This window comes from Mizuhopecten yessoensis, unplaced genomic scaffold (assembly GCF_002113885.1).
Source record: "Mizuhopecten yessoensis strain PY_sf001 unplaced genomic scaffold, ASM211388v2 scaffold5965, whole genome shotgun sequence".
Lineage (NCBI taxonomy): Eukaryota > Metazoa > Mollusca > Bivalvia > Pectinida > Pectinidae > Mizuhopecten > Mizuhopecten yessoensis.
In genome coordinates this window covers 366,099-428,674 of record NW_018406312.1, presented here as the reverse complement: position 1 = coordinate 428,674, position 62,576 = coordinate 366,099, and the positions used below count along the sequence as shown (strand labels likewise).

At 37.7% G+C, this 62,576-nt stretch overlaps 4 protein-coding genes across 19 annotated transcripts in view; 2 read left to right on the top strand and 2 right to left on the bottom strand.

Annotated features, from left to right (window-relative positions):
- The window catches only part of LOC110451342 (cytosolic phospholipase A2-like), an 86,719-nt gene extending 62,491 nt beyond the window's left edge, over positions 1-24,228 (top strand). For 5 of the 11 annotated variants that reach the window (XM_021499302.1, XM_021499300.1, XM_021499304.1 and 2 more), the window contains exons 2-18: positions 1,501-1,631; positions 4,061-4,093; positions 11,423-11,447; positions 11,731-11,812; positions 12,195-12,344; positions 14,031-14,146; positions 15,133-15,170; positions 15,923-16,055; positions 16,488-16,624; positions 17,169-17,391; positions 17,685-17,799; positions 19,207-19,344; positions 19,762-19,863; positions 20,082-20,444; positions 20,902-21,086; positions 21,433-21,619; positions 22,085-24,228. In XM_021499302.1, the coding sequence (XP_021354977.1) occupies positions 1,618-1,631; positions 4,061-4,093; positions 11,423-11,447; positions 11,731-11,812; positions 12,195-12,344; positions 14,031-14,146; positions 15,133-15,170; positions 15,923-16,055; positions 16,488-16,624; positions 17,169-17,391; positions 17,685-17,799; positions 19,207-19,344; positions 19,762-19,863; positions 20,082-20,444; positions 20,902-21,086; positions 21,433-21,619; positions 22,085-22,416 (2,373 nt within the window). In that variant the 5' untranslated portion in view covers positions 1,501-1,617 and the 3' untranslated portion in view covers positions 22,417-24,228. Of the gene's footprint in view, positions 1-1,025; positions 1,265-1,500; positions 1,632-3,146; positions 3,159-4,060; positions 4,094-4,264; positions 4,459-11,422; positions 11,448-11,730; positions 11,813-12,194; positions 12,345-14,030; positions 14,147-15,132; positions 15,171-15,922; positions 16,056-16,487; positions 16,625-17,168; positions 17,392-17,684; positions 17,800-19,206; positions 19,345-19,761; positions 19,864-20,081; positions 20,445-20,901; positions 21,087-21,432; positions 21,620-22,084 lie in introns of those variants that run through there. The other 6 variants (XM_021499301.1, XM_021499305.1, XR_002463060.1 and 3 more) reach the window with 6 other exon arrangements.
- Positions 24,229-25,960: 1,732 nt separating this feature from the next.
- On the bottom strand, positions 25,961-44,792 carry LOC110451341. Of its 5 annotated transcripts, XM_021499292.1 has the most exons (13): positions 44,722-44,792; positions 43,214-43,331; positions 39,580-39,646; positions 38,012-38,395; positions 37,116-37,389; positions 36,143-36,426; positions 35,341-35,540; positions 34,464-34,806; positions 32,210-32,478; positions 31,132-31,581; positions 30,830-30,953; positions 29,757-29,994; positions 25,961-27,937 (listed from the first exon to the last, which is right to left on the bottom strand). In XM_021499292.1, exons 4-13 carry the CDS (start codon positions 38,378-38,380, stop codon positions 27,618-27,620), a joined length of 2,871 nt encoding a protein of 956 aa, XP_021354967.1. In that variant the 5' UTR covers positions 38,381-38,395; positions 39,580-39,646; positions 43,214-43,331; positions 44,722-44,792; the 3' UTR covers positions 25,961-27,617. The 5 variants fall into 5 exon arrangements, with proteins under 5 accessions (XP_021354967.1, XP_021354968.1, XP_021354969.1 ...); XM_021499293.1 differs by lacking the exon at positions 39,580-39,646; XM_021499294.1 differs by lacking the exon at positions 43,214-43,331.
- A 216-nt stretch (positions 44,793-45,008) lies between these two features.
- LOC110451340 (cap-specific mRNA (nucleoside-2'-O-)-methyltransferase 2-like) lies at positions 45,009-59,606 on the top strand. Of its 2 annotated transcripts, XM_021499291.1 has the most exons (14): positions 45,009-45,081; positions 45,755-46,242; positions 47,003-47,211; positions 47,962-48,159; positions 48,459-48,579; positions 49,397-49,665; positions 50,009-50,173; positions 51,551-51,682; positions 52,420-52,626; positions 54,692-54,841; positions 57,348-57,446; positions 57,991-58,294; positions 58,796-58,950; positions 58,984-59,606. In XM_021499291.1, exons 2-13 carry the CDS (start codon positions 45,768-45,770, stop codon positions 58,918-58,920), a joined length of 2,454 nt encoding a protein of 817 aa, XP_021354966.1. In that variant the 5' UTR covers positions 45,009-45,081; positions 45,755-45,767; the 3' UTR covers positions 58,921-58,950; positions 58,984-59,606. The 2 variants fall into 2 exon arrangements, with proteins under 2 accessions (XP_021354966.1, XP_021354965.1); XM_021499290.1 differs by having other exon boundaries at positions 58,796-59,606.
- On the bottom strand, positions 59,361-62,095 carry LOC110451354 (adhesive plaque matrix protein-like). Its single transcript, XM_021499324.1, has one exon. It carries the CDS (start codon positions 61,782-61,784, stop codon positions 59,361-59,363), a length of 2,424 nt encoding a protein of 807 aa, XP_021354999.1. The 5' UTR covers positions 61,785-62,095.
- Positions 62,096-62,576: the final 481 nt, after the last annotated feature.

Below are 62,576 nucleotides of genomic sequence, written 5' to 3'. Positions count from 1 at the left end.
GGGATGGGAGGAGGGAGAGGAGGGTGGAGGGGGAGGGAGGTTATTGTGTTTAAAAATAGACAATCTGTGTTTTGTATCTCGACAGGAAAATAAAGATTCCGATGCCAATATAGTTTAAACCATCAAGCAAATGTGTACGGAAATTAATTTGATCACTTTCACACAAATAGAAGGCATATATATATATATATTTTTTTTTTTCTTATAATTTTTAGCCCAAGTTATGTATTTCTTTGACATTGTGATAAAGACATTCAGCAAATCAGATATTCCAATTTATAGATTCCTCTGGATTTGCCACTATGGTAGACATATATGTCTTCCATTATGAATCCTTACTCCTGATTGCAGATGTAATGATTATTATGACATGATAATAATATTGGGTTTCAAGTAACTGAACTTTACTGACAACTGTAACGTTGTTCTATTTATTGAAAAAAAACCATAAACAAACAGACAAAAAAAATAGGCAATGAAAAAAGACTTTTTTTATTGTGATTTGCGGGAGAAGAGCATGCAGGGTCAATAAATTTGTACACGGAGCTAAGGGCACCTGCACTCATACAAGACTTCTTGACATTCAAGTGTAGCCATAACTGTAAAGGCCAGACTTTTCAGAATGTTAATCTTTTACTGACTGAGCATATAATAAAACAAATGTGAAAAGTAATTATTCTTCTTGAACTGGCATACAAAGTAGGTGGTCAAGAGAGATATCAGAATTATATAAATACAACAATGAACATCTATCAGGGCAACTGTATTGTGAATTCTCATTGCAAATACATTGCTGCTTTATAGGCAGAATCACAGCTGCAGACCTTTTTCCGTAAACCCTAGTTGATCGGCGTGGTTAATAGAGGTAGAGTTAACTGACTGAACAGTTAATTGACTGTAACATTCATTTTACCCAAACAAATATAGACATGTAATATTTTCATTAAAACGTGACATTTCCTAGAGACACACTGATTGCTACATGAGTGAACGGATTCCTTTACAAACTGATCAAAGAGGGTCGGAGTACGATAGCTTTTCTATTCCTTAGAAAAAGTATGAATACACTTCAATCATATTGAAGGATTTCCATACAACTGATAGACAAATGAACGACCTTACATCCGCAATGGGGATAATATGTACATTTTACTACACTTGTATTCCATTTCAATACAGGATACAGGAAATTTAAAATTTCTGTGAATTGTGTAGAAAATTGAAGTTTCATCTTTATTGCTCTAACGTACAAAACTGTTATCAGGTAAGAATTCTTTTAGACATATACTCCCTTCCACAATATACATTGACCTTGACAGAGGTCGCAATTTAATCTGGACTTTTTAAGAGAAGGGCACAAAGCTTAGTGAATTTGAATACAAATCCATCATCATCATAGCAGCAGAAGAAAAGAGGCTGTGATAGTGTAACAAACAATGTGGACTTACACCTGAATACACAATTGGCCTCCATCAGTGATGTTTTTTTTTCTTTTCACAGTAATGAAGACTTGAGGGCATGAGCGATCAGTGACCAATAAAAACGTTGGATTACAACTTACTTCTGTCTTGTCAACCATTATTTCACCACCATCAGGGTCCCACCTCACCAGCTGACATGGACCTAAAGAAGTGAGTACAGTAAATATGTGGGGATTACTATATAGAATATATTATGTTATTTATAAACTATTGATGAGAAACCTTTGGATTAATTTACTTCAGCTATAAAAAGTTCATGCTGTCATGTCCTTTGATCTATGTATCTCCCATAACAGTTCATGTACACATGACCTTTGTTCTATAAATATGTAACAGTTCACGTACTCCTGACCTTTGTTCAAAAATTATTCCAGAAACAGTTAATGTACTCATGACCTTTGTTCTGTAACAGTTTATGTAATTATGACCTTTGTTCTGTAACAGTTCATGTAATCATGACCTTTGTTCTGTAACAGTTCATGTACTCATGACCTTTGATCTATTAATACCCTCAGAAACAGTTCAAGTTCTCATGAATTTTGACCGTATATAATACATACCCTCAGTAACAGTTCAAGTACTCATGACCTTTGATCTATAAATACCACCAATAATAGTTCATGTACTCACGAACCAAGATCTAAGTGCTTCCATTTATAACAGGTATTATACTCTTTGAGCTATATATATATGGAGTCATGCTCTACCTAGGGTTTACGTCATAATGTAATAAAAATCTTATTTATAGCAACCGTAGTACTGTACATAGAAATAAGATTCTCAAAACTGACAAAAAAAAGTGATTTTGAAAATTACATGAGATCTATCTTTGATATATATCTTCAATGAGGCGTGACATTTTCCCACTTTCACAGACATTTTGATGCAGTGAAGTGTTACCTTTAAAAGTATTCAAGTTAAACCAATGGCAATATAATTAAGCAAAACGTGTGACATGTATGTTCAAGGGAAATATCATGTCGCACTTTGGGTGAATAAATCTACACCAAGACTCACTTTACAAATCCAATCCAGCCACCATGAAATGTATATTTGTTATTTTCAAAATGATCCTGTAAACATGAGGGTTTTGGCTTTCGATATCATCAATAGATCGTTTGTAATCCAAGCGTATCCTTTGTCGGTTCAATCAAATAGTACTAAGCGTGTCATACTGTCAGCATATTGGCTACCAAAGCTCTTCTTATACAATCCTATCACGAAACAAACACAATCATTTCCAAATTATCTCTGACAGTCAAGATTTAATAAATCAGATTGCAGTTAAAGTGCAGGAAAGTTTAATATACGAAATGTTATAGCTGAGAGATTTACCACAGGTGTTTCTGTTCACCGTACATGGATGTCACTGGTGGTTTACCTTTGTAGAATAGAGACTGATCCAATCAACCTTTAGCTTGGCTATCATATTTGCATATTCTCTGAAGATGGATGATCATGAGTGCCTGATAATTTTTTTTTTAAATATGAAAAATACTATATATTACACAAAAAAATTGGTACATAGTACTCATTGGAAAAACTGAAATTCGTAAACCGGGGAAATGGATCAGAGTTCAAAACCCAATATTGAAGCATATTTGTATATGTGTATGTATGAAATAGTTATGTTCAGTACAGTATGTGGATATTATATTATTACAGCGACTTGTTTGGGTAGGTAACCTTGAGCACGTGAACACTAAGCATGTGGTTACTAGATAACATGTTGTTTTTGTATTGATTGTCATTACCACTCACACTCATTGACTGTTAATGACATGACAATTTAGCATCATCTACCATAATAATCTGTTCGCCGCCACCAGAGGTTAAATTAATCCACTCCCTATATGGTAGAATATAATATTTGATTACATATTAGTACAGGCAGTGTAGGTGATATGAACACTGACCCACGCAGGGTTGTAGAATTTCCATATCTTTCACTTTTACAGTTTGTTAGACTCCCCCCCCCCTCCCCCATTTGTTATCTTAAAACTAATTTCATAAGTAAATCTTTTGATAACAACAATTATGCTGCCTATATCAGCCTACCAGATAAATAAATGATGTAAAATTTCAAAGTGTTGTGTCATTTCACTCTTTTCATTCTGATGATATATTTCTCCTTACAACCATGCTGAAAATGAAAATAGCATTAACCTACCAGTGCACCCCCAAAAAAAAATGTTGGCCCAATCAGCTGACAATGTTTGCATATAAAGCAACAACAGTCCCCCTGAGTGTCACCACAGAAATAATGAAGTTGGGGGATTATGTCTATCTCCAACACAGAAATTAATTCAAATTCCTTATCCACCCACACATTTTATCTCTCAGTTGATTAAGTTTGATTATTTTGTGGCTCAAAAGGAGAAAAGGGCCTGTTTTTCCTTCTCTTAAATTGTTTTTAATGTTGTAAGATTTCTATCATTATTCTGTTTTACATTTCTATAACTAATTTTAATGTTTTTACTAGTTCAGTAACTGTTTTTTTTTATCTTAATGTTGTGTTTTCATCTTGGTGTTGTGTTTTTATCACTAACGTTTCCTGTTCTTTTCATTGCTAACAAAAGGAGGGTTCTGCAGCATCTTCCTAAACTTTCAAGGTGAATATATATTATAGACCTTGCCACAGCTTCCCATTTATATTCTCCTAATCCCTTCCCTACGCATGCCTCATATATGATGAATATATACTGGGTTGAAGGGGAAGATTGCTTCACATTTTTTAAGACCTATTCACCGTTTCCTGCGATTTACCTGGCTGCATAGATGCACGCTGTACAGACAAGGACAGTGCAAAGGACCTTATTTCCGATACTCAGTCAACCTGAAGATCACCTCAACATCAAACAGTTGTGCAATGATAAAAACATGGTGTAAAATAGGTCGGTACCCATGGATATTAATGAATGGACATTCCAATCATCTGGTCTGATTCCCAACTGGATACACCGTTAAGCCTAATTATGTAAGCATGAAATATTGATGGTGTCTATTCACTCTGTTGAATAGTTGAGACAAGCATCATCTTTTCATGGAAAACCCCAAATATTTCATGTCCTGGGTACTTATATATAGAAATGAGTAACCGCACGGAAATGTTGGTGACTCTAGGTAGGTACGTAGTCATAACAAACCTGCTATACAATGAGGAGGTTTACTACCAATGAAACACGTGTGGTTACACCCTGTAATGGACTGATGTCAATATCATTTCGCAAATTCTACCTCATCTCTAGATCTCCACGTCTAATATCACAATATTTACGACTTTCTCTATTCTGACATTAACACATATTTTTGTGTTAGGAAAAGGAAGAACAGTTATATATTACTTATACTGTAATAATAATCTCCATATAAAGTGTACAAATTAGATAAAGATTACATTATAATCAGCAACATATATCCTCTATATAAAGTGTACAAATTAAATAAAGATTACATTATAATCAGCAACATATAACTGCTGTTCCTTTCACAAATTCAAATAATTGTCAATTAGTTTTTCATGATTTATTGATTAAATGATGTGATCCAAGACATATCCTTTCCCAATGCTTATATTCAGTTCTCTTGGCTCTAAATTACTTAAATTTTCAAACAGCCCAAAACATTATACATGTACTTATAATTATTGTTCTACCATAACTGTGATGTAACAACAGTTTTCATTGGTCAATCTACTCCATGGACTATTTGTTATCCGATAGTTACATTTGCTTGCAATAATTATATATGCATGAAATAACTGCATGTTGTTCCAATAACTCCTAAACATGATCACAACTGATGTTTCGGAGGTAATTTATATTCTTTGACTTTACCTGTACATATATTTGTAGATAATTTACTAAAAGATAAAATATCTTTTTAATGTCTGTAGCTTTGATGTCTATATTGGCTTATGGGTTGATGTTGACATCTTTGTGCTTTAGATGATCAGTATCTATCTAGTTTCAACATGTAACAAATTTGAAGGTGTGGTTATACACTCAGGGTTATAAATATGTTAATATGGAAATAAGGTTTGAATCAGTCGGTTAGTTGGTAACTATATTTGTATCTGTAGCCATCCATTCATGGTATTATTTAAGGCCAATTAATCAATGTCCCTGGAGTCAGATTCAATGGGGGAAACCGCAATGAATCGTGGGAGAAATACAAGTCATATGGTCAATTTCACAACGAAGTGCTAAGAATTCAGAACCACCCACGTTGAAATGCCTTGTTGTGAAGCCTCAAGGTAAAGATGATTTCAATTTAGCATGTGGGACGGAAAAGCAAAAACGAAAACATAGTTTTAAAATTTTGTAAGAGTCAAATACAAACAGCAAACAAAATGTCTTGACACAATACAGTAGAATAATGTATGACAGCTGTATTGTAAGTGGAGTATATATATGACTTGGGTTCCAAGAATATCACACAAAATAAATAAATTATTATTGAGTTTATACAATATTTTCTCTTTCTGATGATATCATCTACCAATACATTTATGACAGTTACTTGTATCTAAACAATAATTCTGTCCATCCAGAAAATGTGTTACTTTAGACATTATTTCACTGGAGCTGAATCACCGATGATAATGCAGTTCTGCTGTATAGAGTTAAGTGTACATATAAGTATTAGGTACATTTTATTACCACTAGGTAAAATTACAGTGTAGCCTGAAATTGTCATAAAAATTGATTCCGACGAAACTTAACAGTATCATTTTCAGGCTATATAATACAAATATATCCCTATTTGGCAAATTAGTATGTAAACTAGCATATTAGTTAGACTATGAAAATCTCAAGATGTAATACAACACAATTTACATCTAAAAAGTAAATATTAAAACTCTGGGGCGTTTTACAACACACAAATCTACATCACGATTTGAACATAAGCATGTACTCAAGCTGTTTATATACACAATAGCATGTATACAGAAGGAAGTCATGTATGGCTGTTTATATACACAAAATCATGTATACAGAAGGAAGGCATGCATGGCTGTTTATATACACAATAGCATGTATACAGAAGGAAGGCATGCATGGCTGTTTATATACACAGTAGCATGTATACATAAGGAAAGCATGCATGGCTGTTTATATACACAATAGCATGTATACAGAAGGAAGGCGTGCATGGCTGTTTATATACACAATAGCATGTATACAAAAGGAAGTCATGCATGGCTGTTTATATACACAATAGCATGTATACAAAAGGAAGTCATGCATGGCTGTTTATATACACAATAGCATGTATACATAAGGAAGGCATGCATGGCTGTTTATATACACAATAGCATGAATACAAAAGGAAGTCATGCATGGCTGTTTATATACACAATAGCATGTATACATAAGGAAGGCATGCATGGCTGTTTATATACACAATAGCATGTATACAGAAGGAAGTCATGCATGGCTGTTTATATACACAGTAGCATGTATATAGAAGGAAGGCATGCATGGCTGTTTATATACACAATAGCATGTATACAGAAGGCAGTCATGCATGGCTATTTATATACACAATAGCATGTATACAGAAGGAAGTCATGCATTGCTGTTTATATACACAATAGTATGTATACAGAAGGAAGGCATGCATGGCTGTTTATATACACAATAGCATGTATACAGAAGGAAGCCATGCATGGCTGTTTATATACACAATAGCATGTATACAAAAGGAAGTCATGCATGGCTGTTTATATACACAATAGTATGTATACAGAAGGAAGGCATGCATGGCTGTTTATATACACATTAGCATGTATACAGAAGGAAGTCATGCATGGCTGTTTATATACACAATAGCATGTATACAGAAGGAAGGCATGCATGGCTGTTTATATACACAATAGCATTATACAGAAGGAAGGCATGCATGGCTGTTTATACATTTATAATTCAGTTTATTTATTTATGCTTCAATCTGTCTGGCAGCCAGGTATTTCATACTTTAACCCTTTCACCCCTATGTAACTTTAGTAACCTCTACCATGCTTTGATCTGGATGAGTCCATTGTCCACAATGGTGAAAGGGTTAACCAGCCCAACTAGAACCTTCTTCATTATTAGTATTGATTATTTTTCTCAAACTAATTTGACAAATAAATATTGGAACATTTTGGTATTTATTCATAAAAGGTAATACATGTATTTTACCAAAACTAACTTGTGATAGCATGTATTTAAACTTGAGATATAATTTTTCTGCTTAACATTTTCTTACTTTAATTTAATAAAGATAGAATTGTGACATACGTTTAATCATATCACACAATGCATTCAACAATATCACAGAATAAATTTGATACCATTAAACAGGTCTATTCATTTTATGATATTTATAAATATACCTATTTTATGATATCACTAACTATGTCTTCTTTATGATATCATATCATCAAATTCATATCACAAGATAAAGAGCTATGGCAGAAAACTGCCCATATTTCCCTAAGTCTGCATTTATGAAAGCGGAAAAAAATATTAATGAGTAAATAATTTCTAGCAGTGAAAATGCTTAGAATGGATATAAAACCAATTGAATATGAATTTTTGAACTGCTTAGATATTAGGTATTGTAAATATGATAGTGCAAATATAGCCATATACACTATATCTATGAAAATGATGGGTTTCCCAGACTTAAAAAAAATACTTTCAACACTTTCCCATCTGAGGACCAACTTTTGAATATGCAAAACAACTCGTATTCCGGAAGGAAAGTGGTCCTCCTTTGGGAAAGTGCTCAAAATATTCAAAAACAGGGGTGAGCGAGTTTCTTAAACTGCAACAGGTGTTTCTTGGGTTAAAACAGTTTGTATTTCCCTATTCGTCTATGTTTGATGTTTGATGTTTGATGCAGGCGAAAGTGTAACACAGTTAACTTGTGACCAGACAAAGTGAACGGTCAAGTTCAAATCCATGTTCAGGTTCCTTTCTTTTTTCTTTTTTTTTTTAAATATTTAGGCATGTGATCCTTTTACTTAATTAAGTACATGTATATAAAATACTTTTCAAATCAATGGTACATTTTATTTATATTTTAATAACATACCTATTGTTTTATCTTCTATAGAATCATGTTAACAAATCACTGTACACGTGTACAGTACAGCTATGCTTTGTAGATAAGACATCATCTTAAAAGATATCTATGAATTGTTTCACCCTCCAATTGGCACTTGTAATTTTATCTATTATTTTAAACACAAACAAATTATGCTGGAATACAAAAAATGTGGGATTAAAAAAAGGCCAAGCAAAAAATATGAAGTGTTATTATCGCAAATATTTTACCAAAAATACGGGAAAATTCATTGTTGAGGATAGTCTCATTTGTTCCAAATGCAGGAAAACCTCAGGACAAAGTAAGGATCGCAATACAGGTGAAAGTCATGCTGTTCAAAAATTATATAAATCATTTTGCCTTTCATAGGTGCGGGAAAAACAAAATCATGATGTGTGTTTTGTATTAAAGCAGGTAACGGCATGACGCATGCGGTAGAAATGAAAATTTAATCCTTTCAAAACTTGTTCGTACAGCATATTATTTGTTTTAAATTCATAGAAATAATGCGAAATAAGCGTTTTGTTGAGCCTTTATCATGAAACGCATGTATCAATAGCCATGGTCTTGAATTCGGCTGTTTACATTAATCTATTCTTAGACACAGGATGCCGATAGAGCTACCTGTATAAAAATACCTGAGGACGCCTCATAACAGTACACGGTGGCGTGCGCACACTAGCGGTCTCACCTTTGGGGAAATAGGCATAGCAATCCGCCATAGCTCTTTGATGATATTATATTTTGTGAATAAACACCAAAATGGTTTATTAGTATGTGTCTATATCAATGTAGTGGAGTTAATGCCTTTACCGTATATTATTAGTTGATTTAAGTTAAATTATCATTGTATCAAGCAAAAATCAACCGTGGCCTGCAGTGAGTGTAAGTTTACAGTTAGAATATTTATAACTACATAAGCAAGTACAATGTAGTCATATGAGGATAGGACAACATGTAAAAAGTTGTATTCCCAGGGCCCAGATGTGTATAGTCTGATAAACATTACATTTACAGCTACACAATTATCCAAAGAGCAATTTTTTGAAAAAGATCTTAAAATTTACAAAAAAAAAATCATCAAATGATCATTATAAAGCTCTAATCATATTTTTATTTTAAATTTCAATATTTTTCAATTTATACCAGACATAAGTTTTGTGCTAAGCTGTCCTTAGGCTAGTACACTCTCAACAACTGTTACATGCATTTTAAAATTATTCTTAAAATTATTAAAAAATACATACTTTTAAAAATTGAGTAACTAGACAGAAGTTTTTGGTCACCAGCCTTGAATGTTTGTCTACCTCTATGAAGTAGCTTTTAGGTATTTTAAAACACATTGTTCATTTACAAGACTTCCAATGTGAGGCATGGTAGTCTAGTGGTAGGACGCCAGGCTCGTGACCGAAGGGTTGCAGGTTCGAGTCACGGCACTGTTTTGTATCTTTGAGCAAGATACTTCACTCCGCTTGTTCCAGTCTACTCAGCTGTAAATGAGTACGTGGTTGGGCAGTGCTAGAATTGCAGAATGCTAGCCGTGAGCACCGAAATGGCAGCACCGGCTGTATATGCTCCCCAGGGAGTTGAGAAAGATATTGGCTGGTTACAAAGGCCCTATAACCACGGCTAATAATTTGTGAACTGCTTTGAGACGACCTACGAACTAGGTTGTGATAAAGCGGTATAAAAGAACCTCAAATTATTATTATTATTATGAACGTTTAATATTACCGCATTAAACCTACTTTTTTCGGTACCTCATCCTTCCACACGTTGGCAACCCTTTTCATGTTACATGCAGCATCAGTTAGTATTACTGCTGATTTAGAAATTATTGTAATTATGTCCTTTACAGTTAGTGCATATAACGTTAAATATCGTTAAAGCTAAAATTACAACTACATTCTGTTAAAATTCGGTTTCTGCTAAAGTATGGTTATCATTCAAATATTGCCCTGGCCAAACCAAGAACATTTACCATACTGGAATACCAATAACATTTTCCAATATATGCTAGTTAATGCATCTACTTTAAATGCAATTTTCAAGGTATTTTAAATCAATTTTACACAATTTCAGATTTTTTTCAGATTTTTATTTTATCACAGATAAAGCACCTGGTACATGTACTCACATGTACAAAACAAAAATCACTTTTTAGATTTAAAAAACATTATTCTGCCAAAAAAAGACTAGGCAATCTAAGATGAAATAATATGGACATTAAATGCAGTGTGTATTGGATGTGAAACTTGTGTCAATATGTAAGTTCTTTTTGATCTATTTAAAAGTCAACTTAAAGTGAATTTAACTAAAGCTGTAATTGTGTACTACAGAAATATGTGAGGATTTGTGTCTGTAGGTACTGAATATTCAAAACAGAAAATGGTTGTTTTGAATCAATTATCAGTAAAATGACAGTAATTTATTTAAGAAGACAACTATCTGTAATGTCATTTAAATCCAGTATAAAAAGTAACATCCTTCTTGTAACATACTCTACTGGAATAATGAAACTCTCAAGGAAGAATACTCCTTTGCAATGTACTTGAGAAATAACATTTGGTCATTCACACAACATCACTCTCATGGAATGCACTTGTGACAGAAACCTCGATCTTTCACATCGTGAAACTTAAGTTAATTGAAATAAACTTGTTGTAGAAATCTTACAGCGATCCATGGGAATTAACAGTAATTGTCACAAAAATGTCAGTCCTTAATGCCATGAGAATCAATTGAAATACAAAAATCTCTGTCATTATGTCTTAAATTATTAAAGTATTAAATTATGTAAAATTAGAATTGTGATAAATACTGAAGGTTATATATTTTTCTTGTAGGTTTGATCCATTTCAAGTATTTGAGGTAAGTGAATTTATTTGAGAAGCAATGACAGATTTAATTTAACACCCATTTCCTAGATAAGTAAGTTGTCAGGAACCTTTGTGGTTGATTCTATAGTTTTATACTGCATTAAAATGTAGAAATGAAATTGAAGTATGGTTTATTGTTTCAATGAATTTGCAAGCATACGCTTAATTGTTTCCATACCTTTTTCATTACAGTAACTGATTATTTTTAGAAAAATACTTTTGTCTCCAATATTTGGAGTAATCTTATATAGCCTTACACTTTCTCACCAATGCAGGTCACCCACTATCCATGTGCTGTGCTATACATCAAGGTCATTTGTGGATACAACATCACCAAAGGATGGGCAGGGGACCTCAGTAAGTAACCTGTATAGCGGGCTGAGAAAGGATAGGTCCTGATTTACAACCAGGCTTGAGAAAGGCTTCTTACTCACAAAACAGCGTCATTATTTTTTTTTATTTTTTTTAAATGGCCTTTTGGCTCCTAACCTTCTAATGCCAATATTCCATTTAACGAAAGTTTAAATGAAACCTTTAATCTAAAAGCTAGAAATCCATAGCTGATATTTTGGACACTAGATTTTGCTTTGTATAGGAAACATTTAACTTATGAAAGTCAGATCAATGCTTAACAGCATTGTGATGATAATAAAAAAAAATGTAATTTATTCATGTTCTTTCAATTACTATGAATGAAAGATATGTGTGATTATGACTGAACTTCTCTCTACCTCTTCAGTGGACACACCGGATCCGTATGTCACACTCTATATCAAGACGGCGCCCAATTGTTTACAGAAAACAACCATCAAAGATAATGACATCGACCCTGTTTGGAACGAGACATTCACCTTTTATATTGATCCCAGAGAACGCAGCAATACACTAGGTACATATCCCAGCAATAGAGGGTGACCTCTCTAGTCAGAATATGTACCGCATGTCTCACAAGTAATTCCAATAATACCTTAGAAATGTAGATCTCCCCTGACAGGTGATACCTCAGGCATCAATAATTACAGAAACATCTTCGCATTAGAGGATGGTCTTTCTGGACAGGTGGTATCTCGTAGACAGGTAAGTATCGTCATACCTCAGAAATAGAGGATGATCTCCCCTGACAGGTGATACCTCAGGTATCAATAATTACAGAAACATCTTCGCATCGAGGATGGTCTTTCTGGACAGGTGGTATCTCGTAGACAGGTAAGTATCGTCATACCTCAGAAATAGAGGATGACCTCTCCTGACAGGTGATACCTCAGGCATCAATAATTACAGAAACATCTTCGCATTCGAGGATGGTCTTTCTGGACAGGTGGTATCTCGTAGACAGGTAAGTATCGTCATACCTCAGAAATAGAGGATGATCTCCCCTGACAGGTGATAGCTGAGGCATAAATAATTACAGAAATATCTAAGCATTCGAGGATGGTCTTTCTGGACAGGTGGTATCTCGTAGACAGGTAAGTATCGTCATACCTCAGAAATAGAGGATGATCTCTCCTGACAGGTGATAGCTCAGGTATCAATAATTATAGAAATATCTTAGCATTCAAGGATGGTCTTTCTGGACAGGTGGTATCTCGTAGACAGGTAAGTATTGTCATACCTCAGAAATAGAGGATAATCTCCCCCGATAGGTGATAACTCAGGCATAGATATTTACAAAATCATCTTAGCATTCGAGGATGGTCTTTCTGGACAGGTGGTATCTCGTAGACTGGTAAGTACTGTAATACCTCAGACATAGAGGATGATCTCCCCTGATAGGTGATAGCTCAGGTATCAATAATTACATAAATATCTTAGCATTCGAGGATGGTCTTTCTGGACAGGTGTTATCTCGTCCACAGGTAAGTATCGTCATACCTCAGAAATAGAGGATGGTGTCCCATAAGAGGTGATACAAGAATATAATTACAGAAATATCTTAGCATTCAAGGATGGTCTTTCTGGATAGGTCAGGTATTTCCTGGACAATTGATTACTGTAATTTGTCAGCAATTGGTCTCAATGGACAGGTAGTATCTCCTGGACAAGTATTTAGGGTAATACCTTAACAATAGAGGATGGTCAATCATCTTACTAGATAGGTAGTATCTCATGGATATAATACAGTATTATTATACTTGGCAATGTTACATATGGGGTCTGTCATGACAGGTACGTACATCTCAAAACATGCGAGAAATTGTCCTATAATGATATATGCTATTATCTCTGAACACTCGAAAAAATGTCAGTTTTACTTTGAACATACTGTACTTAAATTCGGACTGAGGAGTACCGTGATCTATACCACTAAATTAGAGTATAGTCTTTATTTATGATACCTGTAGGTTTCTATGTAGTCATGCTACCAGTCATGACTTTACAATTATAATTACCTATATCATCAGTAACGACACCTATACTCACACAAGAATAAAGAGTCCACAGAACAGATGTAAAGTGACACTGGGATGAAAGTCTCAGTATCAAAATAACCTGTAAAGTGACCCATTGGACGACATTTTCTTTCCTCATTAAGTACATGTATTGATGACTCATCCTAGTTCCACTTTCATTGCAGTGATATCACTGATGGATTCTAACTACCTCATGGATGAACCTTTGGGGTCACAGGTCATCGATCTCAAAGAACTACCGTATCAAGGAAAAGAAAAATATTCACTTGAGTTTTTTGGGGTAAGACATAATTTTGTCACATACAAAAGATGTTACTAGTAATTTATTAATAGCACAAAATATAATTTCTCATTTTATGTGAAATTTATAATCACACATTAACCTGCAGACTCGACCTTTTGTATAGGCCTTGTAATGTTTGAAGACAAGTGCAATGGTTGAATCTACTAAATTTATCAAATTTGAAAACCTTTAACCTTTTTTGTTTGAAAAGTCTGACTATATTGATATTCTAATGTTTTGACCATGTTAAGTCTGAAAAAATTTGACCTTACTGCTATTGACTATATATAAAAAGTCTTACTTCTAACTACCTGGTAACTGTCCTTACCAGTCTAAACTTGTATCGGTTTTACCTTATCCTTACAGAGGCTGAACTCTAACCTTTTGACCTTACAGAGTCTGAACTCCAACATTTTGACCTTACAAAGTCTGAACTCTAACCTTTTGACCTTACATAGTCTGAACTCTAACCTTTTGACCTAACAGAGTCCGAACTCCAAACTCCAACCTTTTGACCTTACAGAGTCTGAACCTTTTGACCTAACAGAGTCTGAACTCCAACATTTTGACCTTACAGAGTCTGAACTCTAATCTTTTGACCTTACAGAGTCTGAACTCTAATATATTGCCCTTACAGAACCTGAAGGTAAACAATTACCTAACAGAACCTGAACTCCAACCTTTTGACCTTACAGTATCTGAACTCCAACCTTTTGACCTTACAGTGTCTGAACTCCAACCTTTTGACCTTACAGAACCTGAAGGTTAACAATTACCTAGCAGAACCTGAAAACTACCTAATACTGTACATGCATATTGACCTTTCAAAGCGTTGACCTGACAAATCTTGCAATACAAGCTTTTGACCTTACAGAATCTAAATTCCAATCTTTTGACAATTTTAAATCTGAACTCCGATGTATTAGATATATGTATCTGTATGAAAACCATTTAGTTAAAAAACAGTTTTATATTAATTTCAGACATCAGTGGTTGAATTTGAGCTATGGGCAGACATGAAGTAAGTATAATAATCAAATACCATCTCTGTTCCTTTATGTCGTAGACAGTCTAAGGAGGTTTTACCTTGTTGTTTTACAAATATAGATAAGAGGTAAATAGCAAAGGGGTCTATCAGGTTCATTATTAGGCAAGACAATATAATCCATCACTTTCAATATATGTAATTATTAAGATGATCCTAAGTCTGAGACCTCCCCACCATTACTAACCCTGTACATGTATTTATGATTTGTCCAGCCATACCACCTCCTAAGTCTGAGACATCCCCGCCATCACTAACCGTACATGTATTTATGATTTGTCCAGCCATACCACCTCCTAAGTCTGGGACCTCCCCACCATCACTAACCCAGTCATACCACCTCCTAAGTCTGAGACCTCCCCACCATTACTAACCCCGTACATGTATTTATGATTTGTCCAGCCATACCACCTCCTAAGTCTCGGACCTCCCCACCATCACTAACCCAGCCATACCACCACCTAAGTCTGAAACCTCCCCACCATCACTAACCGTACATGTATTTATGATTTGTCCAGCCATACCCCCTCCTAAGTCTGAGACCTCCTCCCCATCCCTAACCCAGCCATACCACCTCCTAAGTCTGAGACCTCCTCACCATCACTACCCCAGCCATACCACCTCCTAAGTCTGAGACCTCCTCACCATCACTACCCCAGCCATACCACCTCCTAAGTCTGAAACCTCCCCACCATCACTAACCGTACATGTATTTATGATTTATCTAGCTGTGAACCACAGTTACGGTTTAGTCTCACACTGAGTGAGGAGGAGCGAGCATTTGTGGAAAAGAGAAAGATGCGAATATTTGACACCATGAAGAAATATCTTGGAGAGGATGCACCAGTTTCCATACAAGAGGTTAGTCTCACCAAGTGCAGGACGACAAAAGTAAAATATTCCTGAAGTTGGTTCTTCACAAAGAAACACTAAATGTACTCCTTTACAGAGATTACAGGGATATTGTATGTACTGGTAGATACCTATGGGAACCATGTTTGTGATAAATCAAGACAAATATAGTTGATCCCCCTTTTTTATGTCCATGCTATCTGATCTCCCCTTATGTAATTGATTGTACACACCATAATGTTGTAATTTAGACATAAAAAATAATCACCTCGAGTGCAAATGACCACAAGGCTTGAAATGATAAACTCCTTTTTCAGTCTTGAATTCATTATTATGTCTATATATCTAAACACTACACAAAGTCTTCAAATATATGTGCAGTACTGGGATTCATTCAGGACAGCTAAACACTGATGAACTTTGGTGGCTCCTTTGTTACAGGTGCCAGTTATAGGTGTGATAGGGTCCGGTGGAGGATTCCGAGCGATGACTGCGTACAGTGGGGTGTTCAGTGCCCTAGTCGACACAAACATACTGGAGATGGTCACGTATGCTGGGGGATTGTCTGGATCAGCATGGTAAGTCGACTGTCCATCTCCGAACACAAACATGATAGAAATTAAATGGCTATATATCCTGAAATAGAGTCCAGGTCAGCATCGTTTATATATACCCACTGACTCTAAATTAAAGTTGTATTAGACATGCATATACACTAGTGGATTTCTCACTTCATTTTATTTTTTGCCTTTCTCTCACTGATACTGTATTTAAAGCTGTACCTGTATTTTCCTGTGTCATATTATCTGGTTATTGTAAATGTATTTTGCGGTGTTTAAGCTGTGTAAACTTATTTCCTACCTGTATTTTTCTGTGTGTTGTACATGTATTCACCTGATTTAAATTAATTTTACCTGTGTGTTGTACCAGTTATTACCTGTTTTGACCTATAATCATTATTATACCTGTATTTACCTGTGTGTTGTATCTGTATTCACCTGATTTTACTTATGTGTTGTTAACCTATATTTGCCTGTGTTGTATTTACTGGTACCTGTGTGGGGTATCTGTATTTTACCTGTGCGTTGTACCTGTATTTACCTGTATGAGTTTTACCTTTAGGTACCTATCTCAGCTATACACCCACCCTGAATGGCCACAGAGGTCCCCCCTTGCCCTCCAGGAGGAGTTGAAGAGTAATATTGATTCAAGCCCTTTTTACCTGTTAGGCCCCAATAGTATGTATTCGTATGTCTCTCGGATCATGGAGAAGCGTCGCCAGGGACAGCCTGTCAGCTTCACTGACTTCTTCGGACATCTTGTCGGGGAGACTCTTCTCAAAAATGTGAGTATGAATCAAGAATCTTTCAAGTAGTATGCAGGGAAATATATATTGTATTTTGTTCTACTAATATTATTTAATTAGAACTGTTTTAGGAGTTTTTGCGATGAGGTTAACTACTAAGCCTGTGTAAATGACATGTTATCGTGCAAGCAACCTCATGATTGTCTAACATATTGTTTGTTGATAAAGGCCTAGGTAAATCGCAGTAAATCACCAAAGAAGTATTCTACATACCGGTACTCTACTTTGACCACAAAAAAATCTCAATAATTATTTGTTTTCCATGTTATCAGCGGCAAAATGCCAAATTGTCGGACCAAAAGGAAAAGATCCAAAATGCTGACATCCCTATGCCTCTGTACACTTGTCTTCACGTCAAAAAGTCTGTCTCTGCTATGGTCTTCCATGGTACGTATTTACCATAGCATTCAGATTTATTTCTGTACACGTTTTCACTACAGTATGCATGTGTCTCTACTCTGGTCTTCAGGACATTATTCACTTGATTTGGTATACAACCCACCCCCTTTAGATATCATTTGTCTAACAGTAACAACACTACATCTGAAGGTTGGAGGACAAGGGATAAATAAAATTAGCCTACTATATCCCACTGCCTGATTGTATAAGGTGACTAATGTTGAGCCACCTCGAGAACCATAATTTCATTCTGCGATTTTTAATTGGAACTCTGAAGAATCAAACTTGATCTGCATCAAAACCCTTATAACCTTTATCTTTTCTCTCTTTGGGTGGTGTCTCCCTTCTTTGGTTAGGCTGTTATCAGAATAATATAACCTGGCAAGACCATAAGCTGCCATGCCAAAGTTAAGCTATCAAAGTGTGGTGTCATCATAAAATGGTCCTTGACCTGTGCAAACGGTCATCAAATAACCTTAGCTGTTTTCAGGCAATAACTTCTAACAAAGAAAGAGGCCCAGAGGGCCTGCATTAATCGCTCACCTGGATATCTAAGCAATCATGGAGAAAAATTCTCCAAATAAGCTCCCAGAGATAGGGCCAGACCCCAAGGCCAATCCTTGTAGCATATCTGTATTAGATTTTTCATGCCTAGCAATTGTAGGTATGGTTATGGGGTGGGGATCTCAACCGTTTCAAAGTTATGACCAAGGGACTAAGTCTCCAAGGCATATGTGCATTAAATCTCTTTATACTCAGTAATTGCATATATGGTTATAGGTGGGGATTTTAACCATTTCAAAGTTATAAACTGTTTTTGGCCCAGGGGGTTAGCCTGTCCATTTGTACAATTTTGAATCCCTACTACCTAGGGATGATTCCAGTCAAATATGGTTGATATCCATCTCTTAGTTCCAGAGAAGAAGTTGCTAAAAGCAATATAACAAAATAACCCTTTTGGACCCACCCCTCAGCCCCCTGGGGGGTGAGCCTCACCATTTGTACACTTTTGAATCCCTGCCTCCCATTAATGCTTCAGACCAAATATGATCTATATCCAGTGAATAGTCCTACAGGAGAAGTCGTTTATAGCAATATAGCCAAATTGCCCCCTTTTGGCCCCACCCCCTCAGTCCCTTGTAGGGTCAGCCCTACCATTTGTACAATTTTGAATCCCCACCACCTAGGGATGTATTCACTCAAATTTATTTAAATTCCAATCAGTGTTTCAGAAGAAGTCGTTTGAAGAAATTGTTGACGTACGGACGACGGACGCCATAGTATGGCATAAGCTCACATTGGTCCTTCGGACCCGGTGAGCTAGAAATATCCAAACTAACACTTTGTTGTACCGTATGAAATATATGTATGATATTGAAACACTGTTTCCTGCAGAATGGATGGAGTTTACCCCCTTTGAAATTGGATTACCTAAGTATGGCACATTCATGAAGTCAGAAAACTTTGGGAGTAAATTCTTCATGGGTCAGTTGGTGAAGAAGTACCCAGAGCAACCTCTACACTTCCTACAGGGTAAGTTGTTCAACCGTCAATAATAAGTCAACCAGCTTCATCAGTTATTTTTTCAAAGAATCTCTGAAATTGACCTTCTTACAAAGCCATTGTGTAAACTCTTTGGATATGCAATTTCAAATATATTCACACATGTAGGAATTAAAATCAGTTTTGTTTTTTTTTGCATTTCAAAATCAATAATAGTTAGTCAAGTTTGAAAAAAAATCTTTAAATACATTGATATTAAATAGATCAATTTCTAATGTATGCAACATTAACAAGCACTTCACAAGGTGATTTGCCTCAGGTGACTGACTATGTGATTAACCTTATTAACCTGGAGTATATGACGTTGTAACTGACCTTGAGTGACCTTGTGACTGATCTTATAAAGGTGATTGACCTTGGGTGACTGACCTTGGTTGTGTGTTTCAGGTGTTTGGGGGAGTGCCTTCTGTATCCAATTCAAGCGCCTCCTCAAGGATGATAAACGCACGGACGAGTGTCGCATTATACAGGAAGAACGGGAAGAGCTTGGTGGGTACCTCTCATCCGCAATAAACGCTAACAAATAAGTAGAAACAACATATTAAATACATCGTATGCTATACAGATGTATTGAACTGAAAGTGTATCAATACTAATTACAGTGTAGAATACAAAAATTAGGTGAAAACACTGCCCAACAGTAAATTTTGCTTAATCCAATGCTTAACGCTTCGCAAAATTATTCAGTTTTTATCTCCTATTATCAGAGAGAGAACTTCTTCAAGAGCTTGACACACAAACAGATGAGGAAAGTGAATCAAGTGAGACAGAGGCAGAGGAAGAGGAAAGGAAACGCAAACAGATAGAGCAGAAAGGTCGCCGGAAGAGTTCTGTGGCCAGTGTTAATAGCAGGAGAGGGTCCACAGCCAGTATTACTAGTATGAAGGACACAGATAATAACAAGGGCTTTATCAGGAGCATGTTTGGCAAGGTGTTGGATAGCACCGGCAACTACCTACTGGGTTCCATCGAGGGGCGGGCTGCCAAAGTACACAGCTTTATGAGGGGTTTGTCCCTGTACAAGGTCTACCCATTCTCTCCATTCACTTCCATAGACGAAGGGACAGAAGGTGAATATCTCAACAAGGATCACCGAAATCTTTCCAATATTCATACAAGAAGTGTTTGTTATGTTGATTACCAATTAATACATGGAGTTGTGCTGATGTATCCATGGTGACCGTTAAATATAATAATTTGATGAACAGGATGTCATTGATGGCTGGCTAAAACTACAGAAACAGGAACTCAAAAACATGATCTATTACAATGTTATATTTAGAAATGTTCATAGATATCTTGTATTTGCAAATTTACCTTGATAATTTTACAGGTTAATATTTTGTGTGAAAACTCAAGACATGTAATAATTAAATATTGACATGTGTGATTTAATTCAAAATCTTTTAGAAATCAATTGCAGGTATTTTTGAAATGTTTAGCCTACATTTAGATACTTTAATTTTTACAACCTAAAGTTGACGCTAAGCATACACCTTCAGTACACATGTTTGATCTACTGAACAGGTATGGACCAGTTTGATGGGATATTTGAGATGTATCCCACCAACATGAAAAAGCTGTATGTGGTAGACGGTGGACTGACATTCAACTCACCGTTCCCCCTCCTGCTTCGCCCTCAGCGACAAGTTGATCTTCTTCTGTCCTTCGACTTTAGTGCCAGGCAAAGTGACAGCACACCACCCTTTAAGGTAATGTATATCTGCAAGAAAGACCGCAAAACATCCTATACACTGTATGTCCTACATGACAAACGACCCCTTTGGTCTGTAACAATGCCTTTACATCAAGTCCCATTTGACAATGTACCACTCAATTTTCACACTATTTACCATTTGAGGCAAGGCACACATTTCATACCATTGGAGGCATGCCACACAAACCGTCTCTTACCATTGGTCAGCATGCCACACAAACCGTCTCTTACCATTGGTCAGCATGCCACACAAACCATCTCTTACCATTGGAGGCATGTCACACATATTGTCTGTTTCTATTGAAGACATGTCTCATTAATTTTGTCTCTTACCTTTCCAGGAGATCAAGCTTGCAGAGAAATGGGCACGATTAAACAATGTGCCATTCCCCGAAATTGACCTAAAACGTTTTGACCGTGAAGGAATGAAGGAGTGCTATGTGTTCCAGAACCCCAATGATCCTCGCTGTCCCATTGTGCTCCATTTTGTGTTGGCCAACATCACCTTTAGGGATGAGAAAATGCCAGGTTAGTATCACACTTAATGACTTATAGGCAAGTAACTAGTTCAGGTCACATCTTTTTCTATTCTTAATTCATACATTAAACTTGAGTAATAATTGAAGCTTACATTAGCTACATGCATCTTATAAAGGTATATCGGTATCAAGTAGCCTACATGAAAAATACATGTTAATTAATTTAGCATCTTAGAAATATCTAGGTTTCACTTCACAAAATGTGCTGGACATGATGTCACGAAGTCGAGTAGTGAATACTGGATGATGGAGGTAGAATCAACAGCAATGATATAAATGCAACAAATGTATAACAATTCACCATATATATGTACAGAATCTACACAAGTGATAACGACTGAGATAAACCAACACTACTTGTGACACATGAACTCAAAATAATCAAATAATGTCATAACTGTTTGATTGATATCAGTTTTGCCAGAATTTTAATGATCAATTTGGTGATTTACAGGTGTTCCTCGAACTACAGAGGAGGAAAAGGAGTTTGCCGACTTTGAGATCTTTGATGATCCTGAGAGACCCTATTCAACATTTAACTTTAAATATACTCACCAAGCCTTTGATCGTTTAACAAAGCTGACCGAGTTCAATACCAGACTTCATAAAGACCTTATCATTGAAAAAATTAAGGAATGTGTTAAAAAGCACAGGAACAATGGTTCAGTGACACGGAGACCAATCAAACTGAAGGACATCAAAAAACTCCGCCTCCAAAAGATTGAGGAGGACAGGTTAAAGGAATTTGTACAGTCCTTTGACGATGGAGATGTGCCAATAGTGTGATAGTTGTTGGTACAAATCTTCAGTTTCCTGCCATTCGAAATGGTAGCACCGTCTAGGACCAATGTAACACACAAAGTTCAAGGTCAAAGATGATTCGTGCATTGTAGTACATCCTACATTTGATATTGATATTGATCAAGGATGCTCAACATTCCAGGCCATTTATGCCATTCCAGGGGCGACTTGTCATAAATCAAGTCGTCTCTCCTACAACACGGAATCAGGGTGCATACAACTGTACTAGTCAAACATCAAGTTTCTCTAGGAGGCACTGAAAAGGACATGGTTAAGACATGAAGGAAACATTTAAATTTACAATGATGATGGTTGTGTGACATTTGGTGAGTGTGCTGGAGTTAAGTGTGGGCTAGTTACAGACATGGTATCACACAGGATTCTACTACTAGGTCAGCCAAAACGACCAGATACTGTTAATTACCTCCATCATTTCTGCTCATACTGATTCAGGTGGTATTTTTTTTAATGGCTAGCTGATGAGGATTTCAACCCATGAAGGGAATAATAACAGAGATAACTGGGTTTTTTAAATCAATTGCCATATGTTTGAATTTTGAGATAAACTTTCCTAAAGAATTAGTGAGGAAATGTAAGCAAAACAGAAGTGATTTACCCGGTAAGGTAGCTGGCCAAGGTAAATCTATAGTCAACAAACTAAGGGAGTATGTGAGATGTGAACAGTGTTATGGAATATAATATTCAAGATGGAACAGTCTGCATTCCTACAAAAGTGACAACTGGACTTTCTTTTACAGTGAAACAATCTAAAACAGTGACAATTTGAATGTTGTTGTAAATAGAACTGTCTACAACCCTGATATCAGCACGGTTATCATAGGTGCAACAGTCTATAACTGCATGTGACAACTGGAATGTTATCTTAAGTGGTACCGACTACAACCCCGATATCAGCACGTTTATCATAGGTGCAACAGTCTATAACTGCATGTGGCAACTGGAATGTTATCTTAAGTGGTACCGACTACAACCCCGATATCAGCACGTTTATCATAGGGGCAACAGTCTATAACTGCATGTGACAACTGGAATGTTACCATAAGTGGAACCGACTACAACCCTGATATGAGCACGTTTATCATAGGTGCAACAGTCTATAGCTGCATGTGACAACTGGAATGTTATCATTAGTGGAACCGACTACAACCCTGATATCGGCACGTTTATCATAGGTGCAACAGTCTATAACTGCGTGTGACAACTGGAATGTTATCATTAGTGGAACCGACTACAACCCTGATATCAGCCTTTTTATCATAGGTGCAACAGTCTATAACTGCATGTCACAACTGGAATGTTATCATAAGTGGAACCGCCTACAACCCTGATATCAGCACGGTTATCATAGGTGCAACAGTCTATAACTTCATGTGACAACTGGAATGTTATCATAAGTGGAACCGACTACAACCCTGATATCAGCACTGTTATCATAGGTGCAACAGTCTATAGGTGCAACAGTCTATAACTGCATGTGACAACTGGAATGTTATCATTAGTGGAACCGACTACAACCCTGATATCATCACTGTTATCATAGGTGCAACAGTCTATAACTTCATGTGACAACTGGAATGTTATCATAAGTGGAACCGACTACAACCCTGATATCAGCACTTTAATCGTAGGTCCAACTACTAACTACAACTGTGTTATCAGGACTGATGTCATGAACAGAATAGTTTACATCTGTGATACCATGACAATATCTATTACGGTAAACATTATTAATGCATTAAACCATTTTGTTACACTTAAGAATGTATAAAATGTCATAACATTCAAAACATTTCTCATAGTTGTTTGTTTGGTTTATCTATTTATCTTCTGTACTATATGGAGGCGTGGTAGTGTAGTGGTAGGACGCCGGGCTCGTGACCCGGAAGGTTGCAGGTTCGAGTCACGGCATGGCACTGTGTTATATCTTGAGAAAAATACTTTACTCTGCTTGTTCCTGTCTACTCAGCTGTAAATGAGTACGTGGTTAGGCAGTGCTAGAATTGTAGAATGCTAGCTGTGAGCCGAAATGGCAGCACCGCTGTATGCTCCCCAGGGAGTTGAGAACAATATTGGCTGGTTGCAAAGGCCATTATGGTAAGTAACCACGGATAATAATTTGTGAACCGCTTTGAGACGACCTACGAACTAGGTTGTGATAAAGCGGTTTATAAGAACCTCAAATTATTATTATTATTATTACTACATTGTATAAGGCCAATGAGGAGTGCCCACTGATGGCGTTCCTATGACGAAAGTGTCCACTGATGAGGCAGTCAATTAACAGCAAAGGTCCCATAATGATAGTGCCAGCTGATGATAGAGACAACTTAAAGACCGGACATATTGTTTACTCCTTTGATATTGCTCAGGCAGATTTCGCTCCGACGATCAACAAGTTTTTGACGACATTATAACACATTATAATTAATATAATGAACCACAAAGACTTGTAAGAATGAGCATCCAATACATAATACATCTATACTTGTCACACTCAAAATTCTCCTGTTTATCAATTCCTGTAACACCTGTCTATAGGGCAGCCATTATAAAAAATCACATACCAAGGGGACAATTCATGTGCCAAGAGGAATAACTAGTACCGGGGTATAAAGATCTGGCCATCACCAGGTGGATTTTTGTTGTTATATTTCCCAAGAATTGAAAATAAAGAAATCATACACGTTAATTCAACCTACATAACCTGCTTAAACGTATGTAATGTATATAGAGGTCAAACCAAAGGCTTCCTTCCGACTTGGCTATGGCAAATTTCTCTGTTGCTCATTCAGTAGTGTCAGAAAAGTAAACAAGAGGTTTTGGGTTTGATTCCTCACAGAGACAATGGAAAATAAAGGCCTACTTACATGAGTGCCCATATAAAGACCTGGGAAAATATTGACCAAGATGGAGGCATGGTATTCTAGTGGTAGGACGCTGGGCTCGTGACCGAAGGGTTGCAGGTTCGAATCACAGCACGGCACCGTGTTGTATCTTTGAGCAAGATACTTTACCCTGCTTGTTCCAGTCTACTCAGCCGTAAATGAGTATGTGGTTGGGCAGTGCTAGAATTGTTGAATACTAGCTGTGAGCGGTGAAATGGCAGCACCATCTGTATGCTCCCCAGGGAGTTGAGAAAGGTATTAGATGGTTGCAAAGACCCTATAACCACGGATAATAATTTGTGAACCGCTTTGGGACCTCCTACAAACTAGGTTGTGATAAAGTGGTCTATAAGAACCTCAAATTATTATTATTATTATTATAATTACTCATTCTTGTTTATATAAGCATCGCTTTTACCCCTGGAATGAAGGAAGGAATCTACACAATTTCATTTTAATAATGACAGTATTTAAGAAGAAATCTACTTGATTTCATTTATTGACAGTATTTAGGGCAGAATCTACAGGGCTCGTATTGATCGTATCTAGGATGGAAACTACATATGCTCATCATGCCATTTAACAGATCTAAAACTACTGATAAGTATAATATAAAAACATCATATCAAGAATTGATTTATTACATATATCTTACAGTACAAGTTAAATAATAAAACAATGTATCAAACAGAAGTTCAGAACAATTCCACATAATGTAAATGATTTAACAAACCACTAAGACAACACAAATTAGTTGTGACTGACTAGGTTTTGGATGCGATGATGTATTTTACCAATGATAGGGTCTGAACTGTATGTAATAAAATTGATTATTTACCACAAATTTCCACAATATCTATTTCTTAATACTTAATGTATATACCTTTTGTCCAAGTTGACAGTATCACAAGAGCAGCAACTAATATCAACAAAACGTTTGTTTTTTAAAGCTTGTAGATATTAGGTAGATATATCATTCTGACACAAAAGTCTCGGCAACAAATGCTGTTCTTAAATTGTTAACTCCCTTCAAGAATTTCAGCAATTTAATTCAAAAGCCATTTCTACACAAAACCACACAGACTATTAGCTAAAAACATGGAGTGGCCCACAGAACTTCAGAGACAGCAAGTTTACTTGAGACTTGTTTAAAAGCAAAACACACTAAAGAAACTTCAATCAACGGAATTAACTTATAATAAGTACACCTTTATTCATGTACAGTGGAAAAAGCCCATATTTTCAAAACACCGAGTTCTGACACATGACAAATCATTTCCTAATTAATTATGTTGGTGTTTTTTTTACTAAATTTCCAGATGGTTCATATTAACCCTTTCACCCCTATGTAATTTTAGTAAACTCTACCATGCATTGATCTGGATGAGTCCATTATGGACACAGTGGTGAAAGGGTTAAACAACATATTAGCTTTACACTTAACTGACCTAAAATTAAAATACATTTGGTGAAATCTGAACTGCAAACTTTGCATTAATTTAACCTTTGACCTAGAGGTGAAGGTTATTACAGTGACCTAATTACAATGCAATGCACATTTATGTAGGGGAACCTCCAAGTTTCATCAAGATATCTCAAATGGTGTTAAATTGAATTCCTGGAAAATATATGTTTGAAGAACCAAAAGAACTTGTAATAATATGATATTTCTTTTGAAGGGAAGATTCATATTAAAATTTGAATTTAAAAAGGGTCAGAAATAATAACATGATAATGTTGATTTATTAGCCCAAACCCTAACATATATACAGTACATTTCCAAAAAATCTCTTGCAATCTTTCTATCAAATGTTGGCCCCAATCACACAAGACAATTGAAGCAATACTTGGGGTTAATCTGAACATTTTACATAAATCCACGAAAGACTTTCTAGAATCAATTGTACAAGAAACCTAAAATCATTAACCTTTTCATTTTTTATTTGTGGTTAAAGAGTTGCTTCCCAGCACTCCCAACATCACATATTTCAGACTTCATCACAGATCTTACAAACTTACACTTTTATGGTTGAAGAGTTTGAAATCAATTATAGCCTTCCCCTTCAACATCATAAATTAAATAATAACATGATTTTTTGGTTTACTTTGTAAAACATCCGGGAAAAAAATCATAACATTATCAAAGTTGATACAAAAGTAAAGCAGCTCATAGAACTACAAGCAGTTTAGAAATTTGAAGACAATCCTTTAAAATGTATTATTTCGTTTGTTCCATGATAAAAGATGGACAAGGTGATTTTAGGATTAAAATTTGCTGTCTCATGATAAATCTGTCATGCTGATATCTTCTTTTTTAATTTTCTTCTTGCTGGCCCCCTCGGTGTTCCCAGTGTTCCTCATGGCCTCGTGTTTTTCTATCTCGGGGAGGATATTCTGGTAGGTGGGCAGCGTGTCCTTATCCACCAGAGAGTACTTGCCACTCTGTGAATTATTGGCCTGCAGAATCTTGATCATTTCTTGAGGAGTCATCCTCTTGTGTATGATGAGATAAGACTGGCCTTCTTGTTGGCGAATGTCATGTTTCAGATCCAAGTTACGGGCTATTTGTCGCACTTCCTTACTCTCACTGAATGGCATACCTGTCCATAAATAAATATGTTTTTTTTACTAATTCAAATTATGACAATTTCATTATGATAAAAAAAAATCAAAAAAAATCTGAGAAATGCAAATTCATCACCAATCAACCATGGAAAACAAAATTATTACTAAGTTAGCCAACTGCAAGCTAAGATAAGCTTTTAGGTGAAAAAATAATATTTAAGTGATAACCTCAAAAATTAACGTAAACAAACCTCAAAAACCAATGACAAGCAAAAATTTGAACTAAAACCTGTGTTAGACATGAATGCTCTTGCAAATTTCTATAAATGATGATGGGAGAATTGGTTGACAAAAAGTCGAGTACAACTAGACATAGTAACAAAGACCTTGGCCTTGACCCTTTGGAACCTCACATAATACTCATTCAAGGTACTCTGGTACTTGACATTTACATAAAGTTTGACCGAAATTCTTCTTGAAATGAAAACACTTGGCCAAAGACAATGAATCAGGACAGGCTGTAAATCCTAGTGAAGGGCAATCGGTTTAAAATCAAAATCGATAATTGGTTTGTAATTGGAAGTAGTGAACCGATCGATGATCGATTGCATAATCGGTTTCTTATCTTATTGGACTGAATATCCAAATAAAGTGAGAACACTACTATAACATCAATAGACAGATTATTTCACTATACATTAGGTTCTGTTCTTTTATAATGTTTGCATATCAAGCAAATTTTATGCATTTTTATCAACCATATAGTATAAATCATAACAATATATCACTCCCAAAGCATACTTAACATGGAAGACATTTGAATACTGATGAACTGATTATATCAATTATGGAATTTGTAATCGATAATCAGAATCGGAAAGGGCAAACCGATTGATTTTCGATTACAATCGATCATTAGCCTATCACTAGTAAATCCTCTACTCATCTGTTGTCTGACCAACATCTGTATAAACACAATGAGCATGGAGTGCAGTCCGTGTCCCCAGACACTTCAATGGCTTGTAGAAAGTGTGATACACAGGTGTGTCTACCTGTTCAATGAACAGACAGGATACAAGAACTTGGGTGGTCGGGGGAAAATTGGAGTTTGAGGAACACATATTATTTGACCAATGACTGTTGGATAAAGTTGTGACTATAAAGCAAAATATTTGTCAAATGGGGAGTATTCGAGTTAAGGGAGTGTGAGTAAGTGAGGTTTCACTGTACTTTTTTCTGAGAAATAGCAATAACAAACTTTAACTGTCAACATCCAAGCTGGCAGACAAACTGTTCTCAATCATTCCTAAAACAGGTCATGCACAGCTAAGGACTAACAAGATCCTAATTTTGAAACTTTAGGATGATCCCCAGTCATAGCAAAACCAAGAACTGTTTACAGACAAAATTGTGATTTAAACAGCCTATCATCTGATTATAGTAGACAAACCAGAGATGGTGTCAAAGCCACCAAATGCTCGCCTTTTTAAAATTTTATTGTATTTAAAAATTTGTTTGTAAAAATGAAAAGTTCAAAACAGGTTAAAGGTCTAAAAAAATCAAAATGAAATTATTTTTTTATTTTAACTTCACTTCATCAATATTTTACCCCACAGGAACCTCAATGCAGGTCAAAATATTTCAAAAGTTGTGTGAATTTTGTTTTTAATTTCAACTTCACTAAATCAATAGTATACCCCACAGGAACCTCCATGCCAAATATCAGCATCCTAGTACACATATTTAATGAATGACAAGCTTCTAAATAACTTGCAGGTAAAACATTAACATTTTCACGTTCTTCGAACAGGCGAGCTAAAAAGCCCTACTAAGTGGCCTAAGAATACTACTTACCTGGTCCAAAGGTGAGCTCGTCAAGCGTCTGTTTGGCAATGTGCTGTGTGATCATCTGTTCAGCCACCTGAACAACCCACTTGTTGGCAGGGATGGAGGGCTTCTCTTCCCCGTCTGCTGGGGTTGGAGTAGCCACCACCTCTTCCATCGGTGCCCCACTTGCCACCCTCAGAGCTTCTGCCTTTGTCTTAATCTCAGGGTACTCCACCCATAACTTGGTATCATCTCGTCGGGAAATCTATAAAAAAACATTTCTAAAAATAATATCAAATCACTAATTTCCATGGGGTTTCAAATTTTTTGGGTTATCTTCATCCATAAATTCATAGGTTCACAAAGTAATTACAAGTTTGACATAAAGCAATTCTCTGTTTCAGTGGGTAATCGTAATCCACGAATTCCTATAATTACGATATGGTGTTTTGGGCCCAATGAAAAAATGTCTGATTTCACAGGTTTATGTTTTCAACTGACCTATAGCTATAATTCACACATCCATGAATCCACATGCGTGTGTGTTGTCACAAAGAAAACTGAATGATAGATATCTATTTTAAAAGGTAGACAATATCTTATTTCTTTTCAAGACTAGCTTCACCATAAAACTTGCAAACAGATTTAAACTCAAAATTAATCTATTTTTTTTATAGTAAAATCAATAACACCTAAAACATGATAGGATTCCTCTATCAGTCATTTCTGTGAAATCACTAATTTCGTTTTATCTATCTCAGACAAAACCCAACTATACTAAGATAGATCACTTAAACACTGACTCTTCAGGGTAGGCCCTGTCGAGGTAAATCTCATAAACCAGCACCATGTGTATAATGCAGACCGGAACATTTTGGAAACAGTTCAACTCTTGCCTTGTGTGAATTGATCATGGCAGCGAAAACGGAAAATATTACAAGCCTCTTTTACGCAAACATGCAGACAAAATTTGGGTTATTACAATTCAAAACAAAAGAAAAATTAGTTACATCAAGCAAAATGTTACGATAAGTTTGTTTTGAAAGGTTTCAATTTGGGTAGTGTCAACGACCGTGCTATGATGTTGAATATGAACCTACTCTGATGACGTGTTGCGTTTCGTACAACTTGAAGAGAGCACACGCAGCAGCCAGGTTCCTGGAGGTGTTTTTCCCCAGAGCTGAGGCCTCCCCAATCATCTTGTGCTGAAGATTAATTGTTGACCTGCAAACAGAGAACATGTGTTGTGATGACTGCAGAATCTAATATTTCATTGATCACATTGACATTACAATTTACAGGAAAGAAATGTAAGACTTCAACATGCTTTTGTTTGTATGCTGAGCGTTTCAATAAGATTTAAAGATGTGTTGTGGTTTTGGAGATACATATTAAAACTTACTTGAACATGTTGCCATCATGTTCTGTCTGCCACTGAAGCAGCATGCCATTGAAGGTCGAGCTGTAGTTCAGTATACAGAAGGCCTGCCTCTGTCGATCAAAGCTCCAGTCCTCATGCTCCATCAACACAATTACGTCCACAGTTTTCCAGGCTTCGTTGGGATCCATCTTGTTGCGTTTAAGCCCTGGCATGTTGGTGTTGGCATTGGGTTTGCCCGAGCCTTTGACCCACACATCCATCACGCTGGGGTCATCCTGGTCGCCGGGCTTTAGTCGTTTGTGTTCCTTAAGAATGTAGTCTGGTGCTGTAGTACATAGAACATCCCATGCGCTGTTGTAGGTCTCCACCTGGGCATCCTTGCGGCGCTCGGCCTCACCGGTCGCCATCAAAATGCTATCCAGGTACAGTTCACAAGCAATCATAGTCTTGTTACCCTCACTTTCAAGTTTTCTACAACACCAAAATGTAAATGCTATTGACAGAGGCTTTACTGACAAAGCTCAAGATACACTAACTTTCATATATGAAGTACACCATATTCCAACATCAATTTGCATATCTCTTAATGAATCAGAAGTGTCAACAAGAGTACCGCAGGGCGGAAAAATATACGCCTGTCGAATGCCAAATATTGTTATATACTTTCTTACATTGAAATAAGATCTGCATCATTCTAAGAGTGGTTAACTGACATGCTATAAAAAATGTAGGAGAAAATCTCCGGACAAAAAATCAAATACTGAAATGAACAAAGGGCAATAATTTTTGCAAAAATCGTTGAATCAAAATTCTTTTAAGGGAGACACAACTTCATATCATGATTATCGTGTATACCAAGTTTCAAAGAGATCGATCGAAAAATGTAGGAGGAGATTGCCGGACAAACAAAAGTTTATGCCGGACGGACGAACCCATACCATAATACTCCTGTCAAATTTGATGGGTGTATAAAAATATACTTAGATGCACATTTACAGGATTTAAACATCCTGCATAAAAATGTAGAATATTCAAGGGGGCAGGGAGGTTAAATGCTACTAGCAGATGGCTAATGTTGTTTTTGTACTATGTAACAGACCTGTATATACAGGTCGGAGTGAAGCCCAGATGTATAGCAGTGACATCAAGATAATTAATGTTATTTTCCCGGAACTGGGCCTCCTTGATTAGTTGTGTTATCTCTGTCATCTTCTCCAGAAGTGTCTGACTACTGCGGTCCTTCTCTGGAACTGTTGGCACCTTTTCCTGGACAACTCCCGTCACCGCCTCAGCCTCAGGTACACTCTTCAGGATTTGGGCCATTGTCTTGGTTCTCAGGGCCTCCAAAGCTCTTTCATATGTCTGTACCTGATAACAGGACCAAAGAAGTGGGGTACTCAATTACACACATACATTTCTTATCAAATGATGTCTAAAAAATTTAATAACAATATTCATATGTGGACATTCAACCCTATGCAGCACATACAATGCTAATTAATTAATACTATGTGTTGGGATGGGATTGATGAAGAGCTGTCGATTTGACACATTTTTATAGCCATCTTAACTAGAACACTGACAGGTCAGTAAGGGCCCCGTCTTGTGGCAATATATCCTCCATAATCATCAAGAAGCAATCTGCCCATATAGCTGAGCTTGACGTTTGACATTTGGACCTCAAAAAGAATGGCAAGGAAGCTAATATACATTTTACATGTACTATGATGCGAGTCTAGTTTCCTTCCACCTCCATATTTGCTGGGCTAACAGAAATGTAAATACCAGTGCAACACTCATTTGTTAGCTTCGATTTGTTTCATTTTACCTTATATACCTCCTTCATCAAGAGCCAGGGTCAAAGACAGAGATCCACTTTGTCTTTGACCTTTGGTTCCAAATGACCTTGACCATTAACCCAGTGACCCTAATCTTTCGTCAGTTGACTAAATCTTTAATTCCGACCATCTTTACTTCTTAATATCATAACAAAATGATCATCAGTGAAAAATAAAAACTTGACCTTGACCCTTTGGACCCCGTGACCTGGACCTAAGGTCAGTTGACTATGTGTCATGTTCTGAACAACATTGCTTCATAATGTCATAACAAAATGTTCATCAGGGAAAAGGTACAAAATTTAACCTTCACCTTTGATTCAGTGACCTTGACCTTTGGTCAGTTGACTCCTTGTTTAATTCTGAGCAACATTGCTTCAAAGTGTCATAGCGAAATGTTCACCAGTGAAAAGGTACAAAATTTAACCTTGACCTTTGACCCAATGACCTTGACCTTTGGTCAGTCGACTCCTTGTTTAATTCTGATCAACTTTGCTTCATCATGTCATAACAAAATGTTCATCAGTGAAAAGATGTAAAATTTGACCTTGACCTTTGAATTGAATGACCTTGACCTTTGTCCTTGACTTTTTACCTCAGTGTGTCTGTTTAATTCCGAACATCTTTGCTTCATAATGTCATAGCGAAATGTTCACCAGTGAAAGCTACAAAATTTGACCTTGACCCCTGACCCGATGACCTTGACCTTTGGTTAGTTGACTCCTTGTTTAATTCTTATCAACTTTGCTTCATAGTGTCATAACAAAATGTTCATCAGTGAAAAGATGCAAAATTTGACCTTGACCTTTGAACCTAATGACCTTGACTTTTTTTATCTTAATGTGTATTTTTGTAAACTGAACATCTTGACCAAGTTTCATGTATATCGGCCCATAGATACCAAAGTTATCAGCCAGGAACAAAATTTGTGGACAGACAGACAGACAGACAGAGTGATTACTATAGGGCACCCGTATCTCCGATACGGGGCCCTAATTATTCCAATATTCATAAACCCTCCAAACATAATGCATTTGATTGAAGGTGTGCACTGTAATAATAAATCAATGATCTTCACCTTTAGATGAAATGGATTTGAAATTTTTAAACCATTAGCGATGTCTTTAACAAATTAAGAGCAAACCTGTAGATGGCATGTGGTGCATTATAAATAAGTCAGCATGACCCTCACCTCTACGTCAAGGAAAAGCAACATTTGGTAACTTTTGAAAATTTAAAGATATTTTGATGAAACTTAGTGCATACCTACATCACCCACTGGTGCGCAGTGCACTTCAGTCAGTTCACTGTGACCTTCACTACTAAGTCAAAGGTGAACTATGTGCCAATCAGAAAGTCGTATTGGCTATTGATGGGGCAATATACCAGGTATGTTTTTGTAAAAATAAATAGTTTTGACTATTCTGAATCCTCAAATGAGGTTTATTTGAACACTATCTTTTAACGGAGTGTGATGCCTAAAATCTAAAACAACACAAAGCAAACTGAAAATACCTTGGCATCCTTTTTCTTGTAGCCAGTTCCAACTGCAACCACAACCTCAGCGATAGTTAGTGAACCCCTGAAGAAGAGTTTACCAGTGGGAAGACGCACCATCTGTCCGTCAAATGTGTGTGTGAGTCCACAATGAGATGCAGATATACCCTGCTCTATACAGGAGATCTGTGACTCCGGCAAGTTGGTGCTCTCACGCAGGTATGTCATCAACTTATCAAAGCCGTCATGTTTAGTACTGTACGTGTTAGTCATCTCTTCCATAGCCTGCTTGGCCACCTGTAGAGACTCGGTCTTTCCCAAGCCTTCCTTCTTTACCTCAAGACTATTGGTAAGCTCAGATCTGCAACAGACAGATAATGTACATAAGAAATAATAACTTGGAATACAAATATCTTAGATCAAATAGTTATTTTGAAATAATCCCCGATAAACATCCTTAATTATTTTTTTTTCCAAAACAAATGACAGTGAATGACCATGGCACCCATCAGGTTATCTACACTGGGACCAACACTATGGCTCAATGACTGTGGTGACTGTCATGGTGCTCTCCAGGTTATCTACACTGGGACCAACTTTATGCCTGAATGACATCAGTACTCACCAGATGATACACACTTGGGTTAAAATCTTGTGTTGGAGTCACCGTACTTTCCAGGTTACACACTGACTGAAATCTTGTCTGAATGACCTCGACAGTACTAACCTTATACTCGTACATACTTTAACCAAAACATTATGACTTTGAATAACTTGTTCATCAATCACCAGTTTGCTTGCGCAGGGTTTTGCATCAAACTCTATAAAATTAAATCACATATGGTATATCAAATAAAGGCTGATGGAAATTTGAAAAAGAAATAAAAAAACGGACCTAATTGCCTCCACCCCAGGATCCTTGAGAGCAAATATCTCTGCCACCGTCTTCGTTTTGACGATGTCCAGACCTTTAGTGTAGACGTCGTGCTTGACCTCCTTTTTGTTGGCCCCAACTGACCGTGTCAGAAAGATACTGTCAAGCTTGAGGTAACCAGTGTACATCCAACGCCCAGCCACACGCATCAACTCTTCAACCTGTAAAGCAGATGAAATGCCCATTTAGGATAGTTTTACCACATTTAAGAACTGAAAGAATCAAAATTAGCCAGCTTTCAATCTCATACTTAACACAATTTTATAAAAAGCTTTTGGATTTCGACACCTCCCACAACATATTGAAATTTATAATTAGAATTTTTGCACATATCAATAGGTATACCAGAAATACTAATACGTGCTTCTATCATTCACATCTTGAAATTATCTTGAAAAAATCTATTCCATTCATTCAGATTATATTTCAATTCATTAAATTTTACAGAGTTTGAAATATTTCTCAAATTTTCATCTTGAATTCAACAAGGATATGTTCTCGGATTTAAGTACCACTAAAGTTAAACAGTCAAGAATTAATTGAAACCAGACTCTTCTGGTAGGTCTGCAAACTTTCAATAGTGGTAATATGGGAAAGGCCGATACAGTATCTTACAATACTGAGCAGAATCCTGTGAACTACCAAAGAAAAAGTAATTTAAAACACCTCTATCTGGCTGTGTTTAGATGATGAGTATATGTTAGGCATACAGAGCTACAACTTGTTCCAGGTGAAAGTTTATGAGAAGACATAACAGTTTTACCTCGTACTCAGTCTTCAGGCCCAGCTTACTTCCCGTCAGTGCATTCTCTATGGTCTGGATGGAATTCACCTTGTTGGTCTCTGCCTGCAGGTAGAGACAGAACCTTCTGATCTTTTCTGCAATAGACATCTTTGTGACATCTGGGACAGACACCTTGGCCAGACTGTGAATGGGAGGCACCATGGCATTACCCCCTCTACCCCCACGCCCACGCTTGTTTCCACGCATGGGTCCAGGAAAGGCCTTCTGGGGAGGGAAACCAGGCTTTTGCTGGCCTCTCTTACCTGAATCAAACCATTAAACGTCAAGTATTAGCAATGATCAACTTCCAAGGTATTAATTACTGCATGCTTCGACTGCTATGCAGCCATCATTGCTGGAGAGTATTACTAACTTCTTTTGTGGAAAATATCTCATTGTCCATGTAGAATTACTTTCCCAAGATTGACATATATCCTGGATACATTACTTACAAGCTAGTATCAACCAGGTCTACAGCATTTTAGTCTAGATATGGCATTGAACATGAAACAGATCTCTTCACATGAACAACACTCCTTATGATAACATTTACCTTGCATCTTGTTAGCAGTAACAAGCAATATGTTGCTTGTTACAGCAACATGTTTATTCTCTGATAATGGGTTTCATTGCAACTTCTATTTCTAATCCAAAAGTAAGTTTTCTTCAGGAGTCCCTAGCATGACAAAGATTTTCTTTTGAAGAAATTTCTAAGTTGCTATTAAGATTAACAAAGATGATATAGAAATCACATGTCCATGATATTTTGACATGTGTTACTACTCGTGACATTAGAACAAAATCCAGCATGAAATTAAATTGCCAGACTGATGAGTGAGGACAAACAGTTCCACATCTGTGCATGTGCAATTCTCCTAAATGTATCATAAAACAACATTGAAAATAAATATTTATAAAAGAATTATTATACCTATTCATGACAACACCTTACCCATCATGCCACCACCTTGATTTCCACGGTTATTTCCCCTGCCACCACCGCGCATTCCTTGACCTCCTCGCCCCCATGGTTGCTGTTGCTGTTGCTGCTGTCCTCTACCTCCTCGACCTCCACCTCCTCCACCGCCTCCACCACGCTTGTTCCAGCTCTGTTGGTTTTTGTTATAACCCTTGTTGAAGCCGGAAGTATTGTTGGATGGGAAGTCAACATCCTGAGAGAAGTCTGAAGACTGATTGTACCCTCCTCCGGACTGCTGCGGGGATGACTGGGCAGACATGAAACAAAACAAATTAATGCAATTATGATATTTCTGTGCCTAGCCACCATCTAGTATAAAGAACTTCTAAAGATGAATACCACTTGGAAGTGGCAAGTGGCTATTTATATGTCATAAATAGAGACCAACCTGAGCAACCTATAAACCCCCAACCTCCAGTTAAAATTAGTATCAAAAATTCAACAAAGGGCCATAACTCTGTATAAACTGGGACACAGGAACTTATTTGTGGGATTTGTGGCATGCAATCATACCATGAGATACACACACACACAAAATGGTTATTGTCATTGATATAGGCGATATGCCCCCACCAAAGTGATTCCGTTTCAGCAAATGCAACACTCTGTCATCCCTAGAGATACTCACATTCAAAACTAGTTTTTGGTAGGTGACAAAAAGCATATGAGATAAGCCCCAAAGTGATGACTAGTGAATGAAGGGCCATATCTTTGTCTATAATTGGGAATGAGATATCCTCCAAAATTTGACATACTGAAGGACTCACAGATGAAGTGCAAACCTTTAGTCTTTTCGGAAGAACTGTTGGGCTATTCATTGTAAATATAACAAAGTTTCCTTATCAATGCCTGAAACGAACAATACTTACGCCATAGTCTGAGTAGCTAGACTGGGAGTCGTTTCCCTGGTTGTAATAGCCGGAATCCCAGTTCTCATAGTAGGATGCATATTGGTCTGGCTGTTGGGTGCTTTCAGTCTTCACAAATCGTGACGCAGGGGGATCCATCCCGCGAAAATATGGGTCTGTAGAAGTGCTGTCATAGTAATTAGGCATGGAGTAGCCATCCTGGGAGTCGTTATAAGAGCGTTTCTTGCCTCCCTGGGCATACATACTAGTGTCACTCTGGGTTCCATACCCTCCTAGCATACTGCCCCCCATAGCTCCCATGTCTTGGGAGTCGTCCCCCCAGGCTCCTCCTCCTCTTCCACCTCCACGGTTGCCTCTCTGTCCAACCATGGCAGAGTTTTATTTCTGTAAAAGAGGAGCAACTCAATATTAATCTAGCTACACTTCTCAAACAGAGGTACTCAAGCACACAAAAGTATTGCAGCGCATTACATGTCTCCTTCCACGACACATGATCTATTTTTCAGGATTGATTTTTATTCATGAATTTTTGTCAAAACCTTCAGATGTTAGGAATTAATGTTTCTTATATCAACATTCAGTTGTTCAATAATGTTTGTAGAGACGAGAATTGCAACGAGTTGTTTGACACTTGTGTGTGACCTTGACTTTGAGGAAGAGACAGGAGACTGGAATGTGACATACCATCCTGTTATTATTTATCCCTTTTTTAAAGTTTCATCAAGATAAATTCAGTCCATCAGCAGTTTCAGCCCAGACAAACATTACAATGTTAAGACTGAGGAGTATGTAGATTTATCAGAAGTTCGGTGGGTGTCTTTTGAAACATACTGTACATGTATAATAACTAACCCAGATATTTCAAAAACATCAGTCATTATTTAACTGATTGATGTTTCACTTAAACTTGCAGTGATCACACAACAACAAAAGAAACAGGTACATGTGTTACTTAAACCAATACACATATATTACCTATATAACCTATTATCATGGTAAATGTTTTTACAAATGCATATATATTCTATCCTCTTTTTACATGTTCATATACATTTAACAAAACCAACTGAATTGCATACATTTTTTACATCAAAGAATAGAAACTTCAGTTTATAATATACCTTTGAAAAGAAATATTTCAAACTGTACTCAAGTATATTTTATAAGTAGAAGACTGCTGATGATTGTATATGGTTTTCAGACGTCCAACATCACTGTTGTGGAGCACATTCTCATGGTTACAATACTTACTGAAGTTCTGTAATACTGAAGTATACAGACCCACATCAGAGGTAACAACATGTTCAAGCAATGTTTGGTACACATTCTCCATCACACATAATTCTAGTCAAGAGGAATGCTTGATGCTGCATGTTAAATGTAATACCTTACAGTGCTTCTATTACTAGACACTCCCAAGCATGAGAGGGGTGAAACAACGCACTGCGCCAGTGAAGCACAGCTCTACTCCCATGTATACAACCCTCACAACATTGGCAATCTGGCCCATACAATGCTGCGCTATGTATGCTATGGTTGAGAACGAGCACATTCACTGGTGCAGTTACCTGCTCTTCTTGAAAGATTCACACCCCTGATGGCAACCCCGACTTCACCTCCACAGTAGAGCTGAACCTGAACAGAAAAACAAGGACATTGTAACAGGAACACTGGCTTCAGTTTCATCCCCTCACTTTATATTCTGTTGCTATAAGCACAATAACCTTTCAACACGAACAAAAGTTTGACCTACAACAGATCTAGTATTAAATTAAACCCCAGTTAATCAAAGTAGGAAATAATCTTATGTCTGTTGTTTATTTGACATTTAGCCTAAGATGTTTAAATCTTAACATGAATACTAATGTAACTTCTTTCTTAATCACAATCCCCCCCCCCCCCCCAAATGCATCTGTAGGAACAATAAATTATGTTTTTGGTAGCCTATCAATGATGCACTGGTTACGTAAGATTTCTTGTCCTTCTTTGAATGGCAGCTACAAAATCTTAACAATTTTCATTTAAGTCTTTTCTAATATAAATATGTTAATAGCACTGCACATTATACTTATTCTATTTAACATTTTGAAAGCATTACTTTTTCAACTATCAGAACAAAACACCTATATCATAATTGTTGTTTTCATTTGTAAAACTGAAGCTTTTCACAACCTTTGTTCAAATATTGTAAAGTTATTGTTAGCTTACATAAAACATAAAAGTATAAAGTGAACAGATAGAAAATGCAGCAGGTGTTGCCAACAATATAATTTTTGACAAACACTATACAATATATAATCAATCACAGACCTGTACTACTATTACCATTGATTTACCTACTCTACATCTATATTGATACAACGAATAAACATCATTTCATATGGTAAATCAATGTCTAAAGGCTAATTCTGAATACTTCATCAACTGAAAGTAATATGTGTGTGAGGTTTGAAATTCCTGCTTTTTCTTATAGCAAAATAACATGTGTGTGCTGAACTATTTTTGAAGATTGCCAGACTAAAAATCAAATTGTACTTGTCAAAAACCTTGTTTTACTTTATTAAAACCAAAATTTCAAAAGATTTTTAGCAGACATTGTTTGTTTGGTCAGGTATAGTTTGACCCATACTGCAGTTTGGCACAGAATTTCAGTTATCAAAAGACATTTAATGTTACAAACAAGAGGCCCAGAGGGCCTGTATCGCTTACCTGGAAATGTTAGTAAAATTGAAGTTAGAAAATATATAGCCAGATGTTCCTGAAAGTGTACATGAATGACATGTTAAGTCAGGGGTTATATGTATATATATGCAATTGGACAAAATCCTGTCATTCCTAAAGTGAAAGGACGATTTCGAAGATTTGCAATGTTTCTCCTATTGGGCCCTGCCCTTCTGCCCCCATGGGGGTCGGACCCAAAATTCCCAGACACAAAATTAGGTCCCCTTCAGATTAAATAAGAATAAAGTCCCTTAATCCCTATGGTGGAAGAAGGGTTTTAAAGGTTTTACCTCTATTTCTCCTATTCGGTTCCACCCCTCTGCCCCCAGGGGGTCCACACCCACCATTTATACAAAATTGAGTATAAGGATGCTCCAGACCAAATTAAGTCAAAATCTACTTGGCCATTCAGGACAAGTAGCATTTTTTAAAAGAATAGTTGATGGACGGACAGACGATGGACACTGCGGTATGGCATAACCTCACAATGGTCCTTGGGACCAGGTGAGCTAAAAACATAGATCTATGAGAAACAAATCTTAGATCCTTACATGTAGAAAAAATGCAACGATAAAAACTCTTCTTCAATATTATTATAATGCAGGCACAAAGATGTTTAAATGTTTAACTATTGAATGATGAAATCATCCTCACACTTCATGAACAAGTTTAATTTGATAGTAGCCGTCTTGCAATTGCTTTCAGATGTTTTCAAATGAATCTTGACACATGAAAACCTCCTGTAACTTTTCTATTTTGGATTTAATGATAAACTGGAGTCTAGAGAAAGCCAGCTCTAGATTCTTTTTTAATCAAATTGAGACAGTTCTATATATGGAGAAACATTTTCACTTGCATCACTTCCAGAAAGCAAGATATTGAAAATGTATAAGTATATATAATATCCAAGCATGTCTATCTAGAACAGTAAGCAATAGACTAATTAATACTATCTCCATTCCTTACAAAAAAATGAAATAATAAACGTGCCAGGGCACAACTACATTGTACAGGCTACATATCATTGAAATTGGTTTAACAGTTGTTTTGGAGTTGTCCACAGAATTGGTCACAAAAACAGGTATAACTTCAGGTTCAGGTATCAGAATGAATAAACAAGAGGCCCAGAGGGCCTGTATCGCTCATCTGGATATCTAAGCAATCATGGCAAAATATTCTCCAAATAGGATCCAAGGGAATGGGCCAGACTCAAAGGCCAATCCTTGTAGCATATCTGTATGAGATTTTTCATGCCCAGCAATTTTATGCAAGGTTATGGGATGGGGATCTCAACTATTTCCAAGGTGTGACTCAGAAACTAGGTCCCTAGGATTATGGCCAGACCCAAGAATCAATTATAATACCATGACTGCATTCGTCTCTTAATGCCCAGCATTTGTATATGTATAGTTTTGGGGTGGGGATCTCAACTGTTTTAAAGTTATGACCCAGGGGTCTACAAGGGTGGGGCAGACCCGGGGTCAATTCTAATATCATGACTGTATTCGTCTCTTTATGCCCAACAATTGTATATATAATTTGGGGTGGGGATCTTGGATTTTGGAGTTATGACCCAGGGGTTAAGTTTCCAAAGGTGGGACAGACCCCAGAGCCGTCCTGGAAGCATATGTGCATTCGTCTCTTTATACTCAGCAATTGTATATCTGGTTAAAGGGTGGGGATTTCAACTGTTTCCAAGCGGTGACTCAGAAACTAGTTCCCTTGGGGTTTGGCCAGACCCTAGGGTATATTCTAATATAATGACTGCATTTGTCTCTTTATGCCAAGCATTTGTATACACAGTTTTGGGGTGAGGGTATTAACCATTTAAAAGTTATGACCCAGGGACTATGTATCCAATGGTGGGACCAAACCCTAGGGCCATCCTGGAAGCATATGTGCATTCTTCTCTTTAGGCTCAGCAATTGTATATCTGGTTATAGGGTTATTGCCCCCTTTTGGCCCTGCCCCTCAGTCCCCTGGGGGGTCAGCCCTACCATTTGTACAATTTTGAATCCCCACCACGTAGGGATGCTTCCAGTCAAATTTAATTAAAGTCCAATCAGTTGCTAAGAAGAAGTCATTTAAAGAAATTGTTGGTGTACGGACGATGGACAGATGACGGACGCCAAGGTATGGCACAAGCTCACCTCGGTCCTTCGGACCTGGTGAGCTAAAAATAAAATAGAAAACCTTTTCTATGAAAAGGCATAATACTGCATAACTATGTCTCATGTTCTACTCATATATGTGTAAAATTTGGTTGATGTTGGTGATTTTTCATAGGAATGGGATGTAATTGTTTCACAAGACAGCTAAGAAAATTTGTATGAAACTACACAAAAAGTTACTGAACCAGAGAAAATGATTTAATTCCAGTGGAAAGATATTCTACAACATCTGCTGTGAGAAGCAGCAGCAAAAATGCCATGTTGGACACTTATCAACTGGAACCATTTTATTTTCATCTGGTGCAGTTACCTGGAACTGTTCCTTGATCTCAACACAAGGTGGCACTGTGATATATAATTTCTTATTATATCACACTCTCCTCCAAGTTCAAAGGTCACCTGATGATCTCAATCTTTCTTCTCCAAACCTAGACGTAAAAATTGAAATCAGTGCATATTATATTAAATTAAGTGTTGACATAATCACATCTGCTTAAAAGATCACAAAGTAGAAACTGACTATGTCAACAAAGCAAGTACATAAAACGCTAAATATGGTCCAAAACATTTATATATATATACATAATCGGTAACAATTATGGTTTATAATTTGCAGAATTCTTAAAAACAAGAAAAAGAAACTAATGTAATCTGCAAACTTTCAAAGATATGTATACACAATGTATGTGACCTACAGTCTTTAATTTTATTTATTTATTTCAGAATTTTAGACAGGATTTCAAATGTCCCTGTCCAAAACGTTGATTTATAACTAATTTTACAAAACTGCATGTCAAAATTGATATACAAATTACAATAGTAAGGACAGTGGAAAGTTGCCCTTCAAAATAGGTCTCTTTCAGAAGACTGCCCGTCAAAAAGACAGGTGAACGGGTGGCTGAGTCGGTTTAATAGCACTAGTGACGTACCTCAAGTTTTCACCTTTTTAATTTTCTTAGACTAGATATCTGCACATTTACCAAAAGGAATCCAAAATGTTCTTTACTGTAAAGCAATATTATTTAGGATATCCCATTAATAGTAATCTTACTATACAATATGTAACAGCTTAACCATTGACACATTAATTGATTTGAAAGTAACAGTATGAACAAAAAAGAGGGTAATTTTTTCAACATAATCCAATAACAAAAAAACACAATAAGGTACAATTGTGCACAAACATGTTGATTCAGTTGTCTTTCTTTGTGTTAAAATGTGTACAAATGTACCTCACTAGATTTAGTTGAAAGAATAATATTTGCTCAAATTGTTTAAAAAGAACTTTTGTGTGTTTTTCTTTCACTTCATTCCCCGTTTCAGTACTAAAATTGTTACGCTCAAATGTAGCTGTTACCCAAATGCAGGATTATTATCCATCCTATTTTTTACATTTTTGATAACGTTCGTAACACATTTATTTTCCAGACGTAATATCCATTACTCTACCGGGTAGCATTTCAAAAAATACGGTTTATTGTTTTACATTGCAGAGGTGATGATTGGGGAGGGGGGGCACGATGATCAGAATCACGCAGTTTTAGAAGAGAGGAGTTTACAATCTCAGGAACAATATTTTAATAAGTTCTAAGCTAAGTAGTTTACATCGCTTTGACTTCCAAGATGCATCTTAGGGAACCAATGGCTTCGTCTGTTCATGGAGGACATCGGAGCACGCCTATGTATTACGGATTAGTGTTTTGGAACGTTTAATGCCCAAACGTACTCCTTCTTTGAACTTAACGTGGGTCTATACATACATAAATAATATTAATCGTTTGGCATGGTGAACGTGATAAATATATATTAGACAATTACGGTTTTCAATTGTCGGCATCTGCTCTGCTCCAATTCTTTCTTGCGGCATCAAACTCCCCGGATGTTACACCGGCGCATTCGATTACATTTCCGTAAAAAAAACACATTTTTGTTTTCCAAGAAACCAACCGAAGTCTTTATTATAAAACAAACAAAATAAATGAATAAGTAAAAAAACTACGGTTACGGAAATGAATGCAATTCATTTTTATTGTTGATTCTTGCGACTGATGGCTTTCTTCTTGTTCTCGCATCTGTTTTTGTTTTGACCGGAAACACGTGTGTCTGTTTACTGATCTCCCAAAGCAAGTTGCAGACTTGAGTTGCACTTGGGAAACCTTTTACAATACAACAGTATAGGTAAGCTAATAATAATTGTTATTGGCCGAGAGGAGACATGGATGACATTTTTATTTTTCGCTGTTCAGTATAGACGCTTCGAATTGACCACCGCATATGCAATAGAATAAACAGTTTGTGTGACTGTTTTTAGACATTGTATATAGTAAACAGGGTTAGCTGTAAACAGTGTCGTAAAATATCAGCAGGGACAATTAACATGAACACAGGGAAACTTAATAAATGATCAAATAAATCACTCAGTTGCGGAACTGACGGGGAAATGGAACTAAGACAGATATTCATGTGGTAGTATTTAGTTACAAGTGTGGATTTTTTAAAACTGAAACTGGGGAAAATAAAGCTGAAATAGGGGGAAATTTGAGAGGGGAATTGACCCATATATGGCCATCAAAAAGGCCTGTATATATCCATGCTATATATTAGCATTTAGTATTAAACTGCTTTTATTTTCAGTAACACAATTATTGACTATGCAAGTGACGTGTTAATTCATTAGTTTATGCAACTATATAACATTGCAGATGTGATAGTATTTTAATATTATTTAGGAGTTTGATAATTGCAATATACAATAAACAATGAAGGTTTTTTAGCTATATGTAGATTTACAATTTGCACACCTTAGTTTCTTGAATCGTGTTGTTGTAATATGGGTTTGTTTTATTTGTAGAAAAAAATTGAATATGACGTCACAAAGAAAAAGGAAGATTTCAGGCAGTTCTTCATTGCAGGCTGATCCAGCATCCAAGAAAAGAGTGGAAAAGCTTTTCCAAAAAAAATTCTCTTACTCTCCAAATTCAAACAAAAGCAAGTACGCACCACCATCACTAAGCATTGCTTGTGAGTGCGGAGAATGGCTGATTGAAGAAACCCAGCAGATGAAGGTGAACTTGAATGCTGTGAAGGACAAACTCAGTGATAAGGACATCTCGCTATGGCATGCACATACAGGACAGATGAATTTGGCTGGAACTGTTATCTCAGAGCTAAGAGAGAATTTCAAACCAGAACTTTGTACACAAGCTTGGTGTAAATTTTATGAAATTGTGTCGACCTTTAAATTGATTGACTTTGGCAATCCTGAATTCAATTCAGTACATCTATGTGAGGCTCCTGGGGCATTCATCACAAGTCTGAATCATTACTTAATATCTCATGGTATGTATCCATATCCGAAAATAGCATTCAATATTATACAACTAATCAGCACAAAGACCTTTTCTTGCATTCTATCCAATATTTGTATACTAACTGGTATGCAAACATAGTCAAGGGGGATATACTGAAATTACCATGATCAGCCATCTGTTGGAAATTTGGGTTCAAGGCTGTCATTATAAGTGTGTTCTTTTTCAGCTACATAATTATCCAACCTACAGAATGTTAACCTATAGAATGTCATATATTCTTATTCATTTTGAGGTCAAAAGTCAGTTGATAATCATGAATGATTTGTTATGCAAAAATCTTAATTGGACTAGATATAGAGCATCAGATGGAACCTCTTCACATGATGACTATCTATGGATGACAAGATACCCTAAGTTTAGGGGTTAAAGTTCAGGGTCACAGTGAACCTTTCTGAAATTGTTTCCAGACCCTCAGAGGAGTATTTATTCCACTTTTTAAACATAGTAAACTATCTACCCAAAAGTCAAGTAGTTGTAGGAGGAATTTTGGGTTCTAAAGGTCAAACTATATCCTGTGAAAATGGTTTCTTCAACCTTTAAGTGGCCCTAGGACTTATGTATTTTCAAAGTAGCTGCCCATTCTTTCATGTCAATTTATCCTAGAGATTTTGAGGTTAACCGGTTATAATATCAAGGTGACATTACTCTTTTGTCGGGAATAAACAATGGAAGAGTTGAAAATTCTGCCTTATAACAAGATTCCAGTTGTATGTGACATCTTGTTTCAGATTACCAAGGAACGTGGACCTGGTTTGGTAACACCCTAAACCCTTACTATGAGGGAAACAATGTGAGCCAGATGATTGCAGACGATCGCTTTATCCTGCACAGTCTGCCCTACTGGGACTTTGGAGCAGATGGCACAGGCAACCTCATGGATTGGGACAACTTGCAGCAACTTGCAGCTACCTGTCAGAAGATGGCACCCATCCACCTGGTAGGAAAGATACATAAGTTAACTATAACTGGTTTGTAAAAACAAGGAAAAATAAGTTCTGAGATAATCCATAGTCATCATGGAGGTGTCCTACAAGGGGGAGCAAACAGTAGATATGGATTAATTTGTTAGCATGATCTTATACAAAATTAATTCTTAGTCAAACAATGATAGACTGGTATACCAATGTTGATGTCATACTATAGTGATAAAATTGATTTTATAAAGATAACTTATTATTGATGTAAATGCTAGTTATGGCTGTATGCTGGTACTAGGTACTTTAGTTGATAAACGTGTTGTCTCCCTTGATCCTGGAAATTACTGGTATATGATTATGTAAAATATAGTCAAAGGAAAACTTGATGGCCTGGACCCTTGCTCTGACAGTACATTATAGCCTAAAGTTGTCTAGCACTTCCACCAGAGATTGACAAATTAAGACAGCTTGAAAGTCTACCAAGACTGTAAAGTTGTGAAAATATGTCTAAACTGGATACGAACACCAGTCAATGATATACTGATTACCAACACCATTTACTGTTTAATAAAATTAAAGACGAATTTGATGGATCCCAATACTAGGAGAGGCTGAACAATTTCAGACGTATCTTGACACAGCTATGATAGCAGGTTATTTAGTTTCATCACTGTAACACTTTATGTTACTCATCAAATTTATAGTAGTGCTTGGATTTTCTGGACAATTTTCCCATTAGAGTGACAGCCATTATCTTATATGTTACCTAGGTGACATGTGATGGCAGTATTGACTGTCAGGATACGCCCGGTGACCAGGAAGCGGTTGTGTCCCGCCTCCACTGCAGTGAGGCTTTAGCGGCCATGACCATCCTCTCACCCGGGGGTTCTCTTGTCCTCAAAAAGTTCACAATGTTTGAGTGCGAGACTGTCTGCCTCCTGTATCTTCTCAACTGTGCCTTTGACCAGGTGAACACTAAGTTATCCAACAACATTTTCTCAATCCAATACAGAGTTTTGCGAGAGCTTATATGGTTTTCTTTACAATGTGTGCTTGAAGTTCTGCCTTATCTGGTTAGGGGAACACAATTAAAAAGTCATAAGATGATATTTCTAAGTCGATATAAGGTGTTTTTTTTGGTACTAGATTTCAAAAAAAGAAAATGCAATAGTATAAGCTCCTAATAAAAATCAAAGCAAGAAAATCAAAAAATTCATGTGACATGGTTTAAAATCTTGAACGTGTATGTTCTCTTTTGACTGATCAGGTTGAAGTATTCAAACCAGCCACCAGCAAAAGTGGAAACTCTGAAGTGTACGTCATTGGTACAGGCTTCCATGGTAACAGTACCATAGCGGGGCTCACAGACTATGTTAAACACTATTTCCGTAAGTAAGCACCGACTACTTTTAATGTCTTTGTAGATTTGTTCGAGACGTTTTGATCCCCTAGTAAATTATTGGCCAATAAAGAGGTGGGAGTTTGGCTGTTCAAAAGTGTCTTTCGCCCACTTGTCATTTGCTTGTCCATTCTTAAAAACAATTCTTGTGATGCATGATTTATTTTGAGACTGTTTAATGAACAAGATGGCCACCAGGTGGCCGTCTTGGTTTTTGTGAATTTCATATTGTTATTGCTATTTCTAATAAGTGCTGGATGGGTCTTTCTCAAATTTCATATGTATGTGTAGGTTCCCCATGGTCCTTAGTTAGGCGCGTTTTATTTGGAGACTGATTGAAGAACAAAATGGCTATCTGATGACAATGTTGGATTTTCACATTTAATACCACTTTTTTTTCTTAGAGACTTGAGGAATCTTTCTCAAGTAAGTAGGTTGTCCTTCATCCTTATTTGTACATGTTTCATTTTAAGATTGATTGGAAGAACAAGATAGCTTCCCGGTAGCCATCATGAATTTTGACAATGAAGTTTGTTATCACTATTTCTCCATGCAGTAAGTACTGCATGGATATTTTTTTTAATTGATATGTAGGTTTCCTTCGGTTGTAGAAGTTGTGCATGTTTAAACAAGACGGCTACCAGGCAGGTATTTTGATTTTTATAGGTAATGTTTGTGATCTGTTTTTCCCCAAGAAGTACTTGACAAATCTTTCACAAATTTCGTATGTAGGTTACCCTTGGTCTGTAGTTGTGCATGTTTTTTTTTCATAATTATTTGTTACACATAAATTCCCATGTTCTCAGAAAACGGAGCTGTTCAGATGCTGTTCAGGCGAGAATGTATCCCTGACACTTTTGTATCCGAACATGTGGCATGTTGTGAAATGTTTACATCACTCCAAAGGGAGACAATCTGCAACAATTTGGACCACTATCCATCAGTGTCTGAGCAATACGTCCTGTGGCTAGAGACTATGAGGGACTACTGTGCAGAAATGTACATCACAAAGTTTGACCTCAAGCAAATATCAGTTAACTGTAGAATAGGTCACAGTTACAGGAAGAAGAGACTGGTAAGTTTATAATTATAATGAAAAAACATATTTAATTTTCCTTAAGTTCCACATGATTGAATATGCATTTGCATGTTTTATTTTATTGTATTGATGTGAACTATATAATTTAATACAATCTCTCCTTGGCGATGTTTTTGTCACATTTCATTTACAAAATGGTACACAAATGAGAGATAACAGCAGGGTATCTTCAAAACAAAATTCTGGTTTCTTTTACATTGTTGTATAGATATTACACACTCATGCATCATACCATAATGGTTGCGTTTCAATACTTAAATTGAATACAGTAAGGGTTGATTGCTCTAAAGTGAACTTTAGAAAAAATTCTACTTGATAGAGCCATTCCGCACAGAGCTTCAAAAATGACTATACACCATTTGACCAGAAACGACGCTCAGGAACCTTCACAGATAGACATAATTCAAATGAATTACCATGGCAACAAAGAGTTCATCACCTTGACAGATACAATGTGAAGCCCCCAAAGATCATTTGGTGTCAGGTAAGACTTGATAGGTGGCTTGATATCAGATAGCAATGCAGACCTGAGAGGTAATTTAACTAACATCAGGTATGACTTGATAGGTCGCTTGATGTCAAATAGCAATGCAGTCCTGAGAGGTAATTTAACTAACATCAGGTAAGACTTGATAGGTGGCTTAATGTCAGATAGCAATGCAGACCTGAGAGGTAATGTAACTGACTTTAGGTAAGAGTTGATAGGTCGCTTGATGTCAGATAGCAATGCAGACCTGAGAGGTAATGTAACTGACTTTAGGTAAGACTTGATAGGTCGCTTGATGTCAGATAGCAATGCAGACCTAAATGGTAATGTAACTAACATCAGGTAAGACTTGATAGGTCGCTTGATGTCAGAGTGCAATGCAGACCTGAGAGGTAATGTAACTAACATCAGGTAAGACTTGATAATGTTTCAGTATCCTTTGAGACTAAATATGTTGCTTTGTATTAAAAGTAAAGACCTGATAAGTCGCGTGTACCGGATGTAAGTAAAGACTTGAAAGGTGGTTTAGTATCAGATAAGGAAGAAGCAATAACACATTTGAATTTTTGATTATTCATGTTTGATGAAGTATTCATATAAGACTCTTTCATGCCCAGGGGTGTAGGATAGGGAAATTCCCCCCAAGGGGTTTAACCAAATTTGAAAATCCTGAGGGTGGAATGTCCCTATCCTACATCCTTGGGCATGAAAGAGTATTTTTCTCTCATTCCAACCACCAGAATAAGCCCAGAAACCATGAAAATGCATTTGGACTGGCCACCATTTTGAAAATATAATTTTTTCCCCTGAGCTTTTTAGACGAAAACGAATCAGCCAGACAGATTAAGCATATCCCATATTTGCAAACAATGTTTGCGCAGAAAAATTAATCACATCTTTCTAACATGTACGGTAAATGTAATGTAAAAGGTTTTAATTTCATCACGTCGCTTTTGCATTGCGGCATCGGAGAGTTCCAAATTTGTGACGTCATGTGAAATGGGGTGTAAGATAGAAATTTCCTACACCCCTTTCTTACCCTGGACAGCTCTATCTTACACACAGGGAAATGAGAGAATGACGTGTATTTCACATGAAGTCGGATTAAAGGAATTGAAGAGTTTACATAGAAGTCTCTATCACTGATTTCTGTCTAATGATGCGGATGTTAATATGTACCATGCTGTTAAAACTTACTGACCGACATTTGTTTGTGTACAAGTTAACATTGATTGATTTATGCTTGTTCATCCACGTGTTAAGATGCTGATGCTGATATATGTGTACATAAATAAGGTATACCGACCTATATGCTGGTTTGTTATCAATATTTCTTGATGTGCACTGGTGTGTGTTCACTTGTTGTATCTGTAGTTTGAGGCGTTTCTGGAGGATATGGATGGTGAGGACTGTTCATGTGGCAAGCCAGTGTCCCGTCTCATCAACTCCCGCTTCTGTGATGGCAAACTCATACAGCAGATGCAGGAACTCATACAAAATGCCAAGGTGTGAATTCTTTTAGCAGTTTCGGGCCATTAGTATGGGCAAGTGCTTTTCAAAACTTACCTGAAATCCAAATACACTGGTCCAAAGTTTTGAAGAAATATAGTGTAGCTGTTGTAATGACAAACCCAGCTGAATTCCTTCAACTCATGCTGGTTTGGAAGCTATCACACGTTTCTTCTTGTAATGATTTATAACATTTATAACCTCTTTTTGTCCATATCTTTTAATTTCCTTGTCATTCCCTCCTCCCAACTTTTAGTTTGTGCTTATTTTCTCATCTTCTTTTCTTTCACCATTTCAACAAAAGAAAACAAAAGTTGTTAATCTTTAGCTGGAAACCCCAGTACATACAACTTGTGCTGAAGCTTGTCGATACTTTACAGATGTAGCTGTTCCTACTATACTGTCATAACTCTACTATAGGAAACCACTGGACATTGCTTATCAATTAAACTCAATACATTAAACAAGTAGTTTTCTTCTTAGTACAATGATAAACATTTTCATGGTTTTGCCTTTTTGATTGTTTGTTTTAAAGAATTATATCTACATTTAAATATTTAATTTACGTATGTTTCATTCTGGTAAATGTTTATGATTAGCCTATTTGATTTTCACTGGGCCATTAAGCTGCAGAACCATTAAAATATCCATAGATGAATTAGAATGTCACCAGGCTGATACAATTGGTGTTCATTATGCTGTGTGGATTGTAGAGATGTTTCTTACTTATACAGGATTACAGAAACAGCCTACACGCTCCTCCATTGTCATCTGTCAGTCATGCTTTAGATGGCCTCACTCATGACTGTGAGGAGTCCACGGGAAGTGAGTGTGAGAGGTCAGAGGTCACAGAGGAAAAGTCAGACTACACTGTTGTCCTGCTGTCTGATGAAACTCCATCATCTGACGACGATAAATGGGAAGATCCTAGGATATCAAAAGTAGGATCAGTTACTATGAGTGTCAGTAAAGATTTATATAAAAAACCGAGATGTGCCTGTAAGCTTACTGTTTAACCAAATTACAAAATTACAGTAAATGACGCGAGTAACTAGGATTACAGTTACAGTGAGTGACAGTTTAATTGGGGGTCACAATTATAGTGAGTGACAGTGTAACTAGGGACATAGTTATAGTGATAGAGTAACTAGAATCACATTTACAGTGAGTAACTCGGGTTACAGGGAGTGGCTGTGTAACTGGGGTTACAGGGAGTGGCTTTGTAACTAGGAGAGTGACTAGAATCACATGTAGAGTGAGTAATTGGGGTTACAGGGAGTGGCAATGTAACTAGGAGAGTAGTCCGAATTATTCTGACGTTTTATCGACTTTTTTCATATCGGTCTGTCGTCGATTAACGTCAGAACTCCGGCCCTCTATAATATGTGGGAAATATGCAACCCGTGCCCGGAGCGCACTTCCAACTGATATTTTAGAAACAAATCGTCACTTTCACACACATGTCGCACATTGATCGAAAGAAGTGTGCTCAAGGCACGGGTTGCATATTTCCCGCATATTATAGAGGGCCGGAGTTCTGACGTTAATTGACGACAGACCAATATGAAAAAAGTCGATAAAACGTCAGAATCATTCGGACTACTAGGAGAGTGACTAGAATCACATTTACAATGAGTAACTAGGGTTACAGGGAGTGACAATGTAGCTAGGAGAGTGACTAGAATCAAATTTACAATAGGTAACTATGGTTACAGGCAATGATAATGAGTAACAAGGGTTAGAGGCAATGATAATGAGTAACTATGGTTACAGGCAATGACAATGAGTAACTAGGGTTACAGGCAATGATAATGAGTAACTACGGTTACAGGCAATGACAATGAGTAACTGGGTTACAGGGAGTGGCATTGAAACTAGGAGAGTGACTAGAATCAAATTTACAATGAGTAACTATGGTTACAGGCAATGATAATGAGTAACTATGGTTAGAGGCAACGATAATGAGTAACTGGTTACAGGCAATGACAATGAGTAACAAGGGTTACAGGCAATGATAATGAGTAACTAGGGTTACAGGCAATGACAAGAGTAACTAGGGTTACAGGGAGTGACAACGTAACTAGGAGAGTGACTAGAATCAAATTTACAATGAGTAACTATTGTTACAGGCAATGATAATGAGTAACTAGGGTTAGAGGCAATGATAATGAGTAACTATGGTTACAGGCAATGACAATGAGTAACTGGGGTAACAGGGAGTGGCAATGAAACTAGGAGAGTGACTAGAATCAAATTTACAATGAGTAACTATGGTTACAGCCAATGATAATGAGTAACTATGGTTAGAGGCAATGACAATGAGTAACTAGGGTTACAGGCAATGATAATGAGTAACTATGGTTACAGGAAATGACAATGAGTAACTAGGGTTACAGGGAGTGGCAATGAAACTAGGAAAGTGACTAGAATCACATTGGGGTTACAGGGAGTGGCAATGTAACTAGGAGAGTGACTAGAATCACATTTGGGTTACAGGGAGTGGCAATGTAACTAGGAGAGTGACTAGAATCACATTGGGGTTACAAGGAGTGGCTATGTAACTAGGAGAGTGACTAGAATCACATTTACAATGAGTAACTAGGGTTACAGGCAATGATAATGAGTAACTAGGGTTAAAGGGAGTGACAATGAGTAACTAGGGTTACAGGAAGTAACAATGTAACTAGGAGAGTGACTAGAATCACATTTACAATGAGTAACTAGGGTTACAGGGAGTAACAATCTAATTAGGATCACAGTTACAGTGAGTGTAATTTCTTTCCTAAAAAAGTAAAAATGTCAAATTCAAAACCCAGTTCTGTTTATGTTTCCGGTAGTGTGGGTTCTAATCAATGTGTGTTAAATTGTTTTACCCTTTGTTTTCAAAGTAATTATAGACAGTGTAAAAATGTATTGAGAAACAAGTATTAAACAGATAAACAGTTTTAAATAATGCACCACTTATGTCATCGATGACTTTCATTGTTATCTAATATTTCTTTGTAGGTACTGCACATGGGGTTAACATCAGTCAAGTCTCCTGATGAAGATGACAACATCATTTTCTATGTGGATATCACAACAGACAAGTACTGTGGGGAGATGGAGATTCTGTCTCAGTGTACCCTGTTGTCATGGACACACACACTTTTAAAGGTAACAGAGAGACTGTCTCAGTGTACCCTGATGTCAGGGAGACACACACTGTTAAAGGTACCAGAGAGTCTGTCTCAGCGTACCCTATTGTCATGGACACACATGCTGTTAAAGGTAACAGAAATTCTGTCTCAGTGTCCCCTGTTGTCAGGGAGACTCACAATGTTAAAGGTAACAGAAATTCAGTCTCAGTGTACCCTGTTGTCATGGACACACATACTGTTAAAGGTAACAGAGAGTCTGTCTCAGTGTACCCTATTGTCATGGACACACACACTGTTAAAGGTAACAGAGAGTCTGTCTCAGTGTACCCTGTTGTCAGGGAGACACACAATGTTAAAGGTAACAGAAATTCTGTCTCAGTGTACCCTGTTGTCATGGACACACACACTGTTAAAGGTAACAGAGATTCTGTCTCAGTGTACCCTGTTGTCATGGACACACACACTGTTAAAGGTAACAGAGATTCTGTCTCAGTGTACCCTGTTGTCATGGACACACACACTGTTAAAGGTAACAGAGATTCTGTCTCAGTGTACCCTGTTGTCATGGACACACACACTGTTAAAGGTAACAGAGATTCTGTCTCAGTGTACCCTGTTGTCATGGACACACACACTGTTAAAGGTAACAGAGATTCTGTCTCAGTGTACCCTGTTGTCATGGACACACACACTGTTAAAGGTAACAGAGATTCTGTCTCAGTGTACCCTGTTGTCATGGACACACACACTGTTAAAGGTAACAGAGATTCTGTCTCAGTGTACCCTGTTGTCATGGACACACACACTGTTAAAGGTAACAGAGATTCTGTCTCAGTGTACCCTGTTGTCATGGACACACACACTGTTAAAGGTAACAGAGATTCTGTCTCAGTGTACCCTGTTGTCATGGACACACACACTGTTAAAGGTAACAGAGATTCTGTCTCAGTGTACCCTGTTGTCATGGACACACACACTGTTAAAGGTAACAGAGATTCTGTCTCAGTGTACCCTGTTGTCATGGACACACACACTGTTAAAGGTAACAGAGATTCTGTCTCAGTGTACCCTGTTGTCATGGACACACACACTGTTAAAGGTAACAGAGATTCTGTCTCAGTGTACCCTGTTGTCATGGACACACACACTGTTAAAGGTAACAGAGATTCTGTCTCAGTGTACCCTGTTGTCATGGACACACACACTGTTAAAGGTAACAGAGATTCTGTCTCAGTGTACCCTGTTGTCATGGACACACACACTGTTAAAGGTAACAGAGATTCTGTCTCAGTGTACCCTGTTGTCATGGACACACACACTGTTAAAGGTAACAGAGATTCTGTCTCAGTGTACCCTGTTGTCATGGACACACACACTGTTAAAGGTAACAGAGATTCTGTCTCAGTGTACCCTGTTGTCATGGACACACACACTGTTAAAGGTAACAGAGATTCTGTCTCAGTGTACCCTGTTGTCATGGACACACACACTGTTAAAGGTAACAGAGATTCTGTCTCAGTGTACCCTGTTGTCATGGACACACACACTGTTAAAGGTAACAGAGATTCTGTCTCAGTGTACCCTGTTGTCATGGACACACACACTGTTAAAGGTAACAGAGATTCTGTCTCAGTGTACCCTGTTGTCATGGACACACACACTGTTAAAGGTAACAGAGATTCTGTCTCAGTGTACCCTGTTGTCATGGACACACACACTGTTAAAGGTAACAGAGATTCTGTCTCAGTGTACCCTGTTGTCATGGACACACACACTGTTAAAGGTAACAGAGATTCTGTCTCAGTGTACCCTGTTGTCATGGACACAGACACTGTTAAAGGTAACAGGAATTCTGTCTCAGTGTACCCTATTGTCATGGACACACACACTGTTAAAGGTAACATAGATTCTGTCTCAGTGTACCCTGTTGTCATGGACGCAGACACTGTTAAAGGTAACAGAGATTCTGTCTCAGGGTACCCTGTTGTCATGGACACAGACACTGTTAAAGGGAACAGAGATTCTGTCTCAGTGTACCCTGTTGTCATGGACGCAGACACTGTTAAAGGTAACAGAGATTCTGTCTCAGTGTTCCCTGTTGTCATGGACACACACACTGTTAAAGGTAACAGAAATTCTGTCTCAGTGTACCCTGTTGTCATGGACACACACACTGTTAAAGGTAACAGAAATTCTGTCTCAGTGAACAATGTTGTCATGGACACAGACACTTTCAAAGCCAAATACCCTAATGTCATGATAGTCTCATTTAATATTGCATCGTTCTTATTTCAAAACTGTCACACCATAGCAAGATCTAAAGACTTACCAGCCCTCACCTCATACATGTGCATTGTTTAGGTCTGGAGCCTTTGCCTAAGTACAAACACTGGTGTGCTGATAGGTCGTCTTGTCAGAATTTTAAAATGGAGTAATGAGGAATAATGTTTGTAATAAAAGGAGAATCCTTTTGAAAACGGAAGAGGTGTGCAAAGGTTTTTATCTGACCAGTCCTGTTGTAGAAACTAAAGATGGCAGACTCGCTGATAGTCCGAATGTCCACCTGCCTGACGCGGTTCACTGCTGGCATAGTGTATATGATGGGTCACAGTTTCAGTAGGGTAAGTTTTGTAATTAACATTGTTTCATATGACATGTAGAAGTTTCTCTCTGTAAGTATTGTAGGTATTGCTCTTTATAATATCACCCTGGAAGGAGAAAATTTGTATATAGTATCCAACTGCAGTTGCATTTGTGTCGTGTTGTATTGGCAGAAATGTATATGTACATATCGGAGAAATAATCCAATGTAACTGAAAGTTTTATGAATGAAACTCATGTATAATCAAAGATATCACAGGAGTACCATAGTATACCATTGCCTGTGTACAGGTAGTATATGATAATTGTACAGTAGCAGAACTAGACTGGGTCGATTGTCAGCGACAAGGTAGCTCAATTGGTAGAGCCTCTGTCTAGAGTTTGGAAGGTCCTGGGTTCGAACCTCAGTCTGTCCGTGCCTTTTTTCTCTCCTGTAACAGTACCATTATTATAGGACATACTCTACTGTTAATTATAACAGTTCACTCTGTATCAGAAACAGATACACATTTTTTTGATAATTTTGTATCTTGATCATCAGCAAGTCTTTGTTATTACTCACAGATTGGTTTCCTTCAAGACACAGATGGGACAAGAGTCCAGCAGCTCCTGATTTGTGAGGAGTATGCAGGAGGTCCAGTCAGGGTCCTAAAGCAGCTTGATGCGATTCAGGAAAAACTGGAGAACATTGGTAAAGAAAGCATTCCACAAACTAGCACAATGGACTCGGAGCGTGAATCAGATGTACAAAGTGAGATGGAGACTAGAGCAGAGTGTAATTCAACTTTTCAAGACGAGAGAGAGAAAATCAGTTCAGGATCAAAGTTGACTCTGATGGAAACTGTGCCATTGACAATTCTACTACAGGGTAAGTTCATGGCTACTGTTCGTTTAAACATTTACTGTACCGAATTAAAGTTGCAAACATTGCTACTGGGATGATGCAATACCAGTGATTAAAATCGACTTTTACTAAAGATTATTTATGTTCAACCTCACACCGACACCAATTTAATATTTCTTCATATATCATCACAGGTATTATTCTCAACTAGTTTCAATACATTGTTTGGAGAGAACATTATGACATAGGTCTAGCCCGATGCACAATCCATCAAATTAGAAAAGAAAAAGGTTGAAATTGAAATAGTGCAAAATAATTGATACTAGTTTAGGGAGTATTCTTACCTCAGGCATAGTTTGTAGGCGCTACTCAGCATCAGATTTCTTTATTACCTCACTTATGTATAATAAAAAGAACTTTATAACAATAGACAGAGAGAGAGAGGTTCTGTAATTTAAAACTCATTTGATTTTTTTTCTTAAGGTGATTATCTTTATTTATGCGACTAACATTATGAAATTCCAGATTCCCTGTTTGTGGCCTCTCTATGTCATAGTAATGCAACCCTTCTGAGGAGCTTTGTGAGAATGGTAGGGGACCGGGAGAGGGAGCTTTATCCTATGGAAACTCAGCCTGATCGACTTGAATGAAGGACAGGTGATGATTGGCCTGATGTGCAGAGAAAGAACTGTAAGGGACTGGTGGTCAAGGAGGACTGACTTCCAGGGCCTATTGTTGGGAGGGCAGAATGACATGGAACTGATATATGGAGGGCTGACTTACAGGGCCTATTGTTGGGAGGGCAGAATGACATGGAACTGATATATGGAGGGCTGACTTACAGGGCCTATTGTTGGGAGAGCAAAATGGCATGGAACTGGTATATGGAGGGCTGACCAGCAGGAGACTAGTGAAGGGAGGACAAACTAGCAGCAACCCCTGGTGTGAGGAGGAGAGACAAGATTCGGTAATAATGTGGGGAGGAGTGACTAGAAGAACACTTGTTTCAAGAGGGCCAAATAGTACGAGACTGGTGTGGAGAGGGCCGACTAAGAGGGGACTAATTCCATGAGGGCTTATTAGCATTGGACTAGTTCCTAAAGAATTGACTAGTCTGGGACTGGCATGGGGAGGGTTGACTAGTCTGGGACTGGCATGGGAAGGGTTGACTAGTATGGGACTTGTATGGGGAGGGTTGACTAGTATGGGACTGGCATGGGGAGGGTTGACTAGTATGGGACTGGTATGGAGAGGGTTGACTTGTATGGGACTTGTATGGAGAGGGTTGACTTGTATGGGACTGGTTTCGAGAGGGTTGACTAGTATGGGACTGGTATGGGGAGGGTTGACTAGTCTGGGACTGGCATGGCAAGGGTTGACTAGTATGGGACTTGTATGGGGAGGGTTGACTAGTCTGGGACTGGCATGGTAAGGGTTGACTAGTATGGGACTGGTATGGGGAGGGTTGACTAGTATGGGACTGGTAAGGAGAGGGTTGACTAGTAGGGGACTGGTATGGGGAGGATTTACTAGTATGGGGCTGGTAGTGAGAGGGTTGACTAGTATGGGACTGGTATGGAGAGGGTTGACTTGTATGGGACTGGTATGGAGAGGGTTGACTTGTATGGGACTGGTTTGGAGAGGGTTGACTAGTTGGGGACTGGTATGGGGAGGGTTGACTAGTATGGGACTGGTATGGGGAGGGTTGACTTGTATGGGACTGGTATGGGGAGGGTTGACAGGTATGGGACTGGTATGAGGAGGGTTGACTTGTATGGGACTGGTATGAGGAGGGTTGACAAGTATGGGACTGGTATGGGAAGGGTTGACTAGTATGGGACTGGTAATAGGAGGGTTGACAAGTATGGGACTGGTATGGGAAGGGTTGACTAGTATGGGACTGGTAATAGGAGGGTTGACAAGTATGGGACTGGCATGGGAAGGGTTGACTAGTATGGGACTGGTATGAGGAGGGTTGACTAGTAGGGGACTGGTATGGGGAGGGTTGACTAGTATGGGACTGGTATGGAGAGGGTTGACTAGTAGGGGACTGGTATGAGGAGAGTTGACAAGTATGGGACTGGTATGGGAAGGGTTGACTAGTATGGGACTGGTATGAGGAGGGTTGACTAGTCTGGGACTGGTATGGGGAGGGTTGACTAGTATGGGACTTGTATGGGGAGGGTTGACTAGTATGGGACTGGTATGAGGAGGGTTGACTAGTATGGGACTGGTATGGGGAGGGTTGACTAGTATGGGACTGGTATGGGGAGGGTTGACTAGTATGGGACTGGTATGGGGAGGGTTGACTAGTATGGGACTGGTATGGGGAGGGTTGACTAGTATGGGACTGGTATGGGGAGGGTTGACTAGTATGGGACTGGTATGGGGAGGGTTGACTAGTATGGGACTGGTATGGGGAGGGTTGACTAGTATGGGACTGGTATGGGGAGGGTTGACTAGTATGGGACTGGTATGGGGAGGGTTGACTAGTATGGGACTGGTATGGGGAGGGTTGACTAGTATGGGACTGGTATGGGGAGGGTTGACTAGTATGGGACTGGTATGGGGAGGGTTGACTAGTATGGGACTGGTATGGGGAGGGTTGACTAGTATGGGACTGGTATGGGGAGGGTTGACTAGTATGGGACTGGTATGGGGAGGGTTGACTAGTATGGGACTGGTATGGGGAGGGTTGACTAGTATGGGACTGGTATGGGGAGGGTTGACTAGTATGGGACTGGTATGGGGAGGGTTGACTAGTATGGGACTGGTATGGGGAGGGTTGACTAGTATGGGACTGGTATGGGGAGGGTTGACTAGTATGGGACTGGTATGGGGAGGGTTGACTAGTATGGGACTGGTATGGGGAGGGTTGACTAGTATGGGACTGGTATGGGGAGGGTTGACTAGTATGGGACTGGTATGGGGAGGGTTGACTAGTATGGGACTGGTATGGGGAGGGTTGACTAGTATGGGACTGGTATGGGGAGGGTTGACTAGTATGGGACTGGTATGGGGAGGGTTGACTAGTATGGGACTGGTATGGGGAGGGTTGACTAGTATGGGACTGGTATGGGGAGGGTTGACTAGTATGGGACTGGTATGGGGAGGGTTGACTAGTATGGGACTGGTATGGGGAGGGTTGACTAGTATGGGACTGGTATGGGGAGGGTTGACTAGTATGGGACTGGTATGGGGAGGGTTGACTAGTATGGGACTGGTATGGGGAGGGTTGACTAGTATGGGACTGGTATGGGGAGGGTTGACTAGTATGGGACTGGTATGGGGAGGGTTGACTAGTATGGGACTGGTATGGAGAGGGTTGACTAGTATGGGACTGGTATGGGGAGGGTTGACTAGTATGGGACTGGTATGAGGAGGGTTGACTAGTAGGGGACTGGTATGGGAAGGGTTGACTAGTATAGGACTGGTATGAGGAGGGTTGACTAGTAGGGGACTGGTATGGGGGAGGGCTGATCTTGTGCTGAGAGCATACAGACTTAAGAGACATTATGATCAATGTGTTATTCAGTGTAATATGAAATCAGAATCAAATCTCATCAGTGGTCATGATTTTGTATATGCAATGAAGTTTGTAATATTGATCTGCTTTATTTACATGGTTATGGACACATCATGGAGAGGAAGCACGCCAATAGTGCTAACAGTATTATGCGTCCTTCTTGTATGTTTAATCATTAACCACTAACAATACCTCTATATTGATGTATTTTGAATGAAATATCAAACTTGTCACTACAAGCATAATTTGTAATTAATGGTTTTGTATTATTAACATGAATAAAAAAATTTTTTATACCAAGCCAACAGTTTTCAATTGAATATTTTTGTCTGATCAGACTGGTAAAATGGAGACTGTGCAGGTTTTTTTTACAATACATTTGAACCTTATCATTTAAACAAAATAGCAGCAAAGAGATGTAATTTGTGACAAATTATTTCCTGTTCAAAATTACATTAACTATGAATTGCTCATGATTGCAAATGATTTTACTGGGGTGATATTAATTTACTTCTTTGATTTGAGTAGTCCAGCTATATCCCTCCTCATCAATACTGAGGTAGCCAGTAGTGTCTGACTCGACTATTGGGAATCTGTAGTGTTAGTGTTTGGGTAGTTGGGTAGTGATGGGTCTGTGATTGGGTAGTGATGGGTCTGTGATTGGGTAGTTGGGTAGTGATGGGTCTGTGATTGGGTAGTGATGGGTCTGTGATTGGGTAGTGATGAGTCTGTGATTGGGTAGTTGGGTAGTGATGGGTCTGTGATTGGGTAGTGATGGGT

Excerpts from the sequence above, each read along its gene's own strand:
- LOC110451341 (XM_021499292.1), bottom strand. The coding sequence starts at position 38,380 with ATGGTTGGACAGAGAGGCAACCGTGGAGGTGGAAGAGGAGGAGGAGCC. Across the intron at positions 35,541-36,142 it reads GCCTGAAGACTGAGTACGAG|GTTGAAGAGTTGATGCGTGT; the intron begins GTAAAACTGTTA and ends TCTGCTTTACAG. Across the intron at positions 31,582-32,209 it reads ACTCCGACCTGTATATACAG|AAAACTTGAAAGTGAGGGTA; the intron begins GTCTGTTACATA and ends TTGGTGTTGTAG.
- LOC110451340 (XM_021499291.1), top strand. The coding sequence starts at position 45,768 with ATGACGTCACAAAGAAAAAGGAAGATTTCAGGCAGTTCTTCATTGCAG. Across the intron at positions 47,212-47,961 it reads AGATGGCACCCATCCACCTG|GTGACATGTGATGGCAGTAT; the intron begins GTAGGAAAGATA and ends TATGTTACCTAG. Across the intron at positions 48,580-49,396 it reads CTATGTTAAACACTATTTCC|AAAACGGAGCTGTTCAGATG; the intron begins GTAAGTAAGCAC and ends CCATGTTCTCAG.
- LOC110451354 (XM_021499324.1), bottom strand. The coding sequence starts at position 61,784 with ATGTCTCTTAAGTCTGTATGCTCTCAGCACAAGATCAGCCCTCCCCCA.